General features: G+C 38.5%; 2 protein-coding genes and 1 pseudogene across 2 annotated transcripts; 1 reads left to right on the top strand and 2 right to left on the bottom strand.

Moving 5' to 3' along the window:
- Positions 1–4,421: 4,421 nt before the first annotated feature.
- LOC112930422 (putative olfactory receptor 5AK3) lies at positions 4,422–5,888 on the bottom strand. Its single transcript, XM_026012739.2, has one exon. The coding sequence runs from the start codon at positions 5,349–5,351 to the stop codon at positions 4,422–4,424; it is 930 nt and encodes a 309-aa protein (XP_025868524.1). The 5' UTR covers positions 5,352–5,888.
- A 10,369-nt stretch (positions 5,889–16,257) lies between these two features.
- OR5AK2 (olfactory receptor family 5 subfamily AK member 2) lies at positions 16,258–17,187 on the bottom strand. Its single transcript, XM_026012803.2, has one exon. The coding sequence runs from the start codon at positions 17,185–17,187 to the stop codon at positions 16,258–16,260; it is 930 nt and encodes a 309-aa protein (XP_025868588.2).
- Positions 17,188–27,139: 9,952 nt separating this feature from the next.
- Positions 27,140–28,742, top strand: LOC112930621 (elongation factor 1-alpha 1 pseudogene; annotated as a pseudogene).
- The last annotated feature ends 32,206 nt before the right edge of the window (positions 28,743–60,948 follow it).

Raw genomic sequence — 60,948 nt, 5'->3', positions numbered from 1 at the left:
AATGTTCTCAATGGCTAATTCTGACATCTTTGGCATCAGTTTTGACCATTGATTTTTCTCTCATTATGGTTGTATTTTCCTGCTTTTTTGCATGAATGGTAATTTTTAATTGGATGTTAGGCATTGTGAATTTTACCATGTTTAGTGATAGATGTTTTTGTATTCTTATAAATATTATTTAAAAAAATATTTATTTATATATTCATGAGAGACACACACAGAGACCTACGCAGAGGGAGAAGCAGGGTCCTTGCAGGGAGCCAGATGCAGGACTCGATCCTGGATCTCAGGATCATGCCCTGAGCTGAAGGCAGATGCTCAATCGCGGAGCCACCCAGATGTCCCTCTTATAAATATTCTTGAGCTTTGTCTGGAACACAGTTAAATGACTTGGAAAGAAAATGATACTTTTTTCCCCCAATAAATAAATAAATTTAAGTTAGTTAACATATAGTGTAGTATTAGTTTCAGGAGTAGAGTTTAGTGATTCATCACTTACATATAACACTCAGTGCTCATTATAGCAAGTACCCTCCTTAACATCCATCACCCATTTAGCCCCACCCCTCCACACAACAGTACAATACTTTCGAGACATTCTTTGTAGATTTGTTAGTTGGAACAGGAACACTGTTCAGTTTAGGGCTAATTATTTCCACTACTGAAGCAAGTTCTTTCCATGTGGTCTACCCAGTGCATCATGACTCCTGAAAGTTCTCCAGTTTGGCTGTTGAGAATGGCACTATTCCCAGCCTTGTGGGAGCATCAAGTGCTGTTATCTATAATCTTTTCAGTATTTCCTTCTCTAACCTCAAATTGTTTCCTCATGTGTGTGTACTGACTAGTACTCAGCTAAATAATCGACGGGGACCCTCTGCACATCTAGGTTTTTTTTTCTCTGTGCAACTCCTTTTCTTCAATATCCTGTCCTGCAAGTTCTAGTTGCCTTGGTCTCTCCAGATTTTCAGATCCATTTCCTTTAGGAAGTCCCCTAACCTCACTGCATTGGGTTTCAAAACTTTCTTAAGGCATAAACCTGGGGAAATTTTAGAGCTAATTTGTTACTTGCCTCTCAAGAATCATTGTTCTTTATTGCCTGATGTACCTTGCAAGCTATTATTTTATAATTTTGTCCACCTTTTCATGTTTCAAGAAGGATAAATCCAATCCCTATTACTCTGGCCATCTTGGCCAGAAGTGGAAGTTCTGGAAGGGACTATTAACTGGATGAATAATGTAAGTATTTTGAAGTTGCCAAAATTATATTATGTCTAAGCCAACTTGAATTTTTATTTTATACTACCTGCCATGAAAAGTTGGAATTAGCAGTTGGAAAGATCTAGATTTGAATCTTGAAACTCTCATTCAAAAGGTATGTGATTTTGGGCAACAGCTTGTAAACTTCCCTCAACCTCAGTTTGATCTTTGATGAAATGAGATGGGAAAAATTTAAGCCCAGAGGATTCTATGCAGTACTGCTTTTTTTTTTTTTAATATTTATTTATTTATTCATGACAGACACAGAGTGAGAGAGAGAGGCAGAGACATAGGAGGAGGGAGAAGCAGACTCCATACCCGGAGCCCAATGCGGGACTTGATCCCGGGACTCCAGGATTGCGCCCTGGGCCAAAGGCAGGCACCAAACCGCTGAGCCACCCAGGGATCCCCTACGCAGTATTGCTTTTTATATCAAAATATAAACGGTAGATAGGGTGATGCTAAAACAAATGAGACTTAATCTATAGTTTGTATTTCATGAAATACCTAAAAATAATGAGATAGATCTATATGTATTCTTAGGAAAAATGTTAATAACATATTGTTGGTGAGTAAGGCATTTTGCAGAAAAATGTGTGGGATGTGAAGTAATTTTTAAAATTATTTTTAAAAGATTTTATTTAATCATTCATGAGAGATAGGCAGAGATATAGGCAGGGGGAGAAGCAGGCTCCTTGTGGGGAGCCTGATCTGGAACTCAAACCCAGGACCCTGGGATCATGACCTGAGCCAAAGGCAGACGCTCAATCACTGAGGCACCCAGGTGCCCCTCCCTGCTATTTTATAACTTCTCAAAACAATTGATAATTTCCCCTCTCCATTTATACTTTTTACCTTGCTGAAGATAAGATGACTCTACTCAACCTTGGAGTTGATTATGCTGCCATATTGGCTCTAATCCTATAGATTTTACTGTGGTTCCCGTCTATTGAAATAATGCCCAGCAGAGTAGGAAAAATGCAATTTGATTTATTTACAGGGGATTTGTCATTAGATTTTTTCCCCTGCAGGCTAGTGCAGGCTGATTTTTTTGCCAAGTGATTTCTTCACAGAGAGAGTTTATATTTGATGTCTATGGGAGTAGTACCTTTTCCCTGGAGCATCTGTGACTCTTGATGCTGAAATAGGATTAAAAAAAACCAAATAAACAACCCCCGCCCCCAAAACCCAACCTCATTAGTTAGCTTTCTGCTGAAGGAGAGAGGGGTTTCCCAAAGGGGAAAGTGTTCATGTTGCAAACCTTGGGAGACTTTTTATTGACTCTCTGTGTGTTTGTGTGTAATGAAGGCATTTTTATAATGTCTGCCATTCCCACGTTGAAATAATCCTTGTTAGTACTTGATTACTATTCACAATTGTTGAGAGTTTTTAGTGCCAGGTACTATTCATTAGCTTACCTATCTATTACTAACAAACAAGCAAACAAAAAAATCTCATGAGATATGTACTATTATGGGAAATAAGGTTTGAAAGACCAACTAACTTGTAAAGGGACACTGCTGATGAGTGTCAGGGTTGGCATTATCAACAACATACTAAACTATTCAAAATTCTGTGCTCTTATATTCTACTTTCCTGTGGACCATACTACTAAAGAAACACTCTGCATATATAGATAGTTATAGATATTTGGCTCTGACTAATGTTACTGAATCAACACCTCCAGGGCTAGGATATTATCATTTGCACTTTAAAAACTTTTTGTGGGGATTCCTGGGTGGCTAAGTGGTTTAGTGCCTGTCTTTGGCCCAGGGCATGATCCTGGAGACTTGAGATCGAGTCCCACATCAGGCTCCCTGCATGGAGCCTGCTTCTTCCTCTGCCTGAGTCTCTGCCTCTCTCTCTCTCTGTCTCTGTCTCTCATGAATAAATAAATAACATCTTAAAAAAAACTTTTTGTGATCATTTGAATGCTGCTATCTACAACTGATATTTAAAGACCACTAGTGTAGGCGACATTCTCACATAACTTCCAGTTAGAAAGCTGTTTATATTATTGTATTTTATCTTCATTTCTTCATTCAATATTTATAGAATACCTACTGTCTCTAAGTCTTTACACCAGATGTTAGAAGGTTATACAAAGACAATGTATCTCAACTACCTTATAAATGATATTGAGGGTCTTTAGGCAAGTAAATAATGTAGACAGGAAGTTATAAATAATAAATAATGTTTATTGTTGCAAATAAAGTGCTATGAGATTCAGTGGAAGAAGGAATTACCTTCTTAGAGAGTTGGCAGGAACAAGTGCTAAGCTCGGAAAACTTCAGGGAGAGACTGACTCTTGAAGTAGCAGTACAATTTGGGCATACAAAGGTGTGCTGTTTCAAAGATTATGGAGAGGGCCACATGGAGAAGAACTATGGATAGACTCTAAGAGCTGGGAGCAACATCTGGTTAATGGCCAACAGGAAGGCAGGAATCTGTTACAACTGCAAAGAGGTAAATTGTTCCAATAATATGAGGAAGCTTGGAAGTGGAGCCCCAGTTGAGGCTTCAGATGAGTTCCCAGTCCTGACTGACACCTTGATTGTAGCATCTCAGAGGATGCAGTTAAGCAGTGTCCATATTCTTGACCCATAAAACTATAATATAATCATCATGTTTTAAGCCCTTAAATTTATAGAAATTTGTTATGCAGCAATAGATACAGATTTTGGAATTACAACAATACACATTTATTTCCCTATTAAGGAATATTCATTTTCTTGATCTCATCTTCCTAAACAATGCTGCAATAAGTATCTTTAAATAAATGGCCTTATAGACTTGAACTTTTATTTCCATATATCAATTTGCTAGTCTGAAATTCTGAATTGAAGAGTTTTTCTTTGTTTTAAAAACATATTGTCAGATTCCTTCTAGAGTGAAGTAACACTTCAATTTCCCATTAACAATGGGTGAGAGCATCATATTCCTTACATCACAGCAATTAATAGGTGTTATCATTCTTTTTTCGGTTTTTGCCAGTTACACTGGTGTAAACTATTTGTCTCATTGTTACTTTATTTGCAGCTCAGTATTAGAAAAACTGAGCAACTTTTCCTATGTTGTTTGGCTCCTTGGTTTTGATTTCTTAAACATTGGCACTGTGAGTCTGGTTGTTTACAAGTGTAAAGAATTAGAAACTACTGATCAAACTAGAAGGCCTTCTTTCGAATCCCTTTTAGGGCTTCCTTCACATCTTGGTTTCTCAGGCTGTAGATGAGGGGGTTTAACATGGGGATCATAATGCCATAAAACACAGAAGCCATTTTTTCTTGCTCTTGAGACTCCTTGGTCCCATGGTGCAGGTACATGTAAGAGAGAGTCCCATAGAAAATTATGACTGCTGTCAAGTGGGAGGCGCATGTGGAGAAGGCTTTCTTCCTCCCTGTAGCAGAAGATATCTTCAGGATGGAAGCCAGAATATATATGTAGGAAAATATGACAACCAGCACAGTGAACATCAAGTTAAACCCCACAAAGACAGTTAGTAGCATGATGTTGAAGTCAATGTTGGAGCACGAGAGGGCAAGGAGTGGGGGTTCATCACAGAAAAAGTGGTTAATTTTATTGGATTTGCAAAAGTTCAATGAAAAAGCAAAACTTGTGTTTACAGAGGCATTCAAGAAGCCTATGAAGTATGAGCCAACCAGGAGTTGAATGCAGACTGCCTGGGACATGACTGTCGGATAGCGGAGTGGGTTGCAGATGGCCACATACCTGTCCACTGCCATTGCAGCCAGGATGTAGCAGTCGGTTGTTGCAAAAGCTCCATAGACTAGTAATTGCACCATACATCCCGTGAATGAGATGGATTGCTCTGTTTCTACAAGGTTTTGCAGCATCTTGGGAGTGATAGCAGAGGTGTAGCAGAGATCCACAAATGCCAGGTGTTGGAGGAAAAAGTACATCGGTGTATGAAGGCGAGAATCAATCTTGATGAGTAGGATCATCCCAATATTCCCCATTAGGGTGGCCACATAGATCACTAGAAATACTATGAAGAGGACATGCCAAGACTTGTGTTGACCAGCAAATCCCAGGAGGATGAATTCAGTTACTTTAGTGCCATTGTTTTGTTCCATGGCTAGCAAAGTTTAAGCATCAGCTGAAAAGGAGCAAAGAAAGAAGAGAAAGCTAAAGCCATGTGATCCTTTAGTTTTGGAATTGGCAATGATATAATATTTGGTTTCACAGTGGAGTCAGAAGATACTTTCTATGCGATAATTGACTCTGTATTTAAAGTCTATATCTTGACATCTGACTTAGATAACTTAGATCTATACTTTGGGGAAATTGCCATGGATCAGTTTCTTTGTTTTCAGGGTACAAACTGACTTCTTAATTATATTAAGAATTTAAGCTTTTCTTAAACATATATCTTAAATCATCAATTAGGGAACATATAAAATCATAAATTTAAAAATTAAGCTTTCTTGGGGCATCTGGGAGGCTCAGCTGGCTAAGCATCTGCCTTCAGCTCAGGTCATGATCCTGGAGTCATGGGATCGAGCCCCACATTGGTTCCCTGCTAAGCAGGGAGTCTGCTTCTCCCTCTCCCTCTGCCCCTCCTCCTCATGCTTTCTCTCTCTGAAATCAATAAAAAACTAAAAAAATAAAAATAAAAATAAAAATTAAGCTTTCGTTTATGCTGCATACATTTTAATTCACAAATCCCAATTTACATAAATACAAATTATTATGTGTGAAAATCTTGAGTTACTCATAAATTTCTACATGACCTCGCTCTAATTTATTTCTGTATTCTCATTTTACTCTTTCTGCCTCCTTAGTAATTTTGCTCTGGCCAGTCATGGACTCATCCCAAGTAGAGTCTTTTATGCAAATGTTTATCAAAGTATCTATAGTAAACGATCATTTTCTTTGCAAAATTGTAATATTTTGTGTACCAATATTTTTGCATATAGCAATAAAAATTATCAGCATTGTCAAAATTCTGCAATAATTTTAAATAGTCTCATTTTTAATAGTTATCACATCATAGAGTGGAAACGAAGAGTCCAGTGAGCTGTACATACCAAATTGTTCTCAGTTTTAACAATCAGATATGTCAGCCCATCTTTTTAGGAAATTAGTGGATGCATGGGGAGAACCTATGATTAAACAAACTTTGCTTTCTTCTCAGGAAAGAAACATCAGAAGCAGAGAAAAGTATTTTCCGTCAGTAATCAAGACCTATTTGTATTTATCTCAGGAATGAAAGCATTTTTAACATTGACATTTTATTGACATAATTTGCCATATTACTATATTCTTTAAAAAGCCATATGATCTTCTCAATAGATACAGAATAATTATTTGGTAAAATTCAGTAAATTCCCATGATCAAATAGAACACAGATAAAAAGAGGCAGGGACCGTCTTTACCTGGTAAAGGCTACCTACCACATTGCTGGACTAAATATTATATTTACTATTAAATCATGAGATGTAATGCTTATATTTTGCTGTAAGCCAGGACACAATGCAGGAGACATGAAAGGTAAAATGATTATGAGGAAGAAACATAACTTATTGTTTTTAGATAATGTAATCGTCTCTATAAAAAATCCTGGAAACTAGACAGATAAATTCTTAGTAAGCCTAGTAAAGTTACTTAATAGTAGTTTAATATATAAAAATCAATCACATTTCTTTTCACCAGAAAGAATTCAAAAGTGTTATTTAAAAATTTATATTTACAATAACATCAAAATAAAGTACCTAGACATAAATCTAAGAAGGAATGCTCATGACGTTATTGAGATAATACAACTTTATTTAAAGGCTTAAAGAAGATCCAAACACAGACCAGGATCATGGATAGTAACTCAATATTATAACATTACATTTCCCTCCCATACTAATCTACAAATTCACTGTAATTCCAATCAGATTTTGAAAGAATTTCACATATATCTTGTCAAAGTTATTCTAAAATTTATTTGGGAGAGAAAAAATCTAAAAAACCTTAAGCCAATTTTTAAAGGACAACAAGGTGATAAACTTATTCTATCAGATATCAGACCCTTTTAAAAAGTGGTAATAATAAAGACATTACGGTATGGTATGGAATAAGGGTGGACAAATGGATCAATGAAACTGATAAAAAGGAATAATAAACAAGTCTACAGGTCTATGGAAGCTTGATGTATGAAACCAAGACCATGTACTTGAGTGAAAAATGGTCCAGTAAACTAGTGCTGTAAATGTTTATACGTATGAAAAATAATATTGTATTCCTCCTTTATATTTTACAAAAATAATTTCCAAATGGATTAAAGATGTGAATTGTGAGGCTTTGAGAATAATACAATGAAATATCCATGCTTTAGATATAGAGAAAAGTATTTAAACAGAACATGAATGCACAAAAAATAAAACATTAGAATTCAAACGTATTTAAATTAAAAATAGCAACAATATGAAAGAGAAAAGACCAAATATTGACTAGAAGTTTACTCAGGTAAATTTGTTTGCAATACACATAAATGTTAAAGAATTAGTATCCAGTATATCTAAAGAATGTCTATAAATTATCCTAAGGGAAAAATTAAAAAATATATAATCAAGATAGTTATAGAAGAGAAAAGCTAAATAGTCAATAGAAATATGAAAATACACACAACTCACTAGTAATTTGATAATTGTGTATTTTTAAAAAAGATTTTATTTTTTTATTCATGAGAGACATAGAAAGAGAGGCAGAGACATAGGTAGAGGGAGAAGCAGATTCCATGCAGGGAGCCCAACGCGGGACTCGATCCTGGGGCCAGGATCACGCCCTGAGCCAAAGGTAGATGCTCAACTGCTGAGCCATCCAGGTGTCCCGATAATTGTGTATTAATGCTGCACTGAAATATAGTTTTGCATTCTTCAGTTCAAAGTGCCAAGTTTTGGTGAGGACATGGTCATATATTTCTGGTGAGAAGGCAAATTAGCACAGTCATGTTAGAGGCAAATTTGGAAAAATAAGTAAAATTAAATATATACCTCCCAGGATTTCCATCATAGGTACATATTCTAGAGAAATTCTTGACCACATGAACAAGGATATATAAATATATACATGTATACGTACACATGTAAGTGTATACATATATACTCTTACACACACAAGAAGCATTGTTGATCATAGAAAAAATATAAGCTATTAAATAAATCAGTGAAAATTCAGTAAACTGGTGCCACAACATCTATGTGGATAAATTTCTCAAATGGATTGCTGAGTAATAAAAAGAAGTTGCAGAAGTTAGGTGATGGCTTCATGAATGGTTGTTACATTATCTTAAATATATTTTCATGCAACTTAAATACTATACAGTAACAAAAATCCCTCACAAAGGAAAGAAAGAAAACCACATCCCCAGTACATCAGTAGAAAGCTCCTGTACCTGAGGTCAGTAATGCCAGGCAGAGCTGAAGCTCTGTAGATGAGATGGTCGATTTCTTATAAGAATGTGACTTTAGTGGTGGGGAGTATAACAAACTAAACCTTGTGTCAATGTTTCTTGGGCAACCTGGTTCTTTCAAATACCTTGAGGAATAAACAGAGTGGCATAACTTTGTAGTGGTGGAAAAAGAAATAATTCTTTTTTTTTAAAGAAATAATCTTTTTGATATTTAGTGAGGGCTAAGGGTTGAAATGCAGTCCTTTCAAGGACCTTCCAACAGTGGGTAAAAGCACTTGTCAGGGAAAGCTAAAACTGGTCATGGGTCCACTCAACTTAGAATCTTGATATTTACCATTTCAATTTAATCATTTTAAATTTAAATAAAAGTATGAAATATTGGGGGACATTTTTCAAGAGCTATGGAAAACCAGTACAAGGGATACCCCTTACTTCACACAAGCCAAGTACCTGAGTATTATGAATGGGATTAACCTATTCTAAACCTTGGTGCTTCTGAAGCTTCTTTTATATTCAGCACCATGTGGTAGAAGGGAAAGGAAATCGGCTGACCTGGGTTTGAATTCTGGTCACCCCACCTCACAGATACAAAGGATGTATATAACTCCCCTTGGCCTCAGTTCCATTGTCTATAAAATGGGATCACAGAAATAATTAGAAGGTCATGATTTTTATTGTAACACTGCTTATAAAAGCAAACATTTAGAAATAGAGTTAAATAAATCAGAACAGATTTATATTATTGGATCAATGCACTGTCCAAAAAGTAGGCGATAAATATGTGCTGGTCTTATGGAATATTGCTTCTGTCATGTTGTCAAATGAGTAAAGCAAGCTTCAGAATAATAACTGAAGTGTGGACCCATTTTTTTAAAAAAGATTTATTTATTTATTTGAGTGGGGGAGGTAAAGAAGGAGAGGGAGAGGTAGAGAATCTCCAAGGAGCCCCACACAGAGCTTGATCCCACGAACCTGAGATCATGACTTGAGCTGATATCGAGTCAGCTGCTTAACCAACTGAGCCACCCAGGTGCCCTAAGTCTGGGCCCTTTTAAAAACAAAAATGTTTATTTTCATTCATTCTCTGTTTCTCATTTTATCTATCCATGAAAAAGCTCAAGAAGGATTCACATCAAATATTTAGTGGTAATCCTTCAGCATGGGAATGGAGAGTCTTTAGACATAAATTTCATCATCTTTTCTTTTTGAAATAGCTTTGTTTTAAAAAGGAAGAGGAAGAGAAAGAAAAAAGACTACTTGTAATGATGTGAAAAAGTGAGGAATTTTAATGTAAATTCCCAACACAAGGCTGAGCACTGAATAGCTACTCAGAATTGGTCATAATAGTACCTGCAAATAATATATGAAAAACATATAATTTTCACTCATTCATTAAATTTTTCTCTTTTAAAAACATTTATTTATTTATTTATTTATTTATTTATTTATTTGAGAGAGAAAGAGAGAGAGTGAGAAAAGAAGAGAGAGAGAGAATGAGCAGGGGGAGATGAAGAGGGAGAGAAAGAAGCAGACTCCCTGTTGAGCAGGGATCCAAATGTAGGGCTCAAGCCTAGGACCCTGGATCATGACTTGAGTGGAAGGAAGATATTTAACCAATTGAGCCACCCCAGTTCCCCTTTCATTCATTTAATCTTTCAATCGTTAGTTCATTGCTTTGTTTTACTTACACCAGATTTGTCTCTAGTTTCTGTTTCTGCAGCCGATGCAGGCTGATTGCCACCATGGTCTCTCTATGTGCTTTCTTCTAATTGGGGAGTTTATAGCTGGGGCCTAAGGGATCAATACTGGCTCCCTCAGGAATCTGAGGTTCCAGGGGCTGAGTTGGAATTGGAATGAACAATGGTTAGTAGTTATTTTATGCTGAAGAACATTTAAGCTTTCTAGAAAGAATACACTTAATTCCTGTTACTGTCATTAAGGATATGTATGCATGTTGCCTTGTTATAAAACAACTCCTCAACATTTTTTTTTCTTGTTATCAATCAGGTTGAACAAGTGTTTTTTTAAAAGATTTGTTTATTTATTTGAGAGAGAAAGTGGAGAGGGCAGAAGGAGAGAATCTTCAAGCAGACTCCTCACTGAGCTTAGCCAGAGATGGAGGTGGGGCTCAATCTCATGACCCAAGAGATCATGACCTGAGTTGAAACCAAGAGTCGGATACTTAACCAACTGAGCCACCTGGTTGAACACTTTAAATATGTATAAGAATCTGTGTTTTAGATTCAGAAAATTGACCTTGTTACCATAATCAGCAAATAACATGGTTATCTAAAAAAAAAGGAATCAAAGCTAATCTAAAGTTAGGAGCATATGTCCCTAATGTGATGAATAAGGTTACTAGTATTTGAACATATTTTCTATTAGCACCTTGCTTTTTTTTTTTAGCTTATTGTTGCTGCTGTCATACTTTATTATTTATTTATTTATTTATTTATTATTGAAGTTTGCTTTGCCAACATATAGTATAACACTCAGTGCTCATCTCATCAAGTGCCCTCCTGAGTGCCCGTTACCCAGTTGTCCCATGCCCCCTCCTGCCTCCCCTTCTATTACCCTTTGTTCGTTTCCCAGAGTTAGGAGCCTCTCATGTTTTGTCACTCTCTCTAATTTTTCCCACTCATTTTCCTTCCTTTGATCATTGTTTATTTGAAGAAAAAAATCTGCTCTTGATTTCGTCTTTCTTTTTCTTCTTTTTTTCCCTAAAAATGAATATATTTTAAAAATAAGCTCTGAAAAAAAATAAGCTCTGGATAAAGATACTTTTTCTTCCAATTGCACTTTACACCATCAGAATTTTCAGATAATAGAATAAGCTATTTTGAGAAGGTTTTTGGCTATGAAGTTACTAGGGTTAAACTTTTAATTTAATCAATGAGAGTAGAAGGCTAGATTCAGGGAGTCCATAGCTTTTGATTAGCAAGCATACCTGTGAAGGAGAATTATGGTCAAAAGGCCAGTGAATCAATATTCAACATTACTTATTGCATGACCAGTGCCTCAGTTAGAAATATGTTGTACTCCTGGTAGGAAAAAAATCCAAGTTACTTTGGCTCAGTGAAACAGGGACTTATTTTTCCTGTATAACAATAGTTTGGAAGTTTTGACTTGCATTTTTTTTTACATAGGAAAAGTAATAATTTTAATCTGGAATTATTTAATTTCATTTGACCTGATTGATCTCAAATTTTTAAGTATCCTGTCTTTGTTGATTTGAGTTCTAACAAAATAAAAACAGTAGATAAAATAACTGTCATGTAATGTTTTGAAGGAAAATCTACAGAGACATTTCCTTTACCATGAAAATTTGGGTAAAATACATATGTATTTGAAAATGGCACCTTAATTTAAAAGAATTACACACAGAACCAATTATGTTAGAGATTTAGAATAGTAAAACTGAAATATTAAATAAAATCCATCTTATAAATTTGAAATTGAGTTCACCAAACAGCCAAAAGAAGCTTAATTGGGATTGACATTTCATTTTTTAATTGTCTTGTCATATTTTTCCCCCAAATTAAACTGACAGATGAAGTAGTAGCTTCTCGTTTTCTAAAAACTCAAGTAAAACTAGAGTTATGGGTCAAACTACTCTCTTCAGTCATTCATTGACTTCCATTTTTGTGATTTGCTTTGTCTTTCCCACATGTTGGTTGCCTCATAGTCTAACCTGTCTACTGTAGTTCTAGATGTCACATTCCTTTTCAAAACAGAAAAAAGAATCCAGGAATGTAGGGTGACAACTGTGTATGTGTGTGTGTGTGTGTGTGTGTGTGTGTATTTTTTCATTAGGAAAATGCAAGCTTTCCCCAAATCTTGCAGTCTTCTATTCACATTTCATTGGCTAGAAATGTGTATGGGTAGCAGAGATCTCAGTGTCTTGTACACCACCTCCTCAGCTACTTGGTTTCATGCATCTCTGGTGGACAATGTTGTCTATGCTACTAGTGATGGTTTCCCCTGATATCTCTCAGCTTCTCTGCCTCAGAAATATCTCTGAAGCTGTGGAAGACCTTGGGTGACCTTCCAGTGATGGGACAGAAGGATTGAATAATTGTTTTGTCCTTTAGAGACTGAGACTGAGTCTTAGTTCCCAGGGTGTAAGCCAGCTAAATGATTCGCCCTTTCCTTGCTTCTGTCTTTCTATAGCTTACTCTTCTTGCTCTCTGCTGCTTGGGAGAGACCAACAAAAAGGTTAGCAAACTGCGTAGCCTGAGGTAACCCCACCAAAAAGGTTGGCAAACTGCATAGCCTGAGGTACAGTTCCCACTGAACTCATGTCACGTCAGACACCAGTCAAAAGTCCAGGGGTCCCTAGGGCCACCCCCATTTGTGGTTGGTTACAAATGTTGGGGCCTTTCCCCAATCGCCTTCAGGTTTGATAATTCACTAGAATGACTCACTGAATTCCAGTGATATGGACTGAATGTTTGTGCCCTTCCAAATCCTTCTGTTGAAATCCTAACTTTTAATGTGATGGTATAAAGAGGCAAAGGCTTAGTGAGGAGGAGGCACATCTCCAGGGTGCAGCCCTGATCCCCTTTTTTACCATTGAGGACACAGTAGAGGTTAGCATCTGCCACCCAGAAGGCAGCTCTCATCAGACCCTGACCTTGCTGGCACCCTGATTTCAGACTTCTAACTCCCAGAACTCTGAGAAATAAATTTGTATTGTTTAGAAGCCACTCAAGCTATGGTAATTTGTAATAGAGCCCAAACTGGCTAACACATCAGGAAAGAACTATACATACGATTTTAGTTTTAATATAATAGAAAGATACAAGCTGAACGTAACCAAAGGAATAAATGCATGGGGCAAAGTTTGTTGAGGATCCAAATACAAAAACTCCATCGTCCTCAGAGATGTATTACTCTCCTAAATGTCAACATGTAGCAACACACATGGAGTATTGCTGACCTGGGAGACTAACCTTTAGTATCCAGTTTCTTTGTGGCTCTATATATGACACTTTGCTCATGTGGTTGATCTTTCATTCTCAACCTGTTCTGGAGGTTGGGGTTAATACCTTTAGTCCCAAGTTCCTCTGGAAGTTGGAACTGATGAAGCATGTTTCAAAGCTTCCATCATAAATCATAATGTTAGATTGTCCAGTGGCCAAATTCTCCAGGCAAACAAAGACATTCCTATTAGGAAGGACATCCCAGGGGCTTACAGATCACCCTGGTAGCTGAAGACAAAGCCCAGACTGCTCTTTAGGTTAAGGCTAATTCTCCACATACACCTCCAGCATATGCTACCTTTACCCAAGTCTGTAACCCAGGAATGCAAACCAAGATACATACCATCTTAGCTACAAAGAAAGCCGAGAAGTGTAATATCTTTTTACCTGGATGCATCACCTTCCACACAAACTAGAAGTTCTTTTTTGAAGTAGTAAGAGGAGAACAGACGACTAGTTGAATTTTGCAGCAGCTAGTAAATACTCATAAGGGATGGTGAGTAGCTTTTTTGTCTTTCAACTTCTGTAGGTTTTCTCTTCTCTGTGTCATTTTTGTTCCAAACTTTTGTGTATGATGCTGTATTTTCTTCCATCTTGGTCTAGACTAATATTTCCATAAAGTTAGCCATCTTGCTAATTATTGACTTCAAATTTTGGTTGAAGAATTGAGCCTCTATCATAATGTTTTAGAGACAGTTGCTGGACTCAAAACACCCTTATGAAAAAAGTATAGCTGGTGATTTATGAAACAATGTGTGATTAATTATACATCAGACCATTACTACTCTATACTTGGGGGAGGAAGTTTCTCTTTTGGATAAGTGCTAACAATCACTAACCATTCTTTGGTCACAGCCAAGATCAACTATTTCCTCCTTCATATAAATTTTAGGGATTTCACTGCTTGTGTCCATTTGTCATAGAACCTATTTCCTTTTGGGATTTCTTTCACTTTGGTATTGAATGCAGAGTACTGTGTGACTCTCCATTTTGCACCCTATGTCCAATTTGGTCACTCAGATTTCTTAACATGTATTAAGTTTTTCTTTGTTTTATCATCTTTCCTCTCCAGCTTTACTAAAATATAATTGGCAAATTTGTATATATTTGAGATGTACATCTTGATAGTTTGACATAAGTATCCATTGTGAAATGATCACCAAAATCAAACCTGTTGACATAGCTATCACTTTACATGATTATAATTTTCTTTTTTCTGCCCTCTTAGCAAATTTCAAATATAAAATACAGTATTTTAATAATAGACAGTATGTTGTACATTAGTCTCTGATTTTACAGGGCCTCAGGATACCCTTTGTCTACTTTGCCAATGTACTTTCTAACAATTGTCTCTGATCCTGGTCTTTGAAGGTACTTGGACCTTCCCTTTATAGGAAGTGTCCTCCTTTACAAAAGTGGAGTCTTTGCTGAGAAGATTTTGGCCATCCCACATTAACTCCAGGTTAATTTTTTATCTTCTTTCAGAATTTTTTAGAATTTATTTATTTATTTATGAGAGACACAGGGAGAGGCAGAGACATAGGCAGAGGGAGAAGAAGGCTTGAGCAGGGAGCCTGATGCGGGACTTGATAAGGAGACCCTGGGATCATGCCCTGAGCTGAAGTCAGACACTCAACCGCTGAACCACCCAGGTGTCCCTCTTCTTTCAGAATTAATGCAGGATACCATATTTGAAAAATATATCTTCTATGGCTTCTCTATATTCATGTGGGGGTTTCCACTACTTATCCTCAATCTACCTACTAAAACTCTTCTGTCAACAATTTATCTTTCTGATTCAAAGGGCTCTTGGCCTGCCTCCCTTCAACTTCTTGTTAAATTCCTATGCTTTAAGGTATTTGTCTAGACTACAATGACTTATGCCTTTCATAAGAGAATTGTTTAGGTCTTTGGATCCATCTACATTCTAGTTTTTCTATCTTTATTGGGGACAGATACAGAAAATGTTTCTGGAAGTGCCCTTACCTTATGCAAGAAAGAGATGGATTCAGAGTAAAGAGAGTAATGAGAACATAAGTAATTACATAAGAAGTAAGTGTTTTTAAGTAGAGAATGTACTAATATAAGACTATTAAGTAGGACATATAGCCAAAGTCATCAGGGATCTTTCAATGCAGTACATTTATTTTACATTCAGGCTTATGCAATAATTGGAACAGAACATATGAAGAGTTTCTTTGTAGACAATTTAGGGAAATAGTTTAAGTGAATGGAAAATAATGAACTTCAATTTTAACATTGATTATGTACAAAATTGAGGTTTTCTATTCTTTAAGAACATATCTGAAATATATTTGAAGCAACTAATACTTTGTGAAGTCTGTACATGATTTTTAATATTTAAATAATCTCAATAAAGTACAGACAGTATGAGACATATTTCTCAAACTATATTCAGGGGAAAATTAGTCCCATGAGATGTTACTATATTTCTTGCATTTTAAGAACTCATCTATTGAAAGAGGTAGCATTGGCTTAAGATGGTAACATGTTGCCAATTTCAGAAACATTACACAGTGGTCAAACATCCCTACTTGATGCTTCAATGTGCTGAATTTTAAAAACTTGGGTCCAACCTAGAAGAACTTCTTCCTCATCACTTTTAGAGCCTCTTTTACCTCCTTATTTCTCAAACTATAGATCAAGGGGTTCAAAAAAGGAATCACAATGCCGTAAAATACAGAAGTCACTTCCATATTCTCCTGGGAATTATTAGCCTGAGGCTGTAAGTACATGTATGATAGGGTTGTATAGAAAATGATGATGGCTGTCAGGTGGGAGGAGCACGTGGAGAAGGCTTTTTTCCTCTCGGTAGCAGAAGATATCTTCAGGATGGCAGCCATGATATATATATAGGAAGAGATGACAACTAGCACAGTGAACATCAAGTTAAATCCCACAAAGACAACAAGGAGCATGATGTTGATGTCAATGCTGGAGCATGAAAGGGCCAGAATTGGGGGAACATCACAGAAAAAGTGATTGATGGTGTTAGATTTGCAAAAGTACAGTGAAAATGTAAAACCTGTGTGCACAGAAGCATTTATTGAACCTATGATATATGAACCAGCTACTAGTTGGATGCAGACTCTTCGGGACATGATCATGGGATAGTGAAGTGGGTTACAGATGGCTACATAACGGTCCACTGCCATAGCAGCCAGGAGGTAGCAGTCACTGGTTGCAAATGTTGCATAAATCAATAATTGCATTGCACAGCCCTCAAATGATATAGACTTATTTTCTAATATGAAGTTTTGCAGCATCTTGGGAGTGATAGCAGAGGTATAACAAATATCAACAAAGGCCAAATGTTGCAGGAAAAAGTACATAGGTGTTTGAAGTCTGGAATCTGTCTTGATGAGTAGGATAATTCCAATGTTACCCATCATGGAAGTCGCATAGATCACCAGAAATACAATGAAGAGGAAGTATCGATACTTGTATTGGGCACCAAATCCCAGAAGAAAAAATTCAGTCCCTTCAGTGCTATTTTCTCTTGTCATGACTACTGAAGTTTAGTAGGAACCAAGAAGAGGGTCAAGAAAAGAAAGAAAATATTTGTGACTTCTTGAAAGAAAAGGGTTCTTATATTTCAGCCACCTGTGTTTGAATTCAATTCCTATGGCAAACACTCACAACAGCGTTTATTGCTTTCTGTATTTCTTCTACTTTGATAAGTAATCACTACATAAAAAGTGATATGTAAGTTTGTGTTCACTTTCAAAATGAAGGCAAACTCATAGAAGATCGACTTCTAATATTGTGATTCTCAGAAATATAGATTAACATGTTTCCACTATATTAAACACATATCCATATTTGTTGACAGCAATATTCAAATACGATTTTTCATTTTTTCAACACCCATAGGTTTTCTCAGCCATTTATCCATCTAATCCTGGTCAAGCTTCTGAAATTGTAACATTAATTAGAGAAATTTTCTGAGATCTATACATGGTCTACATATGTTTGAAGACTTGAATGTCTTTCAGCAACTATCATTAGCATGCAACTCCCATGTTTACATGCTAGATAGTCCTCTCATTTTATATATATATACATGCATACATAGAAGGAGAGCAACAACAGGACTTATGTTGTTTGGTGCTAAAAATGTTTCTCTTGGATCTAATCATCATGAAGCAACTTGAAAAACATCTAGATGATGGGAAATTCTACAACTGGCTTAGATCCTTCAAAAATGTCAATTTCATAAAAGACAAAAAACAAAACAGAGGATTGCTCTAGATTTATTTATTTTTTTAAAGAAATGGATTATTAAAAAAGATTTTATTTATTTATTCATAGAGACACAGAAAGAGAATGAGAGTCAGAGACACAGGCAAAGGGAGAAGCAGGCTCCATGCAGAGAGCCCGACTGGGACTTGATTCAGGGTCTTTAGGATCACGCCCTAGGCTGCAGGCAGCGCTAAACCGCTGCGCCACCGGGGCTGCCCTTGTTCTAGATTTAATAAGAGTAGAAAGACATTGCAACTAAATTCAATATGTAGTAATCTTCATTGGCTCCTGAATCTGAAAATATAATATCTACTAAAGAGACTGTTAGGACAAGTGAGGGAATTAGAATAGTGGGTGTATATAATTTCATCAATGTAAAATTTCTTTGGTAGGAACAGGTGGTTATAACAGAGATTTTATTTGTTTGCAGGAGGTACATGCTGGATATCTCTCATCTATGCATTTGTATGTGTAGAGATAAAGCAAAAGGGAAAGAAAAGGAATTGGTTAATGTAGGTGTAGTGTATCCCAGTGCTCATTGTACCATTATTTTAACTTTTATAAAAGTTTTACATCTAAGAAGTCAATGAAAAGCTTGGATTAAATAAAAGACTGTCATGCAAAAACAAATGGAGAGAGTTTACCATCAATAGTTGTGCACTAAATATGCCTCTGAAGACTGTTGTTCTGAAGAGAGTAATATGATCCTCAAAAAAGTCACAAGCAACAAGAAGAAATGGGGAGCTTAGCAGTTGGTAAATAGGTGAGAAATTTGGAATTAATAAAGGCAGTATAAAGCATTAACAATCTTTTTTATTGGGAAGTGGATAAGAAACTGAAAATATCAGCTAACACTGATAGATTAAATTAGAGGGTTCATTGGATTTAAGGTGCTCTAAAATTCTTGTACTTTCAACTTTTACATAGATGTATATATTTTCAAAAATTACAAAAGATAAAAATGAAGTTTTAAAGTTTAGGAGAAGGGAAGAAATTTAAAAATCAATCTAACTAAACATAATAAAGGAGATAAAAAGAATAATAGAAAAAATCAAGACAAACAGAAATCACCTGAGGAGGCATAAATAAGTCTAAATGAATTAGTGAGGATAATAAATATAAATGGAATAAACTCATTGTTAAAATGCAATGATTGTTAAATTGGATTTTGAAAATGTAGATCAGGCTATATGATATAGACAAAGTATTAAAAAGAACCCAAACAAGTAATAATTAAACACTAATGGTATAAAAAATAATAGAATATTTTGAGGAACCTTCATACTGTTTTCCAGAATGGCTTGCATTTTCACCAGCAGTGTAAGAGGGTTCCTCTTTCCCTGCATCCTCACCAATATGGGTAACTGGGTGATGAATATTAAGGAGGGCACATGAAGTAATGAGCGCTGGGTGTTATATGCAACTGATGAATCACTGAACTCTACCTCTGAAACTAATAATACACTATATGTTAATTAATTGAATTTAAATAAAATAAAATTTAAATAAAAATAAAATAAAACATCCACCAGTGAAAATGAATTCACTAGGCCTACATTTCTCTGCTGAAATTTAAAAATCATAATGTTGAAAAAAAAAGAGATTCTTTTTTAAAAAAAATTATTTATTTTAGAGAGAGAGGGAGAGAGAGAGACAGAAAGAACACAAGTGGGGAGAGAGAGAACATCTCAAGCAGAATCCCTGTTGAGTGCAGAGCCTGACACAGGGCTGGATCTCATGACCCATGAGATCATGATCTGAGCCGAAGTCAGAAGTTGGATGTTTAACCATCTGAGCCACCCAAGCGTCCCATAAGAGCTTCTTGACTAATTAAAACAAGATGTAGTACTGGGGCTTCCTTGGTATTGCTATTTTATATCTGTAGCTATCTGGTGGTCACATGTGTTCAATAAATATTCTATATGCTTTTTGTAATTACTAAATATTTTTGTATGTAGTCTATGCTCCCTAAATTGGCTTTTTTAATAATAAATTTATTTTTTATTGGTGTTCAATTTGCCAACATACAGAATAACACCCAGTGCTCATCCCATCAAGTGCACCCCTCAGTGTCCGCCACTCAGTCACCCCCACCCCCACCCTCCTCCCCTTCCACCACCCCTAGTTCGTTTCCCAGAGTTAGGAGTCTTCCATGTTCTGTCTCCCTTTCTGATATTTCCTACCCATTTCTTCTGCCTTCCTCTCTATTCCCCCTAAATTGCCTTTTAAGTACAGGTTACAGACACACTAACTCTCAACAAGTCAAAATGCTGCCAGTTTTTTTTTTTTAAATCAAAGCCATATCTCCTTTACAAGACATTAGAGAAACAAGGGTATTGCCATTTTGAGGGTTAAAGGGGCCAATTCAGTCCAATGGAAAAACTGAGCATCTCAGTTGTTGAAAACAATGAGATTTTGCATCTAAAGTGGTGAATAAATTGCATCTAGTCCTCAAGTTTAGTTTTCGCGTTGGTTCTCTGTGACAAAAGTTAGAGTTAATAGTGTCCAAAAGGAGATACAAGCCACGTGCCGTTTGAATTTAGTTTAGCAATTAATCTCATTTTATCAGAAGATATAGAAACCTCCCCTAAAATAAGTGGCTTTACAATTGGTTTAGAAATATGCTTGGGATTGTATAAAATGGGGATCTGTATGGCCAGGGAAGGCAGCTCCAGGCAGAGGAAGTATTTGAACAAATGCATGATGATGTTGCCCTACAAGCTAAGGGAAAGAGGCAATGAGGAGTCACAATATATAGAATTAAGGAGTGTTGCTGTAATTTGGAGTAATTTCTGTAATAAGTTTCCATGGATTTTTCCTATACCTCTTTCAGAGATATTCTCTCCCTTCCAGTTTTATTGACATATAATTGAATATAGCTTTGTATAAGTTTAAGATGTGAACATGATAATTTGATGCACATGTATAGTGCAAAATGTTTATTACAATAAGGTTAGTTAACATATCCTTCACCTCAAATAATTACCATGTTGTTGTTAAAGTGAGAATATTTATAATCTACTCTTTTTTATTAATAAATTTATTTTTTATTGGTGTTCAATTTGCCAACATACAGAATAATACCCAGTGCTCATCCGTCAAGTGCACCCCTCAGTGTCCGCCACTCAGTCACCCCCACCCCCACCCTCCTCCCCTTCCACCACCCCTAGTTCGTTTCCCAGAGTTAGGAGTCTTCCATGTTCTGTCTCCCTTTCTGATATTTCCTACCCATTTCTTCTCCCTTCCCCTCTATTCCCTTTCACTATTATTTATATTCCCCAAAGGAATGAGACCATATAATGTTTGTCCTTCTCCGATTGACTTATTTCACTCAGCATAATACCCTCCAGTTCCATCCACATCGAAGCAAATGGTGGGTATTTGTCATTTCTTTTTTTTTTTTTTTAAAGATTTTATTTATTTATTCATGAGAATATACAGAGAGGAGAGAGAGAGAGGCAGAGACACAGGTAGAGACTCCACGCAGGGAACCCGACGTGGGACTCGATCCTGGGTCTCCAGGATCGTGCTCTGGGCTGAAGGCAGTGCTAAACCACTGAGCCACACAGGCTGCCCGTATTTGTCATTTCTAATGGCTGAGTAATATTCCATTGTATACTCGGTGTCCATCGAAAGGTGAATGGATAAATTCTACTCTTACACCAACTTTCACAATACAGTATTGTTGACTATAGTTATCATACTTTGCATCCGATCCCTGGAATTTATTCCTTTTATAATTGAAAATTTGGGGACCCCTGGGAGGCTCAGCGGTTGAATGTCTGCCTTTGGCTCAGGGAGTGATCCCGGAGTTCCGGGATTGAGTTCTACATTGGGCTTCCTACATGGATCCTGCTTCTCTCTCTGCCTATGTCTCTGCCTCTCTCTCTGAGAGAGAGAATAAATAATGAATGAATAAATAAAATCTTTATGAAGATTGAATAAATAAATAAAATCTTAAAAAAAAGAGAGAAAATTTCTTACCTTGGACCAATATCTCCCCATTTTCCCCCATCCTCTGGCCCTTGAACTACTGTTCTACTCAGGGATATTCTTAAAACTTTGCATGTAGATCTGATTTCTCACATTCTGAAAGTGTTAGCCAGTAACCAAAATGAACTATTTTAGTTACAAAACTTTTACTGTGCATTAACAGTATTCAAGTGTTTTAGGAGCTTTATGTTGAAAATGTTTCCAACTCACCCCATTAGTAGATCCTGCTACTCTGTTTTGATTTTTGAACTTCTGGAGTCTGCAAAGAACCAAAGATAAAATTTCTGGTATATTTCTTTGACTTCTAGACTTGGATTTTCCTTCTAGATACTACAGTGAATGTCTGCTTAGGAAAATACTTGCTTCAAGGTGATATTTTTGCTTTTGTTACAAATGGCTGGGGGAGGGGAAGCGTTATTTTTGAGAGCTGTGGGATTAAGATCTATTCCCATGAGAATCTCAGACACTGGGGGCTGAGTAGAGTGCAAGTATTGAACTTCTCAGTTGAGATCATTAAAACCTTTTTTTTTTTTTTTTTAAGTTTCTGTCCTTTAGAGAATTTGCATCTTGTTTACTTCTATGAGTTTGGGGGAATCATCTGTTCCAACCTGGGGCTGATCTTGGATTCTGGAAACCTGCTTTTGCATCCTGGATCTTTCTCTTACTCTAAACCCCAGTTTCTCTGTCTGTGAAATAGGGTTAATGACACCTGATGTGGCTGCCTCAGTGGTGTTGGTTGGGAGAGCAAGTAAGGGAATGCCCATGCATATATATTTTGACCAGTAAAGGGCTTTGCCATGGAGGGGATTATCAGGATTATCATTGTTAGAAGGCTTTTCTCAATTGTGTCCCTTACTCACACTGCTGTCCCTGACATCATTGTCATTTACCTTGATGACTTTCTGGGGCCTTACACAGAGAGGTAAGATCCTCAACTGAAGTAAAGACATTCACATGCCCTTCTAATTTGATTATTTCCATGCTTCTTTTTATTAGCCCCATAGCATCATTAGAGGAAAGTTCACAGGCGTTACCCGATAGTTCTAGACCATCACATCAGAAAGCTCTTTAACACTCTTTCTTGAGTGCAGGTGCCCAATAAGAGATTCTGCTGAATGGAATCCTTCTCCCCTAGACACAGATGTCCTGGCAGGGATTGCGACTGAACAAAAATGTTGTTACAAATTCCCATTTTATTGCCTCATTTTCTCTTATTTGATGTTCTTCCAGTGGTTATCATGTGGTAGTAAGAGGCTGTATCTCTTGGTCTTCTTCCTAGGAGATGGGTGAGGTGATAGGCTGGATGGCATAGGGGTTTAAAGCATGAACTCTCAAGAGTCAGTCAGCCAGTCAGCCAGAGTCAGTCAGGGTTTAAATCTTGGCTTTATCCCTTACTAACTAGGTGAACATGAACATGTTACAAGCTCTTGGAGACTTTGGGTTTTAGGTTTCATGGGTTTAAGGATGATATCATGCATTCACTTATTTAATCCATGTTTATTGAAGTGTTCAATAAATTTGAATCTGTTGCCTCATTACCTACCAAGTAGCAGACATTGTTCTGGTTGTACTTGATTGATCAAATGTTGACTATACTAGAAGGATAACCCATGGAATAAATAAATGAATGTGTGTGAATGAAAGAGGCATAATCTCTGATGGGGAAATCTACCCCTTCTACTTTATGGTGATGACTACTGAGAGCACCGAACCAACACTGATAATAGTAATAATGGGTATTTAGTGTTTGCCATTTGGAGACATTGGGCTCAAAGATTTTACATGCATTGTCTTGTTGAATCTGTGCATGACCCTACAGTGTAGGCATTGTTCTTATCTTCATTTCACAGATGAGGAATTACAGCTCAGAGATGTGAAGGGAGTCAGCCATGACCACAAGGGTAGTATGATATGAATATGGAATTCAAATAAGTCACTTTGAACCTAGAATTTAAGATCTCAATCACCAGGTCGAGCCAGACCAAAGTTGTAAAAGAACCCAAATGGTGAAATCTTGTCTTCTTGAAAAACAAAGTCAGTGATTTTAAGTGAACTGTTCTATGTCAACGCAATAGATATTATTACACCTGCCATATGGGAGGCTCTGCTTTAGACACTGGGGTCACAATGAAAGTAGGAACATATGGATATGACTCTTTTTAAAAAAGATTTTATTTATTTATTCATGAGAGAAACAGAGAGAGGCAGAGACACAGGCAAAGGGAGAAGCAGGCTCCACACAAAAAGCCCAATGTGGGACTTGGTCCCAGGACTCTGGGATCACGTCCTGAGCTGAAGGCAAATGCTCAACCGCTGAGCCAACCGGGCATCCCTGGATATGGCTCTTATGGAAGTTGTATCCTAGTGGTATGGAGAACACACAGCAAAGCAAACACAGAGAGGCCCATTAATAAGCAAGACAATTTCCAGCAAAGATAAATGCTTTAAGGAAAATAAAATGCTATGGGATAATGGCACCTGATAGGAGGTCTCACCTTAGTCAGGAGAAACCTCCTTACAGAGATGACACGGTTGGAAAAGCAAAGCCACTTATGGGAAAGGATGATGCATGTTCCTTAAAGTGGGAACTGGAATGAGCTTGGCCTGTTGGTGTGTTCCAAGGACAAGGAAGCAGGCTGGAGGGACTGAAGGGGGCAGGTTACACATGGGGTCATAGACCTGAGCAAAGGCTTTATCACATAGAGCCTTCAGGAGTTTGAAAGTTTTTCTAGTGTGATAAGGAGTCATTGTAGGGTCTCACTATGAGAGAAGTGACATTAGACATATTATTGCATTGGACAGATTATTCTTGCTGTGGATTAGACTTGGATGGTAAGAGCAAGATAACAGTGGCTTGAACTAGGGTAGTATAAGGGATATGGAGAAAACGGTAGTTGTACTGTTTTGGGAAGGTAGAGTTATAGGAAATGGCTTTTGTGTTGAATGTAGGGAGAGAAAGAGAGAGAGAAATCAAATTGGACTACTAGATCCTTGTTCTGATCAGTTGTGTGAATAGTGGTGCCATTTAACTGGGATGGAGAAGATAGAAGGAGTTGGTTAAAATAAAGTGCAGAGAAAGCAGATAAAACATTGGCCCCAAACCCCACAAAAACAACTCTCAGTATAACTGACACATAAAATGGATTTCAAAAGGCTTTGTAAGGGACTTGGTCAAAACTGAAAATGGTGAAAAGCTCAGAGGGATCCACAGGGGTCCAAGGAGATAAAGACTAGATTCCTTTGGTTCCTTTATAAAACTTCTCAGTAGCTGAGTCACAGTAAATAATCCCCTGGAACACTCCTTAGCAGCAGGGGCAGGGGGTCATCCAGCAGTTTGTTGCAAAAACAAACAGAAACTAAACAACCAGAGCTCCCTTACTGGCTGACCCCTGAGCTGCTTATCTTCTGAGGGGAGGCCAGTTGGAGTCCATCAGGTTGAGGTTAGTTGAGTCCTTCCCAGCCTCCTGCACACATGAGCAGATACCCCACAATGAGTCCAACAGCTTTGAGAGAGAAGGGGTAGCTGGTCTCTTCCTTTTTGCAGTCTAGCCTCTTATTTAGGCAGCATAAGTAAGAAACATTGGTCCTTTTCACTTGAAACACCAACCTGTTTCTTACGGCTCCATCCTGCTGTATGTACACAGATCGTGAGGCTTCCCTGGATGGACACCTGGCTCTGATTCATTTTGGTCACCTTCTTTGCGTCAACTGGTACTAGGCTTTGGCCCTCAATTACAAAAATACCTTTTGATAGAGGCATTTCCTAGGCTAATATTATCATCATGATCATTTATGATGTTCTATGAACAGGGAAAGGTGAGATTAGTAGTGATCCCAGCTTTACTGGACTGAGAAATTTTCAAAATGATTGATGCCTTATGATTTCTATATGGCTAAGGGATTTTGTTACAAAAAGTGGAAGAGTTCAATTATTCAACCATTTTACAGATATTCATCAAGTACCTGATTTGATTCTGACATCGTTTTAGGCACTGAGGGCCTCATACTGAACAAGGGATAGTTTGGATGCTGGATAACTTCTTAACTATCAGGAAGTTTACATACTGGTAGGGGAGAGATATAAAACATTACTGACAATTATTAATAAAAATTTTGAGGGCATGTGAGTACCTACTGGTACAAGATAATCCCTCTGTCTATGAAAACTACTAGAATATCAGAGCCAGATGAACACTTAGCAACTGTCTTGTCTCCATCCCTAGTTTAAATTAGCACACTAGAAATTCAAGGCACAGGGGTCAAAGCCCAGTAGGCATTGTTGCCAGGGCAGTGGGAATGCCTTCCCGGTGCCAGTGCCTAAGAAGTACTTGGCTATGGAGATAGACCTCTTGGATTCAAGTCTTGTTGCCACTACCTACCAACTGTGTGACCTTGGGCAAGTTACTTAACTTCTCTGTGCCCATTTCCTCTCCTATAAAATGAGGATAATGCTATCAATATTTTGGTAAGGATATGTGTGACTGACACAGTACATGCTAGGCACAGGTTAGTGGGTATTATAATAATTATGATTGTCTGAGCTTCCCAATAATCTGCGGCAAAGTGCATGTGGGGGAGGACGATGGGGGTCCTTTCTTTTCAGCTCAGCTATAGGCATGGCAGGTGCTGGGGCTGGTGGGGATGTCATTCTCCAGCAGGAACTTGTCCAAGTCCATGTATCAACTCTGGGTGGAAAGATGAGCCCTAAAATGGGAAGATCATGTCCTAGATGTGAGGCAGGAGCAAGGCCAATTCTGCTGCCCCAGCCTCATTTGCCTCTAGCTTTGCCAACCCTGTTTTCCCTCTTGAGGTTCCCCCTCCCCCATGGGAGTTTCTGGGGCTTGGCAGCCCCTTCCCACACTGCTGGCTCCCGAAACACCCCTGCCCTCTCCTTGTTGATACCCCGTCGCTCCTCCCCCTACCACCCCCCGTCCCCCAGAGACCTTTCCCCCCACATATCCCCAACCCCAGCCAGTTATCCCATGGCTCTTGTCATCCTTCCCCCTCTTCTCCTTGCTCTCCCTCCATGTTACCTTCCTTGACACCTTCCTCTACAACCTGGCAACAGGCAGCTCCTACATAGGTGCCCAGCGACCCCTCAGACCCCACTAGCTCCTACTACTTTTGACAGCCCTGGACTGTCTTAGTTTTATCCTCCTTTTTAATTTACATCAATATTGTCTTCTTTATAAAATTGTCAACTCGTTTCGTAACGGGTTTGCCGCCAGGACACAGGTGTCGTGAAAACCACTGCTAAACCTAAACCAAAATGGGAAAGGAAAAGATTCACATCAACATTGTCATTATTGGACACGTAGATTTGGGCACGCCTACCACTACTGGCCATCTCATCTACAAATGTGGTGGGATCGACAAAAGAACTATCGAAAAATTTGAGAAGGAGGCTGCTGAGACGGGAAAAGGCTCCTTCAAGTATGCCTGGGTCTTGGATAAACTGAAAGCTGAACGAGAACGTGGTATCACCATTAATATCTCCCTGTGGAAATTCGAGACCAGCAAGTATTATGTGACCATCATTGATGCCCCAGGACACAGAGGCTTTATCAAAAACATGATTACAGGCACATCTCAGGCTGACTGTGCTGTCCTGATTGTTGCTGCTGGTGTTGGTGAATTTAAAGCAGGTATCTCCAAGAATGGGCAGACCCATGAGCATGCCCTTCTGGCTTACACACTGGGTGTAAAACAACTAATTGTTGGTGTTAACAAAATGGATTCGACTGAACCACCCTACAGCCAGAAGAGATATGAGGAAATCATTAAGGAAGTCAGCACCTACATTAAGAAAATTGGCTACAAACCCGACATAGTAGCATTTGTGCCAATTTCTGGTTGGTATGATGACAACATGCTGGAGCCAAGTGCTAACATGCCTTGGTTCAAGGGATGGAAAGTCACCCATAAAGATGGGAATGCCAGTGGAACCACACTGCTTGAAGCTCTGGATCGCGTTCTGCCACCAACCCATCCAACTGATAAGCCCTTGCGTCTGCCTCTTCAGGACATCTACAAAATTGGTGGTATTGGTACTGTCCCAGTGGGTCGAGTGGAGACTGGTGTTCTTAAACCTGGCATGGTGGTCACCTTTGCTCTGGTCAATGTTACAACTGAAGTAAAGTCTGTTGAAATGCACCATGAAGCTTTGAGTGAGGCTCTTCCTGGGGACAATGTGGGCTTCAATGTCAAGAACGATTCTGTCAAAGATGTTCATCGTGGCAACGTGGCTGGTGACAGCAAAAATGACCCACCATGGAAGCAGCTGGCTTCACGGCTTCAGTGGATTATCCTGAACCATCCAGGCCAAATCAGTGCTGGATATGCATCTGTGCTGGATTGTCACACAGCTCACATTGCTTGCAAGTTTGCTGAGCTGAAGAAAAAGATAGATCGTCGTTCTGGAAAAAAGCTGGAAGATGGTCCCAAGTTCTTGAAATCTAGGGATGCTGCCATTGTTGATATGGTTCCTGGCAAACCTATGTGTGTTGAGAGCTTCTCTGACTATCCTCCTCTGGGCTGTTTTGCTGTTCGTGACATGAGACAGACAGTTGCTGTGGGTGTCATCAAAGCAGTGGACAAGAAGGCAGCTGGAGCTGGCAAAGTCACCAGAAAGCTCAGAAGGCTACATGAATATTATCCCCAATACCTGCCACCCCAGTCTTAATCAATGGTGGAAAAATGGTCTCAGAACTGTTTGTGTCAATTGGCCATTTAAGTTTAATAGTAAAAGACTGGTTAATGATAATATTGCATCGTAAAATCTTCAGAAGGAAAGGAGAATGTTTTGTGGACCATTTGTTTGTTTGTTTGTTTGTTTTGGTGCGTGTGTGGCAGTTTTAAGTTATTAGTTTTTAAAATCAGTACTTTTTAATGGAAACAACTTGACCAAAAATCTGTCACAGAATTTTGAGACCCATTAAAACAAAAGTTTAATGAGAAAAATAAAATAAAATTGTCAACTCCTTAAGGGCAAAACAATGGCATGCAGCATGGGTTAACCACACAGTACAAGGTCTCGAGTTACTTGTTGGGTTCTCTGAAGCAGGTAGCAGAAGTCCTTCTGCAAATATCACTGCACTGGATAGTGTTGGTGGCTTTGCCCTGGGGAATTCCAGCAAGGCCCAGACCTTGTACCCTCTGCAGGACCACTGGAGGATGTGCTTCATGGCTTGAGGAGGAAAAAAGCAGCCCTTCAAGGAGGATTATCTATTGGGCACTAGCTCTGGGCCAGCACTGGTGCTAGAGCTAGAACAGTAAGCGAGTCTGCCAAAAATCACTGCTCTCAAGGAGCTGATATCTTCCCCATTCTCCTTCCCCTTTGTAAGTGACAAAGACAAACTTAAATTCATTCATTCATTTGGGGGTGCACGCTTCCAGGTTTCTGTATTAAAACTTATATTCCAGTGTGATGAGAAACCCAACAAAGAAGATAATTTCAGATGATGGAAATGTTATAAAGGAAAGAAACCAGGTTAGTGGTTCAGGAACAATAGGCAATGGTGATGGGGCAGGTCATATGGATTCTGTGAGTGAATTGGAGTGGATAGAAGGTGACTGGATAGATAGGATAGATAGTGGAGAGATAGGTACCTCGAGTGCAAATATCTGGGTGATTTCTTTGAACTCGAGTTCAAAGGTGCTGTTGAGAGAGGAGAGGAAGCAAAGAGAACAGTCAGGAAGCTAGTACTGTGTATCCTGAAAGCTGACCAGTGCAGGCTAGGTTCTGATACTTTAACATACGTTGTATTTTTAAAACCCCAAATACATTGGTCATTTTTGAATAAAGTAAGTAATCTCTAGGAAGGGTAAGCTCATGGTCATGTGGCTAATTAGTATGTGTAACTTTTATTTTATATATCTTTAAAGATTTCACTTATTTATTTGAGAGAGAGAGAGAGAGAGAGCACGGACAGGGGGAGGGGAGAGGGAGAAGCAGATTCCCCACTGAGCAGGATGCCCAAGGCATGGCTTGATCCTATCCTATGTTCCTGAGATCATGATATGAGCCAAAGGAAGAATCTTGACCAACTGAGCCACTCAGATGCCCCTGGATGTGTAACTTTTAAGAGAGAACCTTAGGTTGAGGCTCTTGTCCCTGCACCACTCTGGCTAGAAACTCCCCGTTGTGGCTCAGGGCGGCCTCACCTCCTCTCTCTTTAGCTCTGTGTAGCCCTGCCCCAAGTAAATCATGTGTCAGAATGCTAATTCTTTTAGTGCAAGTCAATGTTTGCATTTGTCCCAGTGAGAAAGGGCCCAAATTGCTCTTGTGCAATCTTTTCCAGTTGCTTGAGCAGAATTACAAAATTATAGGCTTTAATGATTCCAGCTACTTAGGAATTTTTGGGGTCATATTGAACAGGGAACACTGATATGACAGTTGGATTCTGGGCAGCAATTATCGGGAATATTTGGAATGCTTGTCCTAAGCATAAAGATTATTGACTGTTTTTGTCGCTAGGTAGTGACATTGTTTGGCTTTGGCGGTTGTTCTTAATTGGGAGATTTTGTTGGTCACATTGAAATGGTCAAGCTCAAATCATCTGAAGCCTAGAGTTTAAATTTTATTTTGGATAGGACATGTGTCTTTGGCAAATAAACTACTTTCTCAGTGTATTGGAGAAGGCTTAAAAGGTATGGAAAATTAGTACCCACCCACCCACTTACCCACTTCTATTCTGGGACAAATGGGGGGTGGTGTGTGTCCTGATAGAAGGGATAGAACACCCGGGAGAGAGAGTCAGTAGGACTTAGGGTAGAGAATCATGGCTATTTATCAACTGACATGGAAGTGTCTCAATCTTTTAAGAAATGATACACTTGCGGGGGCATTTCCTATTTCTGTCTGCAGGACTAGTAGTGAAATCCAGACATGTCCTTTGACCAGAACTTTCCAATCTATGTTCTGGGATGTCCTGATATGCTGAGACATTGATCCCCTCCTCTCAGTTCAGCTGTGTGAGGCCCAGGGCCCAGAGTTCCCTGGTGGGTCCTCTTGGACAATGAGCATCGTATTCCATTTACCCTTGTGTTTTAGATGAACATTCTAATTTTATGTCTGTGCCATTATGGAAAAATTTTGGGTGGTATGCAAAGATAAAATCCTTATTTTTTTTATTTTATAAATGATGACAAACTTGCAAACATTAGCAAAATCTTCCTTTTAGAATATAGCACAGTATGTTTAGGGCACATTCTTCAGCCTGGATGTTTCTTTTTTTCTTGAGATGAACCAAACTCAACTTTGCATAATGAACAAAGTTTGATGAAATGCAATTGACTTTCCTCTCTGATGCTTTCTCTTGGTATCAAACTTGTTTCCTAGCTGCTCCTCTAACCTTCTTTCTCTCCCACCTTCTGCCTCTGACATTCCTTTATATTTCCTGCAAGGACTCAGCTAATGTCTTTTTTTTTTTTGACTGGCCCATTTTTCTCCTCCCTACATGACTGAAAACATCCTTAAGATTCTCTATCAAAGCAAGTCTCTCCTTCTACTCATTTTCTCAGTGACCTTTCTGGAGAGTATGTCCAAGCTGATATTCTTTGCCCTTACTTCCCTTCCAAGTTCCACAAGGGTGTTTTCCCCAAATCTTCCAGCCATCCCCACTTAGATTTTCTTTCAATACTATAAACTCAAGATGTTTAAGAGCAGCCCTTCACTTTTGCTCCATCTTCTACTTTTTTGCCCCTTGGTTAAGGTCACCACCTATAATGCGGACTTTGGGTTATCTTAAGGTTTCCCTAATGTTTAATTATGGTGCCATGTTCCACAGATCCAGCCTCTGTAGCATATCTTCTTTATTCCTTTCCATTTCATTATCTATCCCACCAGCCTAATTCAGGTTCTTATCATCTTTTACCCAGATTGTTGAATTAGTCACCTTACTGGTCACCTTCCCCTCCATGCTATTCATCTTCCAATATTCCTTCAACATGGTTCCAGAAGGGTCCTTCGAGATCCCATTTCCAATTACACTGCTTTCCAGCTCAAAGATCCCCTGTGGACCCACATAATCTACTAAACCAAGCATAGGTTTTCCAGCCTGGCATTTTAGATTTTTTTTTTTCGATGTGATCTTAATGCAACTTTCATTGAGCCTTATATACCATAGCTCTAACTAATTAATTATTCACTAAAACAATTGCTGAACACCCACTGAATGCCAAACAATGGGCTGGGTTGGTAATAAAATGATGAGTGACAGCTTCCATGCCATTTTCAGTGTAGTGGGTGTACAGGCAGGGATAACTTGTATCAATGAGGTGCACAGCGCGTTGGGGTTTATCAAGGGGGACTTAACCTGGTCAGTTAAGTCTGGGGAGGTGTCCCAGAGAAAACCACGGTTGTACAAATAATAGAAAATTATGTTTGAATGCTGCTGAAAAGCCAAGGCAAAAATAGACTCATGAAGTTGAGGTGAAAGTGAGGGGAGAACCTGGCACACTGTTCCACAGTTTCACAGGCCTCCTCTCTGTTCTTTGAATGGTAGCTTGTTCCTACTTCAGGGACTTTGCACTACCTTCTGATAGTCCTGCTCATCAGGATCTTATGGCAGGCTCCTTAACTTTCTTGTCACATTCACCTTCCCCTGATCCCCTGCTTATAATTCTCTCTTAAAATGCCCAGTTCATATTATTTGTACGAAATCATCTTGCTTTTTCTTCCATTTTCTTGTTTATTGATTGTCTTCTCCAGTAGAATGTAAACTCCAAGAGACCAGGCTCCAGCCTCTCTTGTTAACATCACCTGCCCAATGCCTGACAAATGGTAGGTGCTTATAACTGTTGCCAAATGAAAGAGCATGATGAAGATAAATGTATGAGGAAGTGAAAAACAGTGAAAGATAAATGTATGCACGATGTTTATTATGAATTAATAATTTTGCAGAAAGTTAACAATGTTATTTTCCCCTATAGCAAAATTCTCTTAAAATGCCTTGCAAGATGAAGCTGCTCTACAATTTTCACCAATTCTTTATTGAAGAAGAGAAATATACTTTTGTGGTTTGCCTACTCTGAGGGTTATTTTTAAAAGTAAGCCTCTGGAGGTTTACTTTGAAGCACACACACAAATCAGGTGGATTAATGGATAAATAGATAGATGGATAGGTGTGAAATGAGATGAGTTTTCTAAAATGTTAATGTTGAATGTAGATGATGTCTGTTCAGATGTTAATTGAAAAATTCTCTCAATGTTGATGTCTGTTTGCAAACTTTCGTAAATGATGTTGGGAAAGAAAAAGTATCTGTGTATATTCCTACCATCAAGAGGGTTGAAGTTCAATGTCCTGTATCTTCTATATCTTTAAGGTTGATAATTATAGCTAAGAGAGATTCTATAATATACTGGTTAGCAACAAACTGTACACTTATATTGGGATGATTTCCAACAATAAGAATTGTGCCTTCATATGGTTAACCAGAAATTCAGATAAGTAGAACTTCTGACTCTCTTCTATCCCTCCAGCCAGAGATCTGGATGTTGGTCCCAGGGGACTTAATACAGCCAGATGTGGAAGGTGACTCTTGGGTGTTACTTGTTGCCACAGGAGAAATCATTTTTTCACTTGTGACTCACAAGCTTCTCATTTGGGGAAAAGTGGCCCCATAGTTATTAAAATGATTTAGTGTCTTCCCATCCCTGTGGGCCTGTGTGACTTTATGACCTTTTTTGGTTTTGGTGGGTCTTGAATGGGAGGGACCTCATTATAACAAAACAGCAGTAATGAGCATCTGGATGGGTGTTCTCAGCTTATGAAACTATTCCATTTGCTTTACTCATTTGTCCTAACCATGCTATGAAGCATGTAGGCCAGGTAAAAGAAGGTATCACACCTATTTCACAGATTGAGGTATGAAGTGTATAAATGACCTGGCAAATTTCATTGTAGGTGTTAGCTGAAATTAGAACCTAGGTTCTGACTTTTATTCTAGTCACTCTTACTTAATGACCAATTGAAAGTGCATGCATGTTCTCACTGCCTCATTTTGCCAAGAGGTATGAGGCTTTAGAGGAAATAGGGTTTAGGGAAGGCCACATTAAGATAGCCACAAGAAAGATGAATTTTCATTTGGCTGAATTCATGTTAAATCACCACAAAACCTCAAATCCATTTCTTCATCCTGTTCCTTTATGTTAATGAAGTGTCTGTCATTTCTGAAAGCTTACATCTCAGCTTGACAACTCCCAAGTGAAATTTCTCTGAGCAGGATACTCTTTTAAGATTGGTGAGTAAAGGTTAGTCAACAGGAATCCTTTCTAAGTTGGTGCTGTGCCTGTCATATGCTCCTCTGGCCTTCCCTTCCCTGGGGCACCTCTTCCTGCTGAGGTGAAGAGCTAATACCTTAATGCCTATTCCATCGGCTCCTGGCAAGCTATTGGAGATATTCCAGAAATACCAACTGTCCATGTCCACTAATGTCACATAATTCTCCTTTTTTGAAATTCTTAGCATGGAAATTAACAGCTGCTGACTATACAGTCACATATCCCTGGGTCTGAAACTATTCCACCACTTCTTACCTGTGACATCAGGCAAGTTGTTTGGCTTACCTAAGCTCCAGGTTTTTCATCTATAAAATGGGATTAATTATAGGGCCTGCCCCATGGGGCTATTATGAGGATTAAATGGAATAAAGCCATGAAGAATGTAGCTCAGTACTCACCGCTTAGTAGATGTTATTAAGTTTTGATAAGAAATTTAATAATTCAGAGTCAGAATATAGAATTGCTTTTCATATACTTGAAAAAATTTGCCTTTCTATCTAATTAGAAAGAATTACATTCATGTATGTCTCTTCCTCCCCTCCTCCCTTCCTACCTCCTTTGCTTCCATACATCTTTATTGTGTGTCTCTAACATGTAAGGCAATTCCTACTGTCATGGATATTGCAAGCTTGAGTAGAAGACAAACAAATTAGAGAATCAGTCAATCGGAGAAGGACAAGCAGTGTATGTTCTCATTCATTTGGGGAATATAAATAATAGTGAAAGGGAATATAAAGGAAGGGAGAAGAAATGTTGGGAAATATCAGGAAGGGAGACAGAACATAAAGACTCCTAACTCGGGGAAACGAACTAGGGGTGGTGGAAGGGGGGAGGAGGGCGGGTGTTGGAGGGGAATGGGTGACGGGCACTGAGGTGGACACTTGACGGGATGAGCACTGGGTGTTTTTCTGTATGTTGGTAAATTGAACACCAATAAAAATTAATTAAAAAAAAAAAAAAAAGAGAATCACACAAAGGAATGTAAAATGTTGCCTGTAGTAATGGCTATAGAGCATATTATCATAAGCCTTGATTTAGTGGGAAGGCTGCCCAGAGATCAGCAGGTGAGTGGCATGTAACCAGGTGAGAAGAAGTGAGGGCAGGGGGGGTGACATAGATGTTAAGGCACTGGGTTTAGGACCAAAGACCCTGTGGCAGAAGGGAGTGTGATGACTGGAAGAAGCTATGGGGGCAGAAGCAGAAGGAGCAAGAAGTGGTACAAGTTGGGGCAGGGTGCATGGGGACGGGCCAATGTAGGTAAAGTTTGTTGGCAATTTTAGGGTTTGGTCCTTATTCCAAGAGCAATGGGAATCCATTGAAGAGTTTTAAGTAGGGCTGTAACTTAATTCTCAAGAGTTATTTATTTATTTGAGAGAGAGAAAGAACGAGAGAGTGAGCATGGTGAGGAGAGAGGGAGAGGAAGAGAGCATCTCTTAAGTAAGCTCTGCACTGCACATGGAGCCCATTCGATTTCAGGACCCTGAGATCATGACCTGAAACCAAGAATCAGATGCCCAACTGATTTCTCTGCCCAGGTGCCCCTCCCAGGAGTTTAAAGAGGCAGAAGTCTGGCTCACCTTCATTCATGCAGCCATAGAGCAGATCCCTATACTCTGGAAAACAGAAATGGAATGCCATCTAGATTCTAACTCAATTCTCAGTGATCTGGGAAGCTGTGTACATGACAGGCAGGTCTTGGTTGTCCTTCTCTAGGAGGTTTCCTGTAAAAATAATAAAATAAAAGACTTGATAAAATGCCTCACCAAGTACAAATACCAGTCTTCACAAGGAGGGAAAGAAATCGGTTGAGATAGTTAGTTCAGGAAAATGGCTACTAGGCTGACATGAGAGCCACTAAGCCCGATAAATTTACTCCATCATAAATTTTTATTCTTTAGCAGCTTTCTTGAACTGATTTCACATGTTTCCCTTACATAATGTGTCTCAATCTCCCAGATTTGTTTGGTCCCACAGTAACCAACCCTATTTGGGCAACTGCCAAGTGAGCTGGTTTTGACATTGAGGGAGGGACATCTTTGAGGTAGTGAATCTGTCCAGGGAGAGATCTGGTTGCTCTCATTTCAAGTGACCAGGAGAAGAATAATGCTTGAGTATCTCTGGGAATTGGGCTAGATGAGGCAGAGAAAATCATTGTACCCCATAACCACTTGTAACTTACTTCAGGCAGGAGAAATCACATGTAGATCCACAAGGAGGTGGAATATGGGTTCTTGCCATATCCGTTTAGGACTTATATCAAAAGAATCAGGAAGTCAACAAAGCTTTCTTCCTTTCGATCCTTTGCACAACTTAGCTGTTTTATATTACCATTCCAATGTTCCTTCCTCCTGACCAGTTGTTGCTTTCTGAGCTTTGACATACATGGTTAACTTCTCTGGACCTGCGAGTAACCTCATGCATTGTCTTTCATCATCCTCATTGTACCTCTCTGGCCTCTGCTCCCAATGCTTTAGCACCAGTGACTTCTTTCAAGTCATCACACTTGCTTCTGCCATAGGATCTTTGCTCTGGAACCCAGGGACTTAATCAAGAAACAAAGAAAAAGAGTATTTTGCGGGCTTTGGAGAAAGGGAAAGACATGCTTCCTGGTAGAAATTCAGACAACAGATAATAATGCTGACTTACTTGGAACTACAGATGGAAGTTTGTGTTGTTTTCCCTTCTCACAACTAGAGTCAACTTTAACATGACCCCATGAATAGATGAGCAAAAGCACAGATGCTAGACATCAATATGGTGCTGAGAATGTCCACTTATCCTTCTAGCATTGAAATTCTCTTGCCCTAAAACATGCTTTATTCAATGCTAAGCTTGAAAAATGCATTGACACAGCCTGGAGTCTACATTACAGAAAACAAATCTCTTTTCTTCATCAGAGTTACCCAATAACAAGGTATAGTAGTTCTATTCTATTGGGTAGGGATTAGGCAAATTAATCTTATATTCAAGGACAGTTTGTACTTTAGCAGAAGACCAATACTTTTAAAATAAAGAATCTTAACCTTCTTGATCAGTGGCTGTTGGGCCTGGATATAGGGAACTCCTTTAAGAGATTTCATAATTTAGAAGCAAAAAATATATATGCAGATACAAAAATGAAAATCTAAAATGAAGATAGAAACATATAAGGAGACTGTATTGTTAATTAGATTTAATTTTTAAAGAAAAAGAGGCTCATACATTTAAGTAAAGAATAAGCAAAGACTTATACTTCAGCAGAAATTTCTTAAATACACCATTGTCTTTTAAGAGCAATTGCAGTGTTTTTCAAAGTGCCCATCAGAGGTCTCTCTTTTGACCCACTTCTTCCTATATCCATCTCATCAATAAAAACTTTTGTCTGGTTCCTGTGCTTATGTCCCAGTGATGGAGGTGATCCAATTAGGTCTATTGGTAGAACTAAATTCAAGATTCTACTGAAGAAATAAAATAATTTGGCTCCCATTTCCCTTTTGTCACCCTGGCCAACTTGTGTTTCTATTGTTTCGCATTTGCAGAGAAAGTCTTCAGGGAAGGGGTTATCATGTGTCCTGGGAATTCACACTCTTGGCACACTCAGTTATCCCAATGGCATCAGCAGCTAAGCAGGAAAGAGCTCTTGCACATTCATCAACTCCTTTCAAAGATGCAGCTACATATGTGTCAATGTTGATGCTCTGCTTCACATGTTTCATAGTAAGCATCCATCCAGAGGGCTGCAGATTTCTTCAAGGCCCTGAAAGAGAAGTAAACAAAATCATCAGTAGGTAATAGTTTAATGTAAAAGTTGCTGCTCCATGGAACATGTACTCTTTTATTTGATTCAGGGCAATGTTGTCATTTTCAGCTATATCTGACAGATGTCTTTTTTCTGTTTCCCAGTGAAGGGAGTCAAATACACTGCATTGTTTTTTAGCAGCTTTTCCTTTAGGAAGGATATTGAATTTTTCTTTCATTTTATTCTCTTTTGTACCCCAAATTATCAACTGTCCTTAAAAGCTTAAAAAAAAAGCTTCTCTGAATTTCTATAAGATAAAGCATATACCTCTATGCCAACCCATCTTATATCTACCCATCATCCATCATATTTTATAATGTGAAAGATATTTTTTTCTAGGCTTTGGGGATATAGAAATGAGTAGGAGAGACATGAGTTCCATCTACATGTAGTTCCTGGTCTAGCTTGGGAGACATGTATTAAATAATTTATTACCCATGATGTTACTTAATCGTGATTGTGATAAAGGTCACAAGTGAAGAGAAGCAGGTGCTTCAAGAGGGAGTGATGGATTTAGTCCTGGGGGTTAGGGGTGACTGAGATGAAGAAAAGGCATTTCTGAGTCTTAGAGAGTAGATGGAAATTGAGAAGGTCATATGAAGAGAGGTGGTGGGCTGGACGAGCATTCCAGGCAGAAGAAGAGGTGGCAAAAGACGGGAAATGGTAAGGGGCAGGGAATTCTGTAGCAACTGAAGAGAAGCCAAATACCTAGAAGGTGGAAGAAGGAAACAGGAGTGGTGGGAAGTCTGGAACTAGAGCACTATCCAGGGGTTAGATCAGGCCAGGCCTGACCTTGTTGGCTTCATACAAGACACTGGCATTTTTTTTTCTCTAATTGTAAAAGAAAGAGAAACTTATTACTTCCAGATCATGGGCTGTTAATGTTCTCTAGGGAGGTGTAAATTCACTGAGATGAATACAGATTTTCGGTTCCTGCAGGCTTCTCTGCTCTTGGTCAATTTCCTCTCCCTGATCCACACATTTATGTCCCTGGACCTTGTAGGCATCTAAGTTTGTAACTCTGAGTCAAATGATTGGAGAGTCCCTCCCAGCACATAAATTCTAAAGCATGTTTAATCTCTGCAGGCTTTACAGGGACAAATAACACACAACCCTGGTCTTAAGAAGCTTGAAATTTAGTAGGACAGCAAGGCATTTTCACTAAGAAGTACCTAGATGGCAGTAGATACACAGTAAGAATTATTATCATTGCATTGTTGATGTTGTACCCTGAAAGGTCTCATGTCCGTGCTGGGCACACAGATGCCCCTTAATAAATAGTTGTTGAGCAAATGATTCACAAGGTAGGGTAGAGTCTGGGGTAGAGACAGCAATATCTCCAAATGCTTTCAACATAAGCTTATTCACATATGGCAATCCATGTTTGGCACACAATGACCTCACCAGAGGTGCCAACTTGTGATAATTATGGCGTGGCATTGTGGGAAACAGACTAGAGAAACAGAGATGGGAGATATAAAACTTAGATCAAAAGAACAACCTGAAGGAGTTCTCTTTCCCCTACTATTAGATAAAACTCTATTAGCAATGCAGACCCAACCTTGACATTTGGTCTGCATTCTGTTCCAGAAAGTTCAAAGACTCTTGCCAAAACACTCTAACCTTATTTCTTAGCCCTCTGCAAGCCCTGTTGGTGGTAAATATTTGGGAAGACCTAAGAGAATTACCTCTATTAAATATGATTATTTTTGACCAGGTCAAATGAAAGTGGAATGTTTTCTACCATTTTGAATTACCTAGAGAGCTGGAGATAACCACCCCCCACACTTCTGTCTCTCTCCGTATATATATCTAACTCCTGTACAATGAATATGTTGAGTATTCAGTAAGTTTTAGTCAAGGTATGTGAGGGAAAGTTCTAGGATAGGAAAAAGAAGTGAGGAGACATGAGTTTTATCCAAGGCTTTCACTAATCAGCCAGATGAACTTCTTAGATTTTAACTTTCTCTTTGATAAGATATGAATAATAATCATAACTGCTTTGCTGAGATTTTAAATATTTTATTTATTTATTTAATTTAGAGAGGGAGAGAAAGAGGGTACAAGTGGAGGGGCAGGGGCGGAGCAAAGAGAGAGAAGGAGAGAATCTCCAGCCGACTCTGGGCTTAGTGTGGAGCTCAGGACCCTTAGATCATGACTTGGAGCTGAAATCAAGAGTTGGATGCCTAACCAAGGGAGGTACCCAGGTGCCCCTTGCTGAGATTTTAAAGGACTAACATGAGAGAAAGTATGGATGAGAAAATCCCATGAGTAGGTATAAGATCTTATCTGACTATTATGGATATGTCATCAATGAAAAGGATGTGGAAAGTCTCTTCCTTGAATATTCTGGAGAGATTGACTTTCAAAATACTATCATTTTCTCTTTCTTTAGTGCACATCCACCTAACTGCCTATTGGTAAAGTATTTCCAGTTATCATTTGGAAGTTGCAGCAGGAACTGGATTTCATTGTTGATTACTTTGTAACCTTAGCTCTAACATAACTTGGTTATAAGTATCATGATTTTTCTTGGGTTTTGCCAACAAACCACATGCAAAGAAAATAACCACCAATTCCTAAGTTCTTGGGAATCTAGAAACTGAGTCATTGGTATTTTTCCAAGATTTCACTCCATTTACTCACAATTGTTGCACCTCCTTTTCTTTCTTCCCTTCCTTACCATTAATGTTAATAGAAATATAGCAACTTTTAGAGAATTCTCATTCATTTTTTCTCTCAAATCCTGAGTGTAGTTCTTTGCTCTGGACTCTATGGGGGTGTTGTTCTAAAAGCCCTTGGCTTTTACCATGGACTGTTTTTACTACTCACTGGTGCTCGATTTAGAAGTTCAGGTGCCCAGTGCACTAGTCATTGAAAAAGGACTGTTCAGCATTACAGGTGGCCAAGACCTGCAAATAAATAGCTTATATTAGATATAAATGAGCCTAAGTGTCGAAGAAGGAAAATGTTTATTCCTTTAATAAGTCAATCGTTCAACCAGTACCTGTTTTGTATAAGAAACTATGAGGGATAAAAAAGATACACAGTGAGAGATCTCAAGGAGCTTATGATTTAAAAAGGTGATAAGGCATTTTGTTAAGAAGTTTATACAAGGCAATAGATATGAAGAAGTATGTTTGGGATCTGGGGCTAAGTCACTATCAGCCATTGGATACAAAGGGCTAAGGTGTCTGAATGATGACTGTGGTAGAGGGAAGTGGAATTGGGATTTTGGTAGAGATTGTAGGCGTTAGAATACCATTTCCTTAGAGTACGCACAAAGGACTTCTGGATAGGAAGTAAGGCATTCAATTGTTCCAACCACAGATTCAGGGCACAGAAGTGCATTTCAGTGTAAGTAGTTTCCTTTGTTATCTAATATATTTCATCTTACGGATTTAACATCTTTATCCTGAGAAGGGGTTCATGGGCTTCTCCAGACTGTCAAGATTAAGAACTCTTATGAAAGTCCTTTTACTCAATGCCTTTCTAAGGTTTAATTCTAGTTGGGGTTGTTACCATTTTGAATGTTAGTTTTGTGGTTGTTCTACATCAGTGTTTCTCAAAGTGTACTTGAGAGCACGTTGGGGTTCTCTAGGATTTTTTTCAGGGGATCTGCAAGATCAAAACTATTTCCAGCATACTTTAAGATGGTATTTGCCTTTTTCATTTTTGATCTCTCATGTTTGTACAGTGGATTTTTTCCCAGAGGCTTCTAAAAATGGGATGATATCATCAGTCTGATGTTTAACTTGCATTGGTTTTATTCTTGTTATTTAAAGTTAATTAATGAACACATTTTCAGTTTTAATTTCAAATATAGTAAATATTAGTAGCTATAACCTGTATAAAGAAAAGCTCTTTGAGGTTCTCAATAACTTCTAGAGTATAAGGTGATTCTGCAGCCAAAAAGTTTGAGAACCAATGCTCTATGCCCTAATGGAAGGCCTACTGAATTTGGGAATGAGTTTGGAGAGGAGAGTGGCATGTATAATGATTGGATTTTCCAGTTAATCATGGCACAGCCAGTGGAAGGCTTAGGAAGCAGAGTTATTCTGCAGTAATCATAACTCTGTTAATCATTAACAGCATGCTCAGAGAGCATACCATGTCTCCTCTTTGGGCCTTTCTATCTATACAATGAAATGAGATGAATTCCGGGTATAAAACTCATTTTGTAATTCTAGGAGCTGGGATTCACTTGAAAGGCTGTGTTGTGTGGGGACAGGCCAGGAAACGTTTTCTATAAAGTGCAAGGCCATAAATATTTTAATTATCTGTCATAGTTAGTCAGTTTTGCTATTGTAGTGTGAGGATAGTCATAGATAATATTTAGTGTACAAGGATGGCTGTATTCCAATAAAATTTTATTTACAAAAACAGGCAGTGGGTGGCCCTTGGACTGTAGTTACTGACCCTTAGTTTAGAGCAAAGGCTTTGAAATCAGACTGCCTATGTTTAAAAACTACTTCCTACCACTTACTAGCTGTGTGATCTTACATAGATTATTATACTTCCTCACATCTTAATTTTATCATCTGTAAAGTGATAATAATCATAGCAACTGTGTTATGTAGTTAAGTGCAAAGCAGTGGACCATGCCTGACCCCTAGCAAGCATTCATTCCATAAGTATAAATTATTATCATTTGAGGTAATCAGTCTGTAAATCAGTATGATCTGAAGGATCTTCTCCTGGGAACTCCACCATTACCTGAGTGCTAAGCCAGTCCTGGTTCTCCTCTTTGCTTGTTTTCATTGCTATGTGGCTCATCTGTGTGACATATGTCAACCACAGACTTTCAAGAAACCTTTCAGAGAATAAAAGGAGGAAGTGGTGACTCCTTGAGGTGTTTCAGTTACCATCACTGGGCTTGTACAACTCGGATCTGGCTGAGCATTGGAGGAAATGGAAGGGTATCAAAGATTCCAATAAAATGGTGGTACTTTGTTTTGCTCTTTGGAGTTATGTGTAGAGATGACACAATAGGCTTTGGTCACATGACCAGCCTTGCAGCCTAGTGTATATAGTGACTCCAAAGTTTGCTGCAGCATTGGCCCAATGAGTAAAAGATATCTAGGGCATATGCAAAAAGTGATTCACAGACCTGATATTGTCATCAGATAGAACTAGGCTCAAGTTCTAGTTTGGCACTGTCACTGGCCCTAACTTGCTCTATAACCTTGACAAATGATTTAATCTCTCTGAACTTCAGAGAGACTAGCAGGGAAATAAAGATGATACTATCTACATTACAGGAATGTGCAAGGATTACATCAAATAGGATAATGCAGATAAATCCTTTATCCGAGTGCCTGATGCATAGTTGCTGTCAATATCCTTATTACTATGTAGGGTTTAGAATAACAATGTGAACAAATGGGGGAAGAACAAGGTAGGAAGTTGAAGAGAGCTATTTGGTCATTTTTTTTGGGGGGGGGATCTCTAGTCATAAAATAACCATTACAAATTCCTGTCTTCCCATTATTTTGGCAAGGACTATGGTGTCCAGCTGGATTACAATTCTAAAGAACTTGGGGATCAGATGGAATTCTGAAATTGGGAATTGAGCATGTGGGAAGAAAAGTACGTGATCAGGCAAATTCTTTTTCTAAGGAACTCTTATTTAATTATTTCAACTTTTTTTTTTCATGGAAATGTCTTAGTTACAGAGAGTGGGGCATGGTTTCCCAATTTTCTGCTAATCACAAATAGCTCAGATAAAGTAGGTAAGAGGATCATCTAGGTTATAGGAATAAAAGAATATTCTTGTTTTCTTACTTGACCACATTATATGAGCAATATGGTTCCGAGAATTCCATAGAAAGGGCCTAAAGTGATGAAGTAGTGGATGTAAAAGCTACTGATCCAGGGAATTTCCTACAGAGAGAATGATTGACAGTTAAATGCCCCAAACACAATTTCATTTCCCTTCACTGGGTTAGGGCTAAATCTTATGGCTTATTAGTCAAGGAAGCTACATCTGGAATGGACCAAGTGCTTTCATGTCCCCTTTTCTACCTCATCTACCTTCAGGGGATGAGTCACGTTACTCACCTTCTAATACCTTTGGAGTTATGTCATTTGTAAGGATTTCAGGTTGAAATATGCAGGCATGAGGAGGGGGAGCACAACTGAAAAGAAAACAGTGACAAAAAAAGATGGTAGGTGAACAGAATGTGACCCCAATGCAAATAAGCAGAAGTCTGCTTCCCTAACATGCCATTCCTGGAATGTTGCCCCTGAGAAGGGATACGAAGTGAAGAACCACAGCCACATCATAGACTCCACTGGGATCTTAGAGTCTCTGAGGCTGGAACAGGAATTTTATTCAAGCTTTCTCAAGAAGACTAAAGGGGCTTTGAAGATTTGAGCTGTTTGGTAGAGGCATCCCAGAAAAGCTTCTGCTGTGAACTTTCACACTTTCTTGAGGTCCATGGAATCCTTCAGTCCATCACAATCCTTAGGATTGGGCCCTGTCATAATATGTCAAGGTGGCAGAAACACAGAAGCTATATTTATTTTCTGACCAGATGGTTACTTACCTGCTTCTCCCCCAAGACCAGAGAAGCTGCCTAGAGCACAAAGGAATCTGATGGAGTCCCTCTGAATTCTGACAACTCTGTCCTCAACCAGACTTTAGTTAGAACCTTTTTCTCTATTAGGTCTCCCTGTTGGCTTCCAGACTATCAAATTCTCCAAACCTGTAGCACAAATGATTTTGTTGATACCCTACACTGAGGCTTGATTAAACACAAACAGTTTCTAACAACTCAAGGTCATGCCTCCATGATAACCCCAGTGCCCTTATTGTTCTGCCTAAGAAAGTCTAATACTGCCAAAAGAATTTACTATTTGTTCAAGCCAAAACTGACTATAGGCCTCATATATTCCTTTATTTCTGTTAGAAAACTTACAATAGTAAAATCCTTTCTCTGTCTCTTTGAGATGGATCTTTTATGACCCAGAAATGTCTTTCTTGAGGACCTCACAGTCATTCCTTTGAATGTAATCATCCAGATTAGGATGATTCATCCCAGTTTCTTTCTCTGTGTGTGGAGGGTGAGACCCTAATTTTCATAAGCACTACGTAGCGGACACAGATGACCTAACCACACTGATCAACTTTCCCTCCCCTCAGTGTTTCTTGGTAATTTCCTTTAGCACACCCAGTGTTTAAAAAAATCTCCCACCTTTTGTTTTAACTGAGTTCAGTTTGTACTGAAGTCCCTTTCCCCTACTACAGAAGCCTGAATATAATCTGTCTTGTCACTTTTAAAAAATGTCCAGCTCGGTTTCTCTTTGACAGTTTGAGCATGACTTACTTGTACCTGAGATGCTAAGTTGGCATTTGAAGGAAAAGGACACAATGAAATAGCTCCCAAGGGCAGAGAGTCTTGTGAGATGGGCATTCTGCAGTGAATCCATATCATCCATTTATTCCTCATGAGCTAAGGTCACAATGCAGCACTACAGACAGGGAAGAAGTCTCAGATAAGAAATTCCAATAGCTTTTTTCTTACATGAACACACCTCTGGTTAGGTTAGAAATAAGCTACTTTTCAAAGTGGGCAGATGTCCTTATTCCTCTTTTTAGTAATGCAGAAGGAGAGGGTGACTACTATAGAATGGGGCTGCAGAATTCCAGTAGTGGAAGGGCTAGCAGTGGGAATTGACCCCCATATCTCAAAAAATGGTCCCACAAGACATCCTGATGAGGCATGTTACAGATGAGTACTGGTGTGAAACATTTTGGCAAATCAGACTATCTGCAACAGAGTCTCTCAACCCCAGCACTGTTGGCATTTTGGGCCAGATAATTTCTTGTTGTTAAGGATTGTTCTGTGTATTTTGGGGTGTTTAACAGAACCATTGACTTCTACCTACTTGGTGCCAGCCCCATCCCTTCCCCTCCATGTGTTGACCAAAAATATCTCTGCACATTCTTGTCTATGTCCCATTGGGGCAACATTACTTCTGGTTGAGAACCATTGATCTATAGGAAATGTTTGGGACCTTCCCTGATTTTGTCTTATTTCTCAAATGTGTAGGCATTTTTTAGATGAGTATATTTTGGGGTTCCATGAAAACTTTCTTTGTGAGATGCTGTAAGTTTGATTTTAGTTAAGAAAAAGCATTTTTGGGCAGCCCTGGTGGCACAGCGGTTTGGCGCCACCTGCAGCCTGGGGTGTGATCCTGGAGACCCGGGATCGAGTCCCACGTCGGGCTCCCTGCATGGAGCCTGCTTCTCCCTCTCCCTGTGTCTCTGCCTCTCTCTCTCTGTGTCTATGAATAAATAAATAAAATCTTAAAAAAAAAAGAAAAAGAAAAAGCATTTTTAATTCTTTTTTTAAAAAGATTTTTAAAATTTATTTATTCATGATAGACATAGAGAGAGAGAAGCAGAGACACAAGTAGAGGGAGAAGCAGGCTCCAAGCAGGGAGCCTGATATGGGACTCAATCCCGGGTCTCCAGGATCAGGCCCTGAGCTGAAGGTGGTGCTAAACTGCTGAGCCACTCACGCTGCCCTTCTACTGTTTTTTTTTTTTTTCTCTCTCTTATATCTCTTTAATATTCTCAGTTCACATTATGTTCTTTTTTTAAATTTTTTTTATTGGAGTTCAATTTGCCAACATATAGTATAACATCCAGTGCTCATCCCGCCAAGTGCCCCCCTCAGTGCCTACTGTTTTTAAAAAATTTATGTATCATTGATTTATGTACTACTTATTATTATTTCTCTTCTCCTGCTGGATTTGGGCTTTATTCACTGTTATTTTTCCAGGTCCTTTAGGTATAATTTTAGGTTGTGTATTTGAGACTTTTCTTGTTTCTTGAGAAAGGCTTTTATTACTATGTATTTCCCTTTTAGGACTGCCTTTGCTGTATACCAAAAGTTCTAAACTGTCATGTTTTCATTTGCATTTGCTTCTATGTATTTTTTAAATTTGTCTTTAATTTCCTGGCTGACCCATTCATTCTTTAGTAGGATGCTCTTTAACCTTCATGTATTTGTGTTCCTTCCAATTTTTTTTCTTGTGATTGAAATCAAGGAATCAATCCCATTTACAATTACACCAAAAACCATCAGATACCTAGAAAGGAACATAACCAAAGAGGTAAAGGTTATGTACTCTGAAAACCATAGAAAAGTTATGAAAGAAATTGAGAAAGACACAAAGAAATGGAAGAGCATTTCATGCTCATGGATTGGAAGAATTAATATTGTTAAACTATTATGCTATTCAAAGCAATCTATACATTCCATGGAATCCCTACAAAAATACTATCAGCATTTTTCATAGAGTGGGAACAAACAAGCTTAAAGTTTGTATGGAATCATAAAAAACCCCAAGTAGACAAAAAGAATGTTGAAAAAGAAAATCAGAGATGGAGGCATCACAATTCTGGACTTCAAACTGTATTACAAAGACCATCATCAAGACAAGATGGTACTGGCACAAAAACAGGCATAGATCAATGGAACACAATAGCGAACCCCAAAATTGACCTCAGCTCTATGGTCAACTAATCTTCGACAAAGCAGGAAAGAATATCCAATAGAAAAAGGACAGTCTCTTCAAAGAATAGTACTGGTAAAATTGGACAGCCACACACAGAAGAATCAAATTGGATGACTTTCTTACACTATACACAAGAGTAAACTCAAAATGGATGAAAGACCTAAATGTGAGACAGGAATCCATCAAAATCCTAGAGGAGAACACAGGCAGCAACCTTTCTGACCTTGGCCAAAGGAACTTCTTGCTAGAGATGTATCCAAAGGCAAGGGAAACAAAAGCAAAAATGAACTATTGGGACTTCAAGATAAATAGCTTTTGCACAGCAAACAGTCAACAAAACTAAAAGGCAACCTATGGAGAAGATATTTGCAAATGTCTTATCAGATAAAGGATTAGTATCCAATATCTATAAAGAACTTCTCAAACTCAACACCCAAAACCCAAAAAATCCAGTCAAGAAATGGGCAGAAGATATAAACAGACATTTCTCCAAAGAAGACATACAAATGGCTAATAGACACATGAAAAATTCTCAACACCACTCAGCATCAGGGAAATACAAATCACAACCACAATGAGGTACCACCTCACACCAGTCAGAATGGCTAAAATTAACAATCTAGGAAACAACTGATGTTGGTGAAGATGTGGAGAAAGGGGAGCCCTCTTACACTGTTGGTGGGAATGCAAACTGGTGCAACCATTCTAGAAAAACAGTCTGGAGGTCTTTCAAAAAGTTAAAAATAGGGGAGACTGGGTGGCTCAATGGGTTGGACGTCTGCCATCGGCTTGAGTCTTGATCCTGGGGTCCCGGGATTGAGGTTCATGTCAGGTTCCTTGCTCTGAGGGAAATCTGTTTCTCCCTCTCCCTTAGCCCATCCCCCTGCTCATGCTCCAACTCTCTCTCTCAAGTAAAAAATAAGATTTAAAAAAGAAAAAAAATAAAAATAGAGCTACCCTATGATCCAGCAATTGCACTACTACGATCCAAGGGATACAAACATAGTGATTTGAAGGGGCACATGAACCCCAATATTTATAGCAGCAATGTCCACAATAGCCAAAATATGGAAAGAGCCCAGATGTCCATTGACAGAAGAATGGAATATTGGATAAAATGGAATATTACTCAGCCATCAAGAAGCATGAAATCTTGCCACTTGCAATGATGTGGATGGAACTAGAGGTTAAGATGAGAATTGAGAGAGAGGCTAAGATGAGAATTGAGAGAGAGGCAAATCATAAGAGATCCTGAACTCTATGAAACTGAGGATTGCTGGAGGGGAGGTGGGTGAGGGGCAGGGATATTTGGTGGTGGGCATTAAGGATGTCACTTCCTGTAATGAGCACTGGGTGTTACATGAGACTGACAAATCACTAAGTTCTGCCTCTGAAACAAACAAACAAAAAGAACAAAGTATTTCTGCTGAAGATATTTTTATTAGTATCTGAACTATTTACCTACCTTATTGTGTTTCAAGCCTGTACCCACATTCAGATCTATTTTATATCTATTTGTGCATTCATGTGATTTTCACTTATATTGGGTGCAAGTATCATAACGGATTTCCAGTGACTTGTATTTATGAAATGGGAGTTTAAACATTTGCAGGATTATTAAACTTCAAAAGATGAGTGGAAATCCCAGCTGTTCTCCACTGAGAAACTGAACAGAGTTCTATGTTTTAACAGTTGTTATGCTCTTTTTTGGGGGCGCTAAATTTTATATTTATATTGAAGTACAATTAACATACAGTGTTATATCATTTTCAGTTGTACAATACAACGATTCAACAATTCTATAAATTTCTCAGTGCTTACAAGATAGATGCACTCTTAATCTCCTTTATCTATTTCACCTATCTTCCCCCTGGCAACCACCAGTTTCTTAATATTTTTTTGTATATATTTTTATTGTAGTTTGATTTGCCAACATATAGTATAACACCCAGTGCTCATCCCATCAAGTGCCCCCCTCAGTGCCCGTCACCCAGTCATCCCATCCCCCCACCCTCCTCCCTTTCCACAACCCCCTGTTCATTTCCCAGAGTTAGGAGTCTTTCAAGTTCTGTCTCCATCACTGATATTTCCCACTCATTTTCTCTCCTTTCTCCTTTATTCCCTTTCACTATTTTTTGTATTCCCCAAATGAATGAGATCATATACTGTTTGTACTTCTCCGATTGACTTACTTCACTCAGCATAATACCCTCCAGTTCCATCCATGTTGAAGCAAATGGTGGGTATTCGTCATTTCTAATGGCTGAGTAATATTCCATTGTACACATAGACCACATCTTCTTTATCCATTCATCTTTCAGTGGACACCAAGGCCCCTTTCACAGTTTGGCTATTGTGGACATTGCTGCTATAAACATCGGGGTGCAGGTGTCCTGCTGTTTCACTGCATCTGTATCTTTGGGGTAAATCCCCAGCAGTGCAATTGCTGGGTCGAAGGGCAGGTCTATTTTTAACTCTTTGAGGAACCTCCACGCAGTTTTCCAGAGTGGCTGCACCAGTTCCCATTCCCACCAACAGTGCAAGAGGGTTCCCCTTTCTCCACATCTTCTCCAAAATTTGCTGTTTCCTGTCTTGTTAATTTTCATGATTCTCACTGGTGTGAGGTGGGATCTCATTGTGGTTTTGATTTGTATTTCCCTGATGGCCAGTGATGCGGAGCATTTTCTCATGTGCTTGTTGGCCATGTCTATGTCTTCCTCTGTGAGATTTCTGTTCATGTCTTTTGCCCATTTCATGATTGGATTGTTTGTTTCTTTGGTGTTGAGTTTAATAAGTTCTTTATAGATCTTGGAACCTAGCCCTTTATCTGATATGTCACTTGCAAATATCTTCTCCCATTCTGTAGGTTGTCTTTTAGTTTTGTTGTGTTATGCTCCTTTTGAAAGCTTGTTGATGTCAGTGATATCAGCTTAGAAATTAAAAACTCTTTATCTTACAAAATGCACTTTGAATGATGGAAGGTTTCCTTTGTGTTTTAAAGCATTTTTACTGTTCATTGTTCAAATATTGGCTTTCTGTGAAAAATTATCATGTTAAATTTAGGTTGTTTGTAGTAGAATATTGATAAATTTTACTGCTTGGGCCATTTCAATTACTACCTTAAAAAAAGAAATATATACATACATATATCTACATGTCTCTGTCCACCAAAATATCTTCTACAGCTGTATGTAGGCCATGGGAGTAGCCAGCTGTCTTTCACACAGGAGCTTTACAGGTGCCTTTTATTTCTGAGACTCCATTTTCTGGCTTCACACTGTCAATTCTTTGGCATTCTTTTCCTATCTCTCTTTCCTATCCAAATACCACTATTCTTTTCTTCTTGAAAGATGTTTAGTCTTTCAAGGATGAGAGTCCCAGATGCAGGACATATTGATTGGCATCTTGACTTCCATCCCTCCTGAAGCATCTCATGAGATCCACATTAAAAGTGCCTATTTGCTTTTCCATTTTCCTTTTAAGAGTTTTACCCCAGGAAGGCTGAAATAAGATGTGCTGCTTTTCCCAGTCTCAAGAAGACATGGGCTGGTCTTTCTGTGAAAGCACTGCAACCATGCCATCTGGCTTGACAATGGCTTGCTTCAAGGGCATGGAATGATAAAGAAATTGGCCCCAAGGTGACTCACCCATGTAGAAATACAGGTGCTGCTTTTCATAGTTAATGTATTTATTTTCTTCTTGCCAAACTGAATGAAGAGAGAATAAAACTGAAATAAGAGACAAGACTTCTGGTCATTATATCCAAGGACATTGCTGCATGTGTGTCTAAAATTTCTATAGAAAGAGCCATCTGGTCAGAGTTTGTTGGCTGTCAAACTTGTGGTACTTGAATAACCAGAACTGCAGTAAGACAAAATATTGAGGTATCTCTCTGCTTTAATTAAATGTGGGCAATTCTTGCATTTGACTATGGGGATTGTGATTTAAAAAAAATTCCTATGGAAACCATTTTGAAACTTTTTGTTCTTATATGGAGTGGAATGGCGATCAAAAGGGAATATTTCTGATGAGTTTTCCTAGCTCGTCTTAACTGTGGTATTTAGAATTTGCTTGAAGCTCACTATCCATCTCCATCCATCCATCCAACAGATATTTATCAAATGGTCATGTGATAAAAGATAGGCATGGCCCCTCTTATATTTCCCATCTTTCCTCCTTTATGTTCTCATCATGAATCTCACACTGCTTTACTATTTCTAAGGCATAATAATATTACATATAATCTTCTTTTGGAGGTGGGAGGTGGAGAGGGAGAAGGTGAGGGAGAGAATTTTAAGCAGGTTCCATGCCCAGTGCAGAGCCTGAAGTGGGGCTTGATCTCCCTGGTATCATGACCTGAAATCAAGAATGCCTGACTGAGCTACCCAACCACCCCTACATATAATCTTTATACTGGGAATTTGATTCATTTTAGGAGACTCCTTAGTTAATTTAGTCTGTTCACAAGGACAGCAAATACCTTGAGGGGAGACACAGAGGTGATGATTTATATCTCTAGTAGCCAGTAAACATACAATAAATGTTTAGTTGAAAGGAAGAAAGAAAGAAAGAATGAATGAATGAAAATGTACATCTGCGCTCTATTATTACTATATGTTTACTTGGTCACAACACTACAGGCAGCATTTGGTTTCTACTCTTCCTCATTCTGTTGATATCTTCCCTCCTGCATACAGACTTCTTTTCGTATTTGGATAGCAGGGTTGACTCTTCTCTTACCGTCATAGATAAAAAGAAATATCATGGTATGATGTAATAAGAGCTATCTCCAGTTACTCCCAAACCTACAGTTATTTAAGTAGAAGGAAAAATGGGAAAAAGAGCTGGTGGAAAATTTGTGGGAGCTGGCACACCTACAAAGGACTAATTTTGAGTTTCACTCCAAAGGAAGGCTCTGTGTTTTCCAGAACATGAGCACAGTACCTGGTGCATAAAATGTTTAAAGAAAATGGTAGAAAGTTTGGCAGTAAAATGAGAAGGAAGGGAAGGTTCAGGACTCATTAGAACCATTTTTAAAAATGTAAAATGACTGAATTTTAGAGTTTAAATAGTTTTAAGCAATACTTTGGACAGTAAGTGTGAAACTATAGAACATACAACCCTAGGGTCTAGGGATATGTCCCAAGAGCAGCTGTAAAACTTGGAGAGGTGATCTCCATCATTTGTGAAGAGGTAGCATGTGTATTGAACATAGCCCTAAAGAAAGTACTTCTGGAGAGGGTCAGCCTGCTTCATAAAATTGAGTAAGACAAATCCTTCTTGCTCTATGGAGATGATTAGAGAAATCAAAGTGTTACAATTTTGGTGATGAGCATAGGAGTCTATAACCATCAGAGAAGTCCAACTTGGTTGTGGGGCCATTGTCAAAAGCAACGGATTCATGATCACAGCCAGAGAACTTTTTTTTTTTTTAAATCTAGTCAAGAGATTGGTTCCTAATTCAGCTGGAGAAGGTTGGATTTTTCAAAGCTGGTAAAACTTATTTTCAAAAAGTTGCACATTTTTTGGTTTATGTAGTCCCGACTGCAGGCAGCAACTGATAGAGCTACAGTCTTCTATTTTTAATAAAACTCCCAAATTCTGTTAGAAAATAGCAGCCTCTTTCTAAGTACCTGATTCTCAGGGTCTATCATTTCCCTTGGAAGAGAGATACCTTTCTGTGGTTATCCTTGTACCTGCCTTGTTGAAGTAAGACTTTCTCCTAAAAAATTTGGTAAAAATACTTCACATGATGATTTTAAGTTGACATTAAAAAACAAAAACAAAAACAACCAAAAACTGAGAAATTCTGGAATTGTCTTTTCCTCTCCTTTTTCTATTGTTTAGGAAGTGCAAATTCAAGGTGAGATCTCTGTGTCTTACAAAACATTTGGACCATGGTTCATGTATAAAAGAACCAAATGAACATAAACTAAAAATACCAGAATAGCCTTTTCCCACTGAACTAGAATTATTTGAGATAACTAGTTATTCAGATATTTGTGATTAAATGCTTACTGAATGTACTGACATATTTTCTTTGAGCGAATGTCTTCATATCCTCATTAAACTTAGTCATCTGGTTTCACTAACACTAATTTTGTGTTTCCTCAGAGGTAGTAGTGATGGCAGGGATCTGTCTGTCACCAGAATTGTTCATGCAGGGTGATATGGTTATCATATTTCCTATTGTAGGAGGTTGGCTGGATGTCCCTTAGGGTCATAGAATCTCATGTTCCACATCTCCTTCTATCCATACAACCCCAGATTCGGTTATCTTATGTCTATGTTCTGAACTTAAAAGGAGACATGCTCTGAGAACGTGCTTGAAATGGGAATCCCCATCTTGATTTTTCCTGGACAAGACCATAAATATTTCCAGGAACCATTTCCAGGAATATTTCTCACATGTTCAGGAATTCTAAACCTACCTTGACAGGCTGTGAGTCTCCAACCAGGAAAAGTGGGCCTACATCAACATCTGGGTCTTTGGGGTAGGTGTTTGGTTTTATGTGATGTTGGAAGTGTCTGTGATTCCACCATTTTGCTGATAGGCCCTGAGGAGAAGAAAGGGTTCATTAGTTGTGAGATTTCTCTCCTGAAATGTCCTTCTCTATCAGAGCTTTCAACATGCATCTCTAAAGTCAAAGTAAGATATCTGAGCCTCTTGAACTGGCTCTTGGACCACGGAATGACTCACTGGACAGAGGCTTTCAAAACCTATAAAGAAATAATTATGAGATTCAGGAACACAAATTAAGACTAACATAATTCCTGATCATGAAATTTCATAAAAGCCTGTTGCAATGAAATGTTTTCCCATCCCTCTTTCTTTAGGGGACGTCCTCATTTTAAAAAATTCTGAAGGTAGGTAGGGCAGAGAGTATTCTTATTTTATAAATGAAGAAAACTCAGCTCTAAAATTTTAATTAGCTCTGGGGGAAAAATGGTGCTAGAAATCCTACTATTAAAGTTTTTCAAAGAATCGTGGATCTGAAATGATCTCTTAGAGGGGCTTGGCTTCAATGTTCTCATATAAAAATTATTGCATGTTCAGGCTTCAATGCTCTCATACAAAAATAAATTAGAATAAAAATATTTGAATTGATGCCAAGCTCAAAACATCTCTGATTAGGTTTTTGTGATTTCTTCTCTCTCAATGACAGTCTGGAGGTTTTAATAGAGTGAAGATTTGGAAGCATATTGATGTGGTTTCATATCCTGGATATATAAATACTGCTGTGTGGTTTGGGTAAATTTCACCCTCTTTGAAGCTCTATTTCATCTTTAATAAATGTAATATGACGTCATTTACCTCCATGAGTTGTTTAGGGAGACATGAGATGGTGTATATAAAATGCTGGCATATTGAGATATTCAATTTCTCCTCTTTCACTACAGAAGAATAAAGAGCATTTGTTTTTTATTGCATATTTGACCTCTCTTGATAACTGGCCTATAAATGTTTTATATCTTCACTGTTCAATACAGTAGACGTGAGCCACATGCTGCTTATTGAGCACTTGAAGTATGACCAGTCCAATTAAGATGGGCTGTAAGTGTATAATAATGGATTTTGAGACTCAGGATGAAAAAAGGAGTGCAAAATACCATATTAATGATTTTTATATTGGTTACATGTTGAAATGATATTTTGAATATATATGGGGTAATAAAGTTACTTGTTAAAATGTGGCTATTAGAAAATTTAAAATTATTTGTGTCATTGTAATGTGGCCTACTTTATACTTCTGTTGGACTATGCTGGTCTAGACACTGTACATCTCATGTAGATATTTGAAAATCTGCAAGTGTTAACATGTCTTTCCATGGTCCTTATGGTGGAGTCCTCGCTTAGCAAACTCCTCCTGACCCCATCCATCAGGAGAAACATTCTCTATTCACCTCTAACACTCCCTACCATACTTATAGTGGAAACTCTCTTCATCACAGATCTCTCCCCCTAATCTCATGCTTGAAAGGGCAGCACTTTGGATGGCTCATGATATGTCAAATTCAATGTGTACTTATCAATTTTTATTCCCCCTTCTAGGGCTCCATTGCACTCTGCACTTCTCCCATCAAACTGCATATCACCTGCTAACTCTTACAGCTATGCATTTGCTCCTTTATTTACCCATCCATTATTTATTTTGAAGTACATCCTATGCATCAGACACTGAGTCAAGCATTTGGAATATAAATTCAGACATGATAAAATGGGGTTCCCACACTTAAAAAATATACAACATAATGGGAGCAATAAACACAAATGGACACTGTGATAAGCAATGATTCACTTTGCTAATTAAATCCTTTAAGAGCCAACATTTTAGTTTCTTCCATCAGCTGACTGTACCTCTGCAGTCAATGACTATCTGTGGAAATTGGTAAAAGGAGAGATAAGTTTTGATCCATGATAGGTTAGGGAACAGATCTTGACAGCTCAAGGTTCTGGAACTTAGAACAATGGTCAGAGTAATTATGGGTATGATCTAAAGCTGCTGGCTCTACCCTCACTCCTGGTCTGGAAGCCACAATTACTGGAACCAAGGGATAGACTGATCCATGGGGAAGTAAAGATTATCAGCCACACGGAAATAGGCTGCCCCTCACCAAATTCCATCTAGAAACCATCTTAAGTCATTTCTCATTTCCAAGTGAGATCCTTTCTTGGTGCAGTACAAAGAATCCAAGCCTTGGATTCCAAAGCTTCTATGAAGCTTTTTTGGCCTGAATTCAAATCCCTACTACTGGGTGTGTGTAGCCATGGGCAATTTCCCCATCTGTGAAATAGATAAGAAGAGGATTACAGAAAATAACATACTTGACAGTCGTCCCCTCAAATTATTTTCAGACGTAGTCGTGGAAACAAGATAGGCCAGATTTTCAAGGCAGGTCTTAGTATCAAATATTTTGTGTCTTTGTCTCTATAATATACTTGATTCTTATAGTTTTCAAACTGTACATGCTGAGTGTTGGGAAAGGGAGTTGAAAGATATGCTACAGGGAGTTCATTTGGATTTTGGTATTGCACAGAAGTCCAAAATGTGTGCAGATATTTGGCAGTGTGCTTTCAGAAGGGCTATTTTATTGCACAAGCACTATGAAGACCAGACATACACATTTACTAGCACAGTGAGTGAATGAAAATTAAACAAAACAAAACAAAACAAAAAAACATACCAAACCCTCTGTGTTTTTCCAGGGGGAGGGTAAATTGACATGAAATCAAGTTTTGAAATTTAAAATTGTGATGTACATAGGTGAAGGTATTGCTGCTTATAATTTTCTTTGTTACCTCCCTCCTACCCGCTTTTCCTTCCCACAGATAGTTTTTTCTCCTTATTTCCTGTATCTCCCTATTCATTTTGCTCATGAGTTGCTGGTTTTGCTTGCAAAAAGGCAGAGTACACTCGATTTGCTTTTAGAACATTTCCCATTTACTTACTCCGTGCATGAGTCATCAAGGTTATATTCATTTCAACTAGTGCAAAATTGTTTCTGGCAACACAATTTACAGAGAGACAGCAGTGTACAAATTTGGACCAATGGGAAAGCAGTGACTTTTTAAAAACACCAGCAAGGATGGAGCTTGAAATATTACATATACTGGCACCAAGTCAACTGTCAATTACCACCAAAGTGCATGAGTCTCCTTTTTCCTCTGACTTCCTCAAAACAGGGGAGAAAGAGTGGAAGGGCCCATTCCCTAATTCTCACCAGGCCAGAAGAAACTGTCTTTGCTTTTATTCTGTGGTAAAGATTTCTGAGTGAATACAGAAACACTTTGTTAATCTAGCACTGGTGGATGGAAGGCAGAACAGTGTACCTACAGGAACTTTCCAGTTAAGTGAGACTTGTCACATAAAATGACAATACATTATTCATTCTAACCATTTTGAGTAACAGACATAATTCTAATATGAATCCAGATCCAACTCTGTGCTATTTAATCTACTTAAACTTATTTTACTCAACCAGAAAGAGGGTTCATAAGACCTGTGATTTTAAGTACCTTTCAGTTCAATATAAAACCACTGTGCTAAGGCAAAGCAAATAGGCTCTGAGTCAGTGCTTATGAGTTTTTCCTAAGTGACCTGGCTGGAATGCAAGATTTGGCTTAGTGGAAGGCTCAAAGGCACTTCCCCCCTTGTAAGCCAGAGTACATAGTCTCTGAATCCTAGAATGTCATAGAAAAGCAGAGATCCAGTTTAAGTTCTAATATTAGAGATGAGAGTATGGAGAGGCAGAGATAAAATATGACTCAGTCAAGATCATGCAGGGAGCCTTATCAGAGTCTGGGCTAGAACCCACTCTTAGCACTCCTGTACTGTTACCTTGGTTCATCCATCCATCCATCCATCCATCCATCCACTCAACAAATGCTATTGAAAGCCTACTATGTGCCAGGAACTCTGCTAGGTGCTACATTGCAGTGGTGTTATAGGACAAGGTGGTTGCCCTCATTCATCACAAATTTCTACATTAGGCGGTTCCACTTGGGCTTTGTAAACATGGAAAGATGTCCCAGGTTATGCTGTAGAAATGAACTCTGACCCTAGAAGAGAAGTTATTGTTAGAGAAATTGAGGGGGTGGTCAAGAAGATATTAATAAATAAGTCTGCTTGTGCACTCAGGAGGCCCTTGGAGAGGGATAGTGGGAGATCTCATTTGATCCTAAGCCATATTCACTTTCTATTCCCCACATGTTGCATTCTTTTCTCTTGTGTGCCTTTGTCCATGGGATTCTTACAGCCTAGAACATTTTCCTTGCCACTGTCAAATTCTTCCAGTGAGAAGTAGAAAGAGTATGGCCTTTGGAGTCAGGCACATTTGGATTCTCAACCATTCTTCATCATGTATATGTTGCTTGGATCTGAGCAATTTACTCAGTAGCTCTGAACCTCAGCTCTTCATCTGATAAGACCTAATACTTTACTCATGGACTGTTGGGCAACTTAAATACTTACAAAGTGTCTAGCTTATGCTAAGCACCAAACAAATGTTTGTTTCCTTCTCAGTTTCCAAAAGAATTGCTTTTCAATAAAAGCAAGTTGACTTTTCAAGAAGAAAAATTGACATAGACTTCTGGAATTAACATTATTAATTTCCCATAAAACCTTCCACAGATATTTCAATGAGAATCAAATGCCTCTTTTTACTTCAATAGCATGTGCTTGTTCCTTTCATTGGCATTAATGTCATTCTGTCATGTAATATGTTCAGCAATTTGAACATCAATCTCCTGCACTTGAAGACTCTTTTTCAAAGGCAGGAATGAGGTGAATTTTGTTTCATGTCCAAAACACGGTGTTGCGCTCACAAAGGCCATGTTCAGAGATTCATAATTTTTCAACAAAGACATCATATGTTCTGCTACACTGATTATCATTTATGGTGGAATCCATGTGTTACCTTTTTTGTTCATTTCTATTTAACTTCTACTTAGTTAGCATGCAGTATAATATGAGTTTCAGGTGTATAATGTGATTCAACCCTTGCCTATATCCCCCCTCAGTGTTCATCACAAGTGCCCTTCTTAATCCTCATGACCTATTTCACCCATCTCCAGCCCCCTCCCCTGTGATAACCATCAGTGTGTTCTCTGCAGTTAAGAGTCTCTTTCTTGATTTGCTTCTCTCTCTCTTTTTGTTGGTTGGAAGATGAATACAGGATAGAAGAGAGTGTTACACGGCCGACAAAAGACTTCAGTTACTGAGCTGGTATGTAGAAATTGGGTGAAGAGTAGCATCTGTCATACATTGAATATTTCCTATGTGCCAGTCACTGCACTGGGTGTTTTAAACATTAATTTTTTAGTCCAAAGTATTTCCATAAGCAATTATTATCCCCATCTTAAAGACAAATAAACTGTGGTCTGGCAAAGTGTGGTAACTTGCTAGTGTCAGACATGGATGGGTAGCTTGCTGGAAAGTGTCAGGCAGCAGATGGTGCCAATCTAAACAGAGAAGGAAACAGTCTGAGCCTTAACTGTAGGCCACTGCCTGTGCTTAGGCTACCTACTTAACCTGGAAAATTGTGAGAAAGAAGGAAATGAATATTGTCACAAGCCAGCCATTGCCAAAATGCCACATCATTAGTCAAGCTAGGGTCTCCAAAATCTAGATCTGGGCCAAGTGAAGGAAGAAGAACACCAGGTTGGCCTTGAACATGTTCATGGACTCTAATGTTCCTCGCAATTCTTGGAAATCTTCCACCAACTGGGACTGAGAAATGAATATTCAGAGAAGGAATTAATTCCCTCAGGGAACACAAATGAACACAATGAATAATCTCTTTTATTCATACCTTAATTTAATGAATAAAAATTTATTGATATTAATATGTTTAATTGGGAAAAATTAAAAACATAAAACCATGAACAAACAAAACCTTTTAAAAAGGTTATGATAATATATATTTTTTTTCTGGAGAAGAGAAAGATGAGTAGTGATTTATAAACTGTCCTCAAACTGTTTTGGAACTCAGAATGGGTTATTTTTTTTTTTTGAGGGGTGTGGTTTTTGTGTCTAACAGTTACCTTTTATTTATTTAGTCCTTTATTTTTTTTAAAAAATTATTTACTTGAGACAGAAGAGAGAGAGGGAGAGAAAGTGAGCACAAGTGGGGGGAGGGGCAGAGAGAGAGAGAGAGAGAGAGAGAGAAAAGCAGGATCCCTGTGGAGCAGGGAACCCAATGCAGGACTCCATTCCAGAACCCAGGGATTGTGACCTGAGATAAACTCAAATGCTTAACTGATTGAATCACCCAGGCATTTCTAACAGTTGCCTTTTAAACCATCAATATTGTTTTAGGTGTTGTTTGATCTTTGGATTATGCTTTGGGGAGCCACGTTGTCTAGATGGATCTGTGTTATTATCCTTAGGGGTACAGTTTACGCAGAATTTTCTACATAATCAGCAGTTTAGTATGTGAGAAGGGCTCGTTCATTAAAGAGGATGAACATAGGAAAATACAGTTCACTTAGATTAACTTAAAGGATGACTTTCCTGTGAGCTGCTTGATGGAGCCCCAGAAGCAAGGCAGGATCTCTGGTGGCATTAGTGTGTGTCTGCTGCTGTGTGTGGGTCCTGGTCTGTGTCTGTGTAACGTGTACATGTGTGTGTAAGTACAAGGTTACATTGGTTTACCAGCTTGCCAAGCAGACTGGAGAGTCAGTGCAAGTGCTGGGAAGAGCTGTCTCTTAGCTTAATGACTAATGGGTTTGAAACAAGGACAGTGGACACAGTGACCTGAGTATAAGAAAGAGAGCAGGATTGTTCAGATACATGAAAGGAGAGACATTTGCAGTATGAACAAAATACAGGAAACAAACATTTTCATTTTGAAATTGCCTATATGCGCATATCTGAGTATATGTGTGTTTTACACACACACTTACAAATATGTATATTTGTGTATCCATATAGATGTACTAAA

The sequence above is a fragment of the Vulpes vulpes genome, chromosome 5 (genome assembly GCF_048418805.1).
Source record: "Vulpes vulpes isolate BD-2025 chromosome 5, VulVul3, whole genome shotgun sequence".
NCBI classification, from domain to species: Eukaryota; Metazoa; Chordata; class Mammalia; order Carnivora; family Canidae; genus Vulpes; species Vulpes vulpes.
The sequence above is the reverse complement of the archived record's forward strand: the minus strand, read 5'-3'. Positions and strand labels throughout refer to the sequence as shown.

Bases quoted from the DNA above. Each gene is read 5' to 3' on its own strand.
- LOC112930422 (XM_026012739.2), bottom strand. From the start codon at position 5,351: ATGGAACAAAACAATGGCACTAAAGTAACTGAATTCATCCTCCTGGGA.
- OR5AK2 (XM_026012803.2), bottom strand. From the start codon at position 17,187: ATGACAAGAGAAAATAGCACTGAAGGGACTGAATTTTTTCTTCTGGGA.